This window comes from Dama dama, chromosome 9, assembly GCF_033118175.1.
Source record: "Dama dama isolate Ldn47 chromosome 9, ASM3311817v1, whole genome shotgun sequence".
In the NCBI taxonomy this organism is placed as follows: domain Eukaryota; kingdom Metazoa; phylum Chordata; class Mammalia; order Artiodactyla; family Cervidae; genus Dama; species Dama dama.
The window spans coordinates 65,941,502-66,013,590 of record NC_083689.1 but is presented as its reverse complement, the minus strand read 5'-3'; positions in this window follow the sequence as shown (position 1 = coordinate 66,013,590).

Genomic DNA, 72,089 nt, shown 5'->3' with positions numbered 1-72,089 from the left:
ATATTTGCAGATAATCAAGGAGTTAAGATGGATTAGAAGATCTGTTAGTCATTCTAACATTGTGGGCATCAATTAATATCATGACATGTAATTGTAAACAGTGCCCCTCACCTAGTCAATCTGTTCATAAATGTGATTAAAAGACAGTATGTTTTAACCCTGATGCTATTATTAGTGCAATATATAACAATGAATAAATGACGCCTTCTCCCTGCAAAAATTTCCTCTTTAAAATGACAGGTTTAAACAAGATGAGCTCAAGAGTTCTAGAATTCTGTGAAATGGCAGTTTCCTGTCACATCATTTTAGGCCTCTAATCCTCAGTCTCTTCACTTATGAAGATAATAAAATATGTCTTCTCTACTTCACAGAGCAAAGGCAGATTATTAACAGAGCATTCTAGAATTATTTCAGCTAGACAACACTGTTGTATTTTCTTTTGGCAGAGTTAAATGTCATCAAGAGCCAATACTTCATAGCCAAGAAGTATAGGTACTCTTGAGTAGCATCATTACTTAAAACCTATCCTAGTTTAAGGAAGTTGATTATAACCTCTCAGTATAAATTCCCTCAGTTGTAAAATAAAAAGGACAAGAAAAAAAGAGAAGGAAGAGGAGGAGAAAGAAGGTGCTATTAAAACGATTAAATGAGAAATCTATCCAAAACACTCAAACATGGTAATAATATGTCTACAAATGATATCATCTGCATGGCAGAGTTAAATCAAGAAAATAGGCTACAACAATTAAAACAATAAGAGCAGAAACTGCTCTGGCTGCATTGAGCCATTTCCCATGAACTGGGAACTGCGCAACGTGCTTTCTGCCTCGCGTCCTCCGTTTCCTTTCCCGGGCCCCTCTTCTCCACTTCATTTTACTAATGGCCAGTCTGAAAAATGAGATCATTTCAGGATTCTTTTGTGAATAACATCCTATGATTAGAGAACAGTCTCAAACAGTCTCATATGTTCTCTCTCATTTGATTCTAGAGGCAATTGAGGGGTTATTTATCCAAGTAATTTTTATTCCCGTTTTGCAGAGGCAGAATATTCAGAGAGACTGCAGAGTACAACCACATCTCCTGATTTCAAGTCTGGTTTCCCTGTCATCCTACCTCACTGTCTTCTGCTGCAAAGACTCTCCAGGTAAGCAAGTGGCATAGGCCCAATTGCTGATATGCACTCCAATGGAATGGTGCCCCACCAAGGAAGGAATCTGAGTAGGTGGAGAGCTTGTGTTCTGGCCAAGGAGTTGTTTTATTCATCAAATGCCAGAGGGTTGAATTTTTATGTAAGCTTAGGATTGGGATGGCTGGCCAGAAGAAGGCAAATGAAAACTGCATGAAGTCTGCAGCAGGCTGGGGTTGGGTGGCAGGAGTCTCCCAGCTGACTTGGCCTTTGCTGCACATAAGAGTAAGCTAAACCTCAACAAGCCTCATGTGCCTCTTAGCAAATCTCATTTGATGAAAATCTAAGTCTTCCATATGAAGGGAAATTCACAAGGCTGCAAAGCCAAGACAAACTGATCATCCAATTTTTTTTTAGAAGGAAATATGAGAAGTAGCAACTCTCCTTTTTGCTCTTTGTTCATGGAGATATATTTAACGTCCGCTTGTATCTGGACTTTTGCTAGGAACTTGAAAGCCGATATAAGACAGGTCATATCTTTATGCTCAAAGAATTAAATACAATAAGGACCAAGCTGGGCTATGAAGAATAGAAAGAGAAAGGCCCAGGTGCTCACATCTAATCAGAAAATAGACACTAATAGCAAACTAACAATACCACAAGTGCTACTGTGCCAGTATCAATACTATCAGAGGCAGACTCTTAAGTATTACCACGGAACTGGTTAAGTACCGTAAGAGGGAAAAGGTGGGAAGGCTTCACAAAGGTGATGAGAATTTAGAGAGATCAGTGATAATATTTGAATATCAGTATTTCAAGAAAAAATAAGACCCAGAAATGGTGAGGCATTCAAGGGAGGCTGAACAGTGGAAGCAGTCCTCCCACTCTAGAAATATCTTTTTTCTTTAAAGTAACATCTTCATGGAAGCAGTGGAGTGGGAAGAAAGTGACTACTGCTAATGTGATACAGCAAAAGCAGAACTGCAAAGCCTTTAAGAGCTGGCACTGGCAATCAACCACTCCCAACTTCAAATATCAACATCACCATTTTGAGGCTTGATTAACTCAAGGAAAGTCTCCAAACCTCTGTTGCCCCAACTGTAAGAGAAGGTAACACAACTAACTTAGAGTTCATGTGGACATATTACTAAGCTTCTTATTAATATGTAAAGTGTAAAACTGTATAGTATTTAACAGAAGAGAAAGAAGACAGAGTCCTGACTGATGTCCAGGAATTGTGCCAGGAAACAGTGGATGATTAGGTTTATGGGAATAAAAAAGTGGGAAAGAAAAATAGAAATAAGTCAATCAGAGTTGAATGGTTTTACTTGATATTCAGCCTTTGGGGATAAATAATGTACAGGTTGTGCATTATTACAGCTAAAGGCCAAGTAGAGAACAACCAGGATCAGAGGGAAGCATCATCCCCTGCCTATTCTGAGCTCTTCAGTGAATGGTTTTGCCTTTGGAACAAAAACAGGCAATGTCCAAAGGCATTTGCCTAAGGAGGCTTGGATTTTTAACTGTACTTTGCCACCTGGAGAAATAAACTATATCAGGATTCTCTACAGAAGAAGCCCTGCAGATAAGGAAAATATGAAAGACTCAAGAAAGATGAAAACTTCAGTAAATCAAAACTTATTCCTCATGCTCTTACCAATTCTTGAAAAGCTTGGAATTCTCTTAACTCCTAAATTTCTCTCTTAATGACACCTGCTCCACCTGTTCTACTTTTAAAAGGTGTCCAGAATCTGACCCTAAAGCTATCCCTTTAGTCCAAGCCACCATCATCTCTCACTGGACTATGACAATGGTTTCTGAACCCGTCTCCATTTTCTATTCTTCCCCACCCCCCCCAATCTGTTTTCCATGTAATACCTAGAGAGATGGTTCAAAATCCTATCAAGTGATGTCATTCCTTCACTCAGATTCCCTCAAAGTCCTCCCATTCACTCAGAGTTTCTTTTTTAAAAAGGTTGCCTGCATGGTGGTTTAGTTGCTAGGTCATGTCCGACTCTTGCGACCCCATGGTCTATAGCCTGCCACGATCCTCTGTCCATGGGATTCTCCAGGTATGAATACTGGAGTGGGTTACAATTTCCTTCTCCAGGGGCTCTTCCTGACCCAAGGATTGAAATTGGGTCTCCTGCATTGCAGACAGATTCTTTACCATCTGAGCCACCAGGGAATCCCTAAATTCTCTCTTTCCTGTTCGGCCTTCTACTGCTATTCCGGCTTCTTCACTTGTCCACAAACACGCCAAGCGCCCACATCAAGACTTGTATACCTCTTTCTCTCCCTGGGGTGCTCTCCTCCTAAGTAACATCCTGAGTTACTAGCTCACCTTATTCATGCTATAATAAAATAGTAAGGTATTATGATTAGCATGTCCCAAATGAATAATTCTGAAAGAGTAACCCATCCCTACTATCACTCTCTTCCCATCTTGCTATTTATTCCACAGCATTTATCACTGTTTGATAGAGTGAATATATTATTCTCAATTACCTGTTTCCCCCTACCAGACTGAAGGACTAACACTGTGGTTTGTTCTCTGCTATATCTTCAATGTCCATTATATATACTTAGTACAGTTTTGTTGAATAAATACTACCAGAGTCAGTTTTAGGAAATGAAATGTAACAGACTCACCAACCATGTAATACAAAAATCCATTTTAAGATATTGCTGTTCATTGACTTGACGCTAAAATGAGATGCTAAAAACCTGAAATGTTTATTAATGCACACATCAATGTGGAATGAAATCTACAATATTAAACACATCCTAAGTTATTGGATTTTACAAACTCTATGTTGCTTTATATTAAAGGTAGAAGATGAATTGCAAATGCCAAGAAAAAATAAAAAAGAAAAGAAACTGAGCCCTGCTACTTTAAACAGATGCTTCATAAATTTAAAAAAAAAAAAATTTCTCCTCACTAAAGGTAATGGTCAAAATTTAATATAGAGTTATGCTGGAGCTAGCATATCCACTCATCTCTTTTCATTCAGTACAGTCACTCAGTCATGTCTGACTCTCTATGACCCCATGGACTGCAGCACACTAGGCCTCCTTGTCTATCACCAACTCCCAGAACTTGCTCAAACTCATGTCCATTGAGTCAATGATGCCATCCAACCATCTCATCCTCTGTGGTCCCCTTCTTCTGCTGCTTTCAATCTTTCCTAGCATCAGGGTCTTTTCCAAGGAGTCAGTTCTTCACATGAGGTGGCCAAAGTATTGGAGTTTCCGTTTCAACATCACTCCTTTCAATGAACACCCAGGACTGATCTCCTTTAGGATGGACTGGTTGAATCTCCTTGCAGTCCAAGGGACTCTCAAGAGTCTTCTCCAACACCACAGTTCAAAAACATCAATTTTTCAGCACTCAGCTTTCTTTATGGTCCAACTCTCACAACCATACATGACCACTGGAAAAACCATAGCTTTGACTAGACGGACCCTTGTCAGCAAAGTAATATCTCTTCATTTTTAATATGCTGTCTAGGTTGGTCATAACTTTTCTTCCAAGGAGCAAGTGTCTTTTAATTTCATGGCTGCACTCACCATATGCAGTGATTTTGGAGTCCAAGAAAATAAAGTCTCTCACTGTTTCCATTGGTTCCCCATCTATTTGCCATGAAGTGATGGGACCAGATGCCATGATCTTAGTTTTTTGAACGTTGAGTTTTAAGCCAGCTTTTTCACTCTTCTCTTTCACTTTCATCAATTTAGTTCCTCTTAGCTTTCTGCCATAAGGGTTGTGTCATATGCATATCTGAGGTTATTGATACTTCTCCCGGCAATCTTGATTCCAGCTTGTACTTCATCCAGTCTGGCATTTCACATGATGCACTCTGCATATAAGTTAAATAAGCAGGGTGACAATATGTAGCCTTGACGTATTCCTTTCCCAATTTGGAACCAGTCCACTATTCCATGTCAGGTTCAAACTGTTGCTTTTAGACCTACATACAGATTTGTCAGGAGGCAGGTAAGGTGGTATGGTATTCCCATCTCCTGAAGAATTTTCCACAGTATGTCATGATCCACACAATCAAAGGCTTTAGCATAGTCAATGAAGCAGAAGTAGGTGTCTTTCTGGAATTCTCTTGCTTTTCTATGATCCAGCAGATGTTGCCCATTTGCTCTCTGGCTCCTCTGCCTTTTCTAAATCCAGCTTGAACATCTGGAAGTTCTCAGTTCATGTACTGTTGAAGCCTAGCTTAGAGAATTTTGAGCATTACTTTACTAGCATGTGAGGTGAGTTCAATTGTGCAGTCGTTTGAACATTCTTTGGCATTGCCTTTATTTGGAACTGGGATGAAAACTGACCTTTTCCAGTCCTGTGGCCACAATTGAGTTTTCCAAATTTGTTGGCATATTGAGTGTAGCACTTTCATAGCATCATCTTTTAGGATTTGAAATAGCGCAGCTGGAATCCCATCACCTCCACTAGCTTTGTTCATAGTGATGCTTCCTAAGACCCACTTGACTTCACACTGTGTTCCTTATTTGTATTTTATTTAACAAACATGTTAGTCTTATGAAAGCCCTGAAGATTTTGAAAGTGTAAAGTGGCATACAACCAAACTCTTTTAAAATGGTTTCAGATTTAATTTATCATGTGATGGGGGGGGGGCGTAATTTAACTCATGTTTCTATATATGTTAATGCTTTGACTAAAAGCAACATAGATATTTTTAGATTTTTTAAAATGAGCCAAAAGAAAAATATTAAAGAAATAATAGTAGATGTAGTACTATGATGTGGCAAAAACTGTGAAGGTTGTTTGTGAATTACTCAAGTTTGGAAAATGCTGACACACAGTCTTTCACTTTAGCCTTGCAGAAATTCTGCGAAGAAGATACCATTAATTCCATCTCTCCTTTCAGATAAAATATTAATACTCAGAGAGATGAGGCAAACAACTCAAGGCCTCAGAGCTAATGAACTGCAGAACTGAAACTAAAACCAAGTCTCCCTGACCACAAAGTTAGTATCCTTTCCCGTTACCTACCAGAATCAGAGACCTCTTCTATCTCAAAACCAATAGCGGCTGTCCAAGACTAGACCAGGACTGTAAGCTGGTGACCCATTATCTGCATCTGGCCCACAGAGGGCTCTTGTTTATCCTACCTGGTATTTTTGATAAATGTGAACTCAAAGGAGATATTTTTTTTACAAATCAAGAAATTTCATATTAAAAAGTATGTATCTTTCTGGCTTCATTTGAAAATTCCAGACAGACAACAAAAGGTTGTCCAAATCAAAAGTCAGCCAGAGTTGAGTCCCATGGATGTGCACATACTCTGTAGAGAGAAGCAGAATCCCCAGCAGTACAGTTTTGGTCCCTGGCTGGCTGTTATCACAGGCATTTTTGAGCATTGAGACCACTGGATTATAGAAGAATTATCTTATAATCAATTACTTTATAATCAACTTTCTCCTGAAAGTTAAGCAGAGACACTGGATGAAATTCAAACAAGTTCAATAACAGGACCACACATGTTTAGCTCAGGACCTGAGGCAGAATCAGTACTAAATAATCACTAGAGTACTGCTTTCCAGTCTATTTTTATTCCCCAGCCTTATTGAAAGGAATGTTCTAGGATGTTACAGTATTTCTCAAAGAGTGGTCCATTGATCACTTCCTTCACACTGATCTGGAATGCTTATTTAAAATGAGCATTTTCTAGGTCCCAGGTTGAGATATGTCTGGTTAGATCTTACAAAAGAATAGGGTCTCATCTCTGGACCATCACTGGAATTCAGTCACTTCCAGTTGAAACTGTGCTTCAAGGGATGGCACTTACACAAGAGGCAACATGAATCATGTCCTGAAATTACACAATATGCCAGCCCTAAGTCCCAAGACTGGGTTTCCAGGGTGCCAGACAAACACCGGAACAAAAGTAAAAACATTTTCAGAAAAGTAAGAAAACTGTGGAAGCACACAGATTTCCACGGAGACAGGGCAAAGTCAAATGAAGACAGGACAGGTAAGTCAAACTAAGTAGTCTCCAGCAGCCACAGACAGCAATTCATCATCTACACTAGCAACTGTGAGCAAAGTCTTGGTCCATCAGTCTAATGATCTCATCACAAGGTTAATTCTTCACGTCACTTCAATATCCTGCCTGTGAAAGTCAATTCCCCAAACACCTCTGTCACATAAGTGGAACTATTCTCTATTTGGAAAGAATGGAAATAATTCCAAGGTGACTAAAGGTCAATTTCAGAATGGACGGTCAATCCTTCACCAACAAGGGAGGGGGCTCCTCCTCCACCATACCTCAAAAGCCCACGGAATGGGCCATGGCAGAGCCCAGGAACCAGGATGAAGCATTTTGGGATCAGCTGCTAGAAGAGCGGCTGCGAGACCATGAAATTAGACATACAATATCCCCGAGATTCTAGCCTTCCATTTTCTATCTGAAAAATAATAAAAGTCATAACTCCTAGAATTGGGTGCTGCCAATGTGCTGGCCATGGAATAAAGCCTGAGCCGGCTTTTCCATACAGATGGAATTCACCCCCAGTAAGACTAGAGAACTAACAAAATGGGTAAGGCAAGTTACTTACTACCTTTCTGTCACGTGGCTTTCTATCAGTGTCAGCCCTATAGAAGTAGTGAACGTGCTTCTTACCAAAGCTATTTAAATATTAAACAATAACAGCCACACGATTTGTTTGCAGTACAGGGAGCTAGAAAGCAATCTTGTTCCGCACTTGTAAGCACCATGAAGACATCTCAAAGGAATACGACCACACAAAGACTGTCAGATAGTATTATGCAGAACAAATTCCGCTTCTGGCTTGAGTGAACATGCACTGCCCCCTTGTGGTCAAAAGAGGCCACAAGTGATTGTCCACAAAGGACGCAACACCCAAGAAGCCTTGGAAATGGGGGTTCAATCATTTGGCATGATTGATGGTGCTGATTTATAAAGCCATGTTTTCCCTGCTCAGGTGGCAATGGCAGGAACTTGCTGCAGTGATTTTGTCTGACGACATAAAAACCCCCCAAATATACACAGTTACTTTCAGACATGGAACCATCTTCTATGATACTAAATCTTTCATTGACTTATCAGCATTTACTCAATAAATATTTAAAAAAATAAATAAAAAATAAATATTTATTGCCTACTAAGAGTAAAGAATTTTTCTGGATGTTGAGAATATGGGAAAAAATAGTCTCTGCTCTTACCATGCTCACTGTTTTGTGCGTACTGTGAACATATATATATATATATATATATATATATATATATGTAATAATCATGACCTTGAGTTTTCTGAATACAAGTGCATCAGGTTCACACTAAATCCTCTTCCCCCAGATGTAGAAAAGAAGACAAGAAGATATGGTCTTGCCCTTAGCCATTCTGCCATTCTAAATCGTAGATTGTGTTGGAAGGGTTTCAAAAGACCACTCAGTAAATCCTTTCATTTGCAGTTGGTAGCAAGACAGAGTTGTGATCAAGAGTACAGAGTTTAGGTTCCAATGTCAAGGATTCACATTCTGGATCTACAACATGTGCAAGTCATGGTAAATCTTCCTGAATCTCCATACCCGATGGAGATATTTAACAGATATCATAAAGTTCAAAATGAACCTATTTTAAAGCAGAAATAGAGACACAGACATAGAGAACAAACATATGGACACCAAAGAGGGAAGAGGGGTATGATTGGGAGATGGGGATTGACATGTACACATTACCTTATATACAACAGATAACCAATGAAAACCCACTGCACAGCACCAGGAACTCTGCTCACTGCTCTGTGGGGACCTAAATGGGAAGGAACTCCAAAAAGGAGGGGATCATGTGTAAACATGTGGCTGATTCACTTTGCTAGACAGCAGAAACTAACACAACATTGTAAAGCAACTTTACACCAATAAAAATTTTAAAAAAAGAAAAAGGTCAAGAAGTAACACCAATAAAAATTTTAAAAAAAGAAAAAGGTCAAGAAGTAAATTGCCCAGCCAAGCGCCTGACAAGGGTGTTTTAGGGAGGTGAAGGGGGGTAACCATTCAGAGGTGGCAGCAGAGAGTTGTCCCATAAATGACTCCTCCCATATCCTTGCTTTTCATTTTTATCTAGAGGGGGAAAAATGTGATTTCCACACAGTTGCAGAACAAACAGAACTGTGACTTTTGTTTCACATTGTACACATGTGTGTTTTTGAAAGGTTCAGATGGTCATGGTCACATCTGACCCTCCTTTCACATATCATGGGAGTGTGTTTAGATATCATGCCAGGTCATTAGGAAGGAGCATGTGAGAATGCTGATGCTGCCCTTAAGGTGACTTACTCAGAATTGGATTCAATAAGTGTTTAAAAAGTCATTCATGCTTTAATAATATTATAGACAATAATTATTTTGTTATTAATAATTGTGTGTGTGTGTACTCACTCATGTCCAACTCTTTGCGACCTCATGGACTGTAGCCCAAAAGGCTCCTCTGTCCATGGAATTTTCCAGGCAAGAATACTGGAGTGCATTGACATTTCCTTCTCTGGGTGATCTTCCCGACCCAGGGATCGACTTGCGTCTCCTCTATCGCCAGGTGGATTATTTACCACTAGCACCACCCAGGAAGCCCTTATTAATAATTAGTAAGATTTCAATTATTACTACTACTACTACTTTAAACAGATCTAAAATGGCCCTCAGGCAACAACCTCAGGCAACAAAGAATAGCCCTAAAATCTATTAGCTTAGTTCAGAACATGTTACGCTTGCATCATTTTGGCCATTGTCCCTGAGAAACTGATGGCTCCTGGAGTCAGGACACAAAACAGAAGTAAAACTGCCAGGTCACCATGAACAGCAAGATCAAGGCCACCACAGTTGTGCAGACTCATATTCTTTCTTGGCCTTTAAGGTGGGTGTTTCCATGGTGTATATCATACTATGATGATATAAGCAAAGAACTTCTCATCTATGATTGGCCCCTGTGGGTTTTCAGAAATCAAATGATATGTTCAAGGTGGGTGGGAAACAGCATGCTGGTTTGGGTAAGAAACGCAACCCAGATGGATAGAAAGCACTTGGAGAAAAGAAGGATGTATTTAAGCTGAATTATTCTCATTTTTTGTGCCTCTACAAGTAGTCTACATCAGGAAACAGTTATCCAGTTAATGTAATGAGATGTAGGGCCATAATCATCTTTAAATAGGAGAAGGGAATAATGGAAGAGCCTAATTACCAACCTAAAATTCCTACTTGAATTCAGTTAAGTTTTGGTTTTAGCCCCATTTTGAAATCTAAACAACCAGTGACATGGAAAAGTCACTTTTTCTCTATATCTCCCCTGGGATGATTAATCTCTCCCACCTTCAATTCCAAAGTTGTTTAGCTTTATTTATTTATTTATTTTTGATGATTGAAACAAATATCTAGGGATCTAGAACCTAGGAGGAATCACAGATGCTCAATCCCACATTGGAGGGAACCATGAAGGAGGTAATATTGGGCCCTTGACCTTGGGCTTTGGAATCTCTCTTCACTGCTCTCAAGAATCTGGCCCCAGGGCCAAAGCAGAGCCCACCATTATTGCTAGAAAGATGTTGTTGAAGGAAAGGGACAATTGAACAATAGAGAACAGTGTGTAAAAACTTACTCCCACATTTAAATACATTGCTTAAGAAGTTGGCATCATCTATATTTCTGGGTTCTGGGTCTCTAAATCTATTTCATGGCTTAATCTAAGGAGAGCCTTTTTTCAGGTACTATGAACAGAAGTCTGTTCCTCCAAAATTTATCTATTAAAGCCTCCATATGGCTGTATTGGGAAATAGGGCTTTTAGGAGGTAATTAAAGCTCAATGAGGTCATAACAGTGAGGTCCTAATAAAATTTTAAAAATTTGGCATCCTGCAATTCATGGGGTCGCAAAGAGTCGGACACGACTGAGTGACTGAACTGAACTGAAGTGAAGAAGAGAAAGAGAGAAATCTCCATACCCACATGCACATGCAGAGAAAAGGTCTGTAAGGACATATGGAGAAGGCAGTCAAGACCTTGAACTTGGACTTCCACGCCTCTAGAACTATGAAAAATAAATGTCTGTCGCTTAAGCCTCCCAACTTGTGGTGTTTTGCTATGGTGGCCAAGATGATAAAGATATCAGGTTCATCTCATACACTTGGATGGTGCTTTGACTACTCTAAGCACATTCACTTTTATTTTATGCTCTCGTGGACACTGGGCAATAGAAAAGTTGGGAGTCCTTGACTCTGAAATGTGGGGACATACAAGAGATGTCAAGGGACTTGCTCGAGTTGTGGAGCAGGTGGGAAGCACTGGACCTTGAAGCCAGCTCCACACCCAGCTCTCCCTCCCAGAAGCAGATGCTCCTGTGTTGAGAATCAACCTCCTTAAACAGTGAGCATTCTCTCCGAACAAAGGGGCTTTGGTGACACGGTGCTAGCTTCACACTGGTCACCTTTCACCCTACAGCATGTTTCTAATTAGTACAAGAGGGAGGAGGGAAAATAAATGACACTTTGAAGCTGGGCAGAGGAAGGGAGGGAGAGAGAAGGATTAATTGCTTCTCAACTGTCAGGACAGTAATTAAATTCAGGTTGTTGACTCCAACCTTGCTTAGATTATGTGAAATAAATCTACGAACATGTCCACATTTCTGTTGCCTTTTGCTTCTGTGCGGAAGGCAGGGTGGCTTGAACAACCTGCAACAGAGAGAGAGTGACTTGTCTTTGGCCAGCAACCAGGCCATGCAGCCCCTGGTTGCTGAGCAAGGTTAAGGCTTTCTAACTTAACTTTCAGTGCTCTTTATCAAAGAGAACCACTCAAACTGTGTATGCATATAGGACTACCTTTGGAGGGAATGAAACCTATGTATTTTGGAAGTAGTTTCAGAGAAAGAGACCCATCTGCTATTCACAAACTCAGGGAGTTTAAATCATTCCAAAGGGAGGGTGGGTTTTTTGATCAGTGATGTTGACCTGCAGGTCTGGAATCCCAGGCTCTTGGAGTAGAAATCCTGGGTCCTAGAGCAGGCTCTGACATTCAGTCCCTCTGACTTTGAGTACAATGTATATTTTACCCCTGGGCCTCTGGACCTTAGGTTAAGTCCTGACCCAATCCAACCCCTTCTGGAAGGATGAGAAGATTAGACTGATTCCCTCCCAGGGCTAATTGTCCTTGATTAAGATATGATCTTCCCACTTTCCATGAAAATATGTTCATGTCTAAATATTCTAGGCTTCTTCCCTAATAAAATTGTAGCTGCTAAGTAGCCAGAATTTTCCTCTGGCCTACAGATACCTAGGAAAAGGGAATATTAGCCAATGTAAGTAGAACATACCATGTGCATCCTCAACTGCTAAGTCCTGTCCGACTCTTTGCAGCCCACAGTCTGCAGCCCACCAGGCTCCTCTGTCCATGGGATTTCCCAGGCAAGAATGCTGGAGTGGGTTGCCATTTCCTTCCTCAGGGGATCTTTCCAACCCAGGAATCGAACCTATGTCTACTGCATTGGCAGGGGGATTCTTTACCACTGAGCCACCAGGGAACCCCACATGTTGTGAACTTTAATGACCACAGATTTTACCTGTACCTGCTCTCTGATACCTGGAATTCAGTTTTCTGAGAAAAGTCTTAGTGCCTTCAAAGTCAAAGTATTAAAACCCCCAGGAGAGGGAATTCAAAGGCCATCTCCCCAAAATGCAGTGGCTGTTGGCAGAGTGAACTTTGCCAAGTGAAGATACTGAGAAATATCTTGTCATTTCTTGACATCTAGGATTGGAGGTGTCAGGAGGACCTGGTGCAAGGGGACAAGAAACAGGGGAGGTGTGCACTGTTTTGTCCAACACCAGGCTTGTCTGTCAAGCTTTGCTACCAAGATAAAATTGCATTTTTTGTCTGTAAGAGAAAGAGGAAGCACACAGAGACATTAGCCTCTCATTGGAAGATTTATAACAATGATGATTCCTACCAGAACTATTACAAACATCTAAGGAGATAAGAATCCAAAATACTTCAATGGTGCTATTTCAATGGAAAGATAATGCTAGACATTTGTAAGGATGAACTGAAAAATTACTAACAAAGTGTACAGAGGACTGGATAGGAGTCAGGGACCCTGATAAATGCTTTCCCTTCATTACCTCATTTAACCCCCCATCAGCCTTGTGATATAAACACTATCTCCTCCCCACCATTAGCATTTTTCAGACGGAAGTTCAGAGACATTAAGTCACTTATTCAAGGAAAGCACTGCTGATAAATTATGAGTCCAGTATTCAAGTAAGCTTTTCTGATTTCAGAAACTTCCTTTTTAATTAACTAAACCCTATAATGTGAGAGTGTTCCCCATCACTGGACAGGTCCAGGAGACTGGAGAAACAAGTGTCATGAACACTGAATATGACATTTCTCTTTAAGGTTGGAGTCAATCTATAGAGACTTCTAAGGCTATTCTTAGAAGGCAGATTCTACAGACACAGCCAGTGGTTTAAATGCCAGCTGAACTTTACTTCCAGGGCATTCCTTAACATCCGAGGTGTTAAACAGTCAAAGATGAGCTGATTTCTCCAAGAAGACTGTCTTTCTTCCAGCAAGAATGTACCTTCTATCTATTTGGTTGGAAACTGCAGAACAAACCCTTGGTGTTTCAGAATGTGCATTTGTCCTTCCTCATCCTATTACTCGGGCTTCCCTGATGGCTCAGTGGGTAAAGAATCCACCTGCAATGATTCCTTACCTTGCAGGAAATGCATGTTTGATCCCTGGGTTGGGAAGATCCCCTGGAGAATGAAATGGCAACCCATTTCAGTATTCTTGCCTGAAAAGTCCCATGGACAGAGGAGCCTCATGGCCTCCAGCCCAAAGGGTCACAAAGAATTGGACACAACTAAGCACTCAAGCATGTACATGTCCACTCACAGTCAGATCCTCTTTATTTGGTGCGCTCCACCGTGGCTTATGGTGCTCAATCCCCATGCCCTCTCATTAACCCAATTTTTTCTCCCATGACCTATAACAAAACCATGACTAATATCACTTCCTTGGCACTGTGCTATGGGCCCTGAATATCTGCCTCTAGTTAATGAGAACAAAAGGTAATTAAATCACCCAGGTACCATTGCTTCTGTGTAAAAGGCTATTGTTAATATTTTTAGAAGCTCTAAGATTAATCTTTATAGAATAGGAAATGTGCCTTTGGATGGAATGAGAACATCCACATCCGCCTAGCTTCTGTTCATGGCCTGATTTTAATAAGCAGTCATTTACCCAGTATCTACTATGTGTGCAGGCCTGTGCTTAAATTAATAAACTGGAAAAATTACAGAGGGGACTCATTATTTTCCTGATATGGATGGGAAATAAACTATTATTCATAAGTGAATTCTCCTTAATTAAAATGTATTCCTTTGACTCCCAAACTTTTTTTTTTCAAAGTAGCCCCTTTTTTTCCTATAAAATTTCTGTAATGAATTAAATATTTCTTCATCTACTGGAACAGAGTACACATGTAATTAGATAATCCTGCTACTTATAACTTAAGAGTCAGGCACAACAATTAATAAGCAACGCTAGGACACATGAATGCTCTTAAGGATCCAACAGGTCTTTGCCTTCATGTTAAATGTCCCACAAAGTGCTATGATTTTGGAAATCTTGAGCCTTTTATATGTTTATGTGTTTTCTACCACCAGCCACCTACACACACATACACTCATACCAACATAAATATTATTTAACTGATCAACTGTTTGGGTCTCTGTCATTAGCTACGCATTCTAAATTATACTTCGTATCATTTAAGTTCTGAGCACTATGTATGGCAGTTTATCTGCAACTGTGGCTGACCACAATTCCTCCCATCGATAGGCAGATCTGTTTGAATCTGAGTCAACCCTATTCTGCTTTGATGAACAGAATTCTCCAGAGGCGATGCTATGTCGGACCCCAGGTCTGACACTTGCTCTTTCACTCTAGAAAGCCAACCTCCATGCTGTAAAGAAATTCAGAACAGACTACCAGATAACGAGAGGCCAAGAGAAAAGTAAGGCCTACAAGCTGGGAGGTCTTCCAGGACACTGCAGCCACGTCACGTGCGCTCAGCTGACGTGAAACAGGTCCACCCAGCTGAGCTCAGGAAACCTCAGATTTATGAAAAATTCTCCAGTCACTTAGTTTTGGATGGTAAGAAATATTTTGAAATCATATATAATGAGAATGAAGCAGCGCCACGTATACATTTGGGTCACACTGTACATTAAACGTATTATATTTAGTAACAGATTCTGATATCTATTTAAATAGTGAGAAAGCAAATTTTCTCATCTTTCTAGTTATGATTATAAAGGTGATGGTATTAGATGAATGAAGAACTATTATTAAGTGGAGGCAAGTCTTTTCTCAAAAGGTGGCCAAGGAAAAGATGCAAAGGTAAGGCTGAATGCAGTATGAGGCAAGACAGGAAGATGAGCCTGGTAATAACATCAAAACATTCATGTTAGGAACCAAAATTAAGGGTTAAAAGGGGTTCATAAGAAGATGTAAATAGCAAAGGAGCATAGGAGGATTTACAAGGTAGCTGAGAACTTTCTCTGTGAGTGAAAGTTGCTCAGCTGTGTTCGACTTTTTGCGATCCCATGGAATAGTCCATGGAATTCTCCAGGCCAGAATACTGGAGTGAGTAGCCATTCCCTTCTCCAGCGTGTCTTCCCAACCCAGGGATCGAACCCAGGTTTCCTGCATTACAAGTGGATTCTTTACCAGGTAAGCCACCAGGTGTGTTTTTTAAACAATAGAATGTCAACTCTAACCATGAGGTGAATTATACAAGAATAGCTGTTACATCCTTCGCTGGGACTAACTGGAAGTTTATAATTGTGCTGAAAGGGTTTTATAAACTCTCAAAAGCTCGCAGATAAACTGGAAAGAGTGTAAAGTAGGTTATGTTCCATTAATTTATTCAACCAATATTTATTGAGTACCTCTTCCGGATGATAGAAATACATCAGTGAAATGCGCAACCAAACAGCCCTGTTTTTTTGAAGACAGCATTCTAGCTGGGGGAGAGAGATAATAAGCCTAATAAGTAGGTGAATTTTAGATAAGAGCTATGGAAAGAAAACATAACAGTGATAGATCAAAAGAGCTGTGGGGAAGTGATAATTTTAAATTGGGTGATAAAGACAGACCTCATTGAGAAAGGGGCATGTAAGAACAGATCTGAAAGAGGTGAAGGAGGGAACCATGTGGAAGTTCTGTAGGAGAGTGCAGTGTGTCTAGCCAAGAAAACAGCTCTTGAAGAGGTCATAAAGTGGGAGCAGGCCTGGGCTGAGTGAGGAGCACAGAGGACAGGGTGGCCAGAGTGGGATGGATGAGAGGCAGCAGCCTAAGACAAAGCGGCACGGTAGCAGGGGACACATCCTGTTCTTCAGTCCATCCTAAGCACTTGGGCTTTTCCTCAGTAAAAGCAGCAGCCTTTGGAGGCTTGGAGAGAGGATGGATAGGACTACTTTTCCAAAACACCATTCAAGCTACCATGCAGTAGTTTGAACGTAGTCACAGAAGAACAAGGGCTAAATCAGTGAACTTGTTTAAGAGGTTATTTACTTGATCCAGTGGAGAATTAATAGTCTTTTAGGTCAGATGTACATACACTCACACACACACATACACACTGACCCACTAATGACTAGAATTTTGACAGACTTGGGGAAGAACTAGTCATGGGGTCATAAATATGAAGTGTCTTACCCTGAGGCTTCTGGACCTTGGACAGATACCTGCAGGGTGAGATTCTAGGGGACTCAAGAGCCCTGCTCACCCCAGCAGCCTTGTCTGTCTTCAGATGCTTCCTGAAACTTCAGGAAAATTTTCTTCTTCTTTAGGATCTTCTTCTTTTTCTTTAGGATTCAATTCCAATTTAGATGTGAATTACCCAGAGGACCTGAACTCTATAGATCTTTGTCACTTACACATACATTTGAATGAAGAAACTGAGAAAACTGCTGCTGTAGATAAAGGGGTCAGGACTTTCTCTACACATGTTCTAAGGGAAACACTTCCTTTTATGTGGAAGCTAAAGAAAATGTGGTTATAAAAGAAAAAAAGTGTGACTAATAAATACAATTGCTATTGGCACACGTTGGGTCACAGAGAAGACTCTTCATTTTGGTCAGCCATGAAAGAAAGGGAGGTGAAAGGCAGGGCCTGTAAGAGGTAAAGCACCCCGTTCTGCAGTGCGCATTGGAATCACAAAACAGTGACAGTGAATTTGTGGTGTGTGTATATGTGTACATAAAGGGATCAAGGGGTGTGCAAAGAAGCTGATGGGACAGAAAGCGCATGAGTGGGGCTAAAACACTATAGGGTGTTCTCCAGACAAGTAGTAGAGGCAGCTAAGCCAGACTGAGAGATGAGGAAGAGGTTGTCAGGATGAGAGTCTCTAAACTGAGATCTGAAGAATGAGCAGACATTTAATAGGAGGGAGTAGAGATGGGAAGGAATGTAACACTCCAAGCAAGGGCAAAGCCCTTGAAGTGAAAAAGAGGAGAGTCGGCTGTTTCAAAGAAACAGAAGAGGTCATTTGCAGAGACACGGATGGACCTAGAGATTGCCATACAGAGAGAAGTAAACGAGAAAGAGAAAAATAAATATCATATATGGATGCATATACATGGAATCTAGACAAATGGTATCTTATCTGCAAAGCAGAAACAGAGACACAGACATAGAGAAAAACGTGACAGACAGACACAAAGAGGGCAAGGGAAGGGGTGGGATGAACTGGAAGATAGGGATTGACACATAAAAACCGTTGATAATATGTATAAAATAGACAGCTAATGAGAACCTACTGGATAGCACAGGAACTCTATACTCAATGCTCTGCGGTGACCTAAATGGGAAGGAAATCCAAAGAGGAGGAGATATATCTATACACATAGCTGATTCACTTCACTCTACAGCAGAATCTAACACAACACTGTATAGCAATTATACTCCAATTGAAAAAAAGAAAGAAAAGGTCACTGTGCCATGATGGAGGTGGGTCTGGGGATTGGGCAAGAGAAGTAATGGGAGAGACATGGTCAAAGACTTAAAAGTTAGAGGCAAAGGCAATGGGAGCAATTGAAAAGCTTTTTGTAAGGGACAGTCAGGGCTAGATTTACGGCTTATATGACTTTGTCTGTTGCTGTGAGCAGACAGTCCACTACAGCTATTGACCTGCTGTCATCCAGGAAAAAGATGATGGTGGTCTAGAGAGTGAAGACCCCCCCCCCCAAAGTTAAGATATTTAGAAGTACTTAAGAATGTACTCACTCACTACATATGGCAGAGAAGTGGGAGAGGGAACCTGCGATGGTGGCCAAATTTCTTTCTGTAATAAATACATACCCTTTATCAAACTTCACTCAACTCATATTTTTAAAATGACATTTCAGATTTTAAAGATTAAGCAGTATACAGTGGAAAGAGCAAAACACACAGAGTCAGGAGACCTGGATTCTATTCTCAATTCTGCCATAGACTGTAACCTCACCCTGCTACATGAGCTAGGAAATACATTGATCTTTGAAAAACAGAAGGCTTCCGCTTGCCGATGGGAGCCAGGCTGCTGCTGCAGACAGAGGAGCCATCTCTCTCCCTGACATTCTGGCAGAGGGCCATATAATACACTGATTCCATTTGGCAGCAGCAAAGTAGTTAATGAAAACTCCTCTTTCAAGATGTGACATGTTCCGCGTGAGCTGTCAGAAGGAAAGTTTACATAATGAAGAGAACTGGCATGGATCAAAGCCATCTGGAACAGCCCAGTTTCCCTTGGGGCATCTCATGACTGGGGAGTCCCTCCGAGGCGAAAGCAGGGATGAATTCTGGTTCTGTCAATGGCTAACCAAAGGGATTAGCTCATAGGACTCAAAAAGTTGAGATCAGAGGTTTGATTTTTAGGGAATCAGTGAATGTAATGTTTCCTGGTGTGTTATTTTTTGGATAGAGGACACAGAATGCGTTCACTGTAATTCCAGCAATAAACAGCCCCCCGTTTCAAGTTTCTGCCTCCTCCATGTCTCTTCCATGGTTCAGGTAACACAAGCACATAGGTGGCACTCCATTGCTCGAGTCCACATAAGTGGTTCTGGGTGGGCATGAGACACATGTGAGTCCAGACAGAGAAAAATCTCTTTTCTGAAAATTCCGTGGTCAAGGTGCTCCCCTCTTCAACCATCCTCCCTACTTCCCCCTGCACTCTCCTCACTCTAGATCTGCACCTGGAAAGATACAATTCTAGGAACCTACTCACACTTCTCCAATGACACTGACAGGTGTAGCCAGTGGCAGAATTAAGACTAGAATCCAGATTTCCTGACTGCCACACCTGCATCCTTTCCACTGTGTGTTACTTTATCTTTAAAATATGGAAGGGTCTTTTGTAAATATGAGTTGAGTAAGTACATGAGAAAGAGGGCTTATTTCACGATGGAACCAATCAAGAGAACAAGGAGAGGAGTGACAGGTCGTGACTTCATTCTTTGAGCCCTGAAGCCAGCCCTCTCTGGACTTCTTAGCTATAAGAGTCGATAAACTCATGCTGATCTTTAGACCATGATGTGTTACAGCTTGGTTGCTTGTAATACAAAGATTTCTAACTGACACGTAGATTCTTTCCTTCTCTAAGTCCGAAGAATTTTCTCAAACTAATCCATGATTTTACTAGCACATGACACTGGATGTTGACACAGAGGTAGAGGAGAATCCATACCATCTTCCCTCCATCAAGAAGAGGGGCAGATGGTGCAACAGCCTGTCCTCTGACTGCAAGTTCTGTCCACATTTCATCCACGCTCCCAAGGCACAAAGTATGTGGCCTCGGGGTTCCTGTAAGTAAGGGACAGGTAAAGTTCCATCCCACAAAGTTCTCACGGGGCTGCTGGGGGTATGAAATTATATCATATTTGCGAAAGAATTCTGGTAGGTCTAAAGCCTGATACAATGACTGGCTCAAAAGATGTACACTTATTTATATGCTTTTAGTATCACAATGAGTTAGGAAAAACAATCTGCCAATGTAGAGTACATGAATATGTGTGGTGCTGTAATAGGCAAGTTGAAAAAGTTAAAGACATTCAAGTGAATGTTAGCCATGGGATTAAAAATTAGCACATCTATAATGCACACTGCTATTTTAATGAAAAGTTCTATTTTTACAGAAGAAAGCATATAATGACATTTTACTTTTTTTTTTTTTTAATCAGTTAGTGGTGATTCCCTGGGCTCCAGAACCTAAACTAATGTACCATGATAGTACAGAGAAAAAAATGTGCATGAACATTGCCCCCAGAGGAATCTACATTCTATAATGCAAGTTCCTGACAATTTTTAAAATCAATGAAGCTGACAGAAGTGACAGTTGAAAAACACAGCTATTTGCCAGTACCCCCTACCATGGGCATTTCATCTGCATAATGACTGCATCTCCGTGCATACATCACTTATCTCTAAAGTCTGAATATCTATACACTCAGAAAAGAAAATCCAAACTAAGGACTGACAGCTTTAAAAACAGTCAGGTTATTTTTAAGTCAATTTCTTATCCTTTTCTTTATCTCCCTCATGTTTCCTCCCAAAAGCTTTCAGGAAGTGTTCCCTGACCTAGCTAGCTTCTTTCTAGCAATATTAAAATAGAATAGTTTTCATCCTATTTTTAGTCATTTATAATTGTTTACTCTTATTAAAATAACATTTCTTAGGACTTCCCTGGTGGTCCAGCGGTTAAGACTCCCCACTTCCAGGGCAGGGGGACATGGGTTCGATCCCCAGTTGGGGAGCTAAGATTCCCACATGCCTTGTAGCCAAAAAAAGCAAAATATGAAGGAAAAAAATAGAAGCAATATTGTAACAAATGAAATAAAGACTTAAAATTTTCTTCTTAAACAGTATTTAGTTTATTATATGTCTTGCATGTATGGACCTTGCCTAACTGTTTCAAGAGAAGAAATATTTTCCTAGTGAATCACCTAGTAGAGAAGGCAAATGATCAAATGTGATGGGGTGATAGTGTGAGGTGCTCTGGCAATTTAGTTCTATTAAAATGCATGTATTAGGAAGTGACCACTGGACTGGAAAACAAGGGCCAGGCATGCCTCAGGAGATAGCATGGTACACTTGATGGAACTGACACGGACACTGCCTGATTTCTGCATGATAAGGCTCTTGCATCCCCCCAACCCCCAGCCTCCACTTATCCACACTATTCTCACTTAGCAAGTCCCAGCCACTCTTCTTCAGTCCCTCCCACAGGCCAAGCAATTCCTTTCTTTATGGACTTTTCCTCTTCTCTGTTCCCCAGGAACCTTTTTCTAACTGCTCTTTCCTGTCCTTCAGGTCTCAACTTAAAGGTGGTGACGAGTTTTATCACAGCATCCTTTAAAATACATCCTCTCCCATTTTTTTTTTCACTTAGGATCTCATGTATTTGTTTCACAGCATCCAAAATAATTCCTTATTTAAAATGTATTATTTGTTTATTTAAAGTTATTTCTTAGTTGTTTATCACTTCTCCTAGAACTATGCTGTGCAACTCAAAAGCCACACTAATTTAAATGAATTAAAATTGTTGTTTGTTCAGTTGGTAAGTCATGTCCTACTCTTCATGACCACATGAGCTATAGCATGCCAGACTCCTCTATCCTCCACTACTCCCAGAGTTTGCTCAGATTCATGCCCATTGAGTCGGTGATGCTATCTAGCCATCTCATTCTCTGCTGCTCCCTTCTCCTTTTGACTTCAGTGTTTCCTGGCATAAATTAAAAATTCAGTTTCTTAGTCATGCTAGTCACACTTCAATGCTCAGTAGCCACAAGTAGCTGGTGGTACCCCAATAGGAAGCAGATATAGGACAACAGAAAATTATGACATGGTTCTAGAACATAAGCTCTTTAAGACCAAGTTCACCATCTATCTTGTTTGTTGTACTCTAGCACCCATCACAATGCTTAGAATGTGGTAAGCGCTCTAATATTTGTTGAATACTTGTACAAATTAAAGAAATAGAAGGATTATCCAATAATGACTAGTAAAGACAAACTTAAATTAAGACTAAGAACCAGAATAGATAGTTGGGGTAGATTATTTGGAAACGATTCAAGCCTAGCCTTAGACAATGTTTGCCATAAAATGCATCATATGTAGTTACTGTTGATCTATCCCCTCCCCACGCTAGAATATAAGCTCCTTCGGAGCAGGGACTTTTCCTTGTTTGCTACTGTATTATCAACATCCTGAATAGAGCTTCTCTATGGGAAAAAAACACAGACCATTTAGTTCCTTTTCATAACAAGAAATGAAATGACAATTTTTAGAGAAGATTGCATGTATTCCCCAAATATCCCACTTGTATCACTGGTCTTCATAATACCTGCCCAGTTTTGTCAATTCTTTTTGTTTTTAATCCACAGGTTCCTCCTTGCTCTAGGTAGATGCTTCAAACCTCCCTGGAAGCAGATGCAGGACACCCTCCCTTGAGTCCCACTGCCGTTCTCCATTCCACAGTGTGACCCGCATCTTCAGACAGTGGCCTGTGCTCAGCCCTTCCTCTTTTCATATGCATCCATACTGGGCTATCCACTTTTAATTCTAACAAATAGCTGTCCCTGTCCAGCTAAGCATGTAAATGGCTGCCAATAGGTTCAAGCATTCCTTCTCCAAGGTGATATGAGTCCTGAGCAGGATTCCTTGGAGTTGAATTAATTCTGAATCTTACTGACTTCTCAAGGGCCCAGCTTAGAACTCTTCTTCATGAAGCCTTCCCTTCCTTCCAGAATTAAATATGAACATGCTTTTGCCTTTAGCCTAAGCACATTTGAAGGAAATCATCTACTTGTAGCCAAAAACTGCCCAAGTACAGCACTCTATAGCCCCTCTCCAACAAAGTAATTTCTTTATACTCTCACCTTTCACGGCAATTCATCTATTCCTCTCCGATGACACATATTACTATCTATCTTGTATTGTAATGATTTATGTCCAGGTCTTATCTCTATAAGGCAGCGATTCATCTTTATATATCATCCAGCCTTACACAGAATAGCATTCAATAAGTGATTTTCACATGAATGAAATGGAGTGCCTTGTGCTGGGTCCATGATTTGGATTTGAAATTCTTATCTAATAATTCTGTGTGAAATGTTTGCAAGATGTAGAGAAGAGAGCATGTCTTTTTACCCTAGAAATAGACTATACCAACAGCAACATAGAAAAATTACATGGAATACACAAGGTCTAATATGCTATGATTTTTAAATTACCAAAAGCACCACTCTAGTCTAAAATTTCACTCATACTGACATAAGGGCAATAGCTGGGGAAGGAGGAGAAGCCATGTTCTGAGAAAGTGGCACATTTTCATTGTTTGATAATAGGTTAGAATGAAGATATTGCAGAGACTGTGAGGAAAACAAGCATGATAGCCAAGAAAACAGGAGCATGGCAAGGCAGACAGAAAAGCAGTCAAAGGCAGGTAGATTTTTTCAGCTAATTACTCTGTCCCCAAATGACGGCACTGACCCTGTCATCGCTCCAATGCTCCTTCAGTGTTATGACCTACTTCTGGTTAAAGTACCTCAAACTCCTGCATCTGAGACAAATAGTTGTAGCTTTTCATTTCTAAGAGACCCTCATAAATTGTAAAATCCTTTTCAATGGTTAACATACTGAGATTAAAAAAAAAAAAAAATTAAAAAAAAAAAAAAAACATACTGAGATTAATACATGAATAAGGGGAAAAAGCTGTCCACTAAGAAATCAAGTTAAATAACTGGCTCTGTCACCTTTCTGGGGAATCCTTGTGGCTTCTCCTCAGTTGCCTGGTATGCAAACTGAGTGCTATATGCACATACACACACACACACACACACACACACACACACACACGGACAGGCACATGTTTATTTTACGTAGCTACATTCAATACAAAATGTGTAATATATACAAATGAAGGCTACAAAAGGCTGTTCTTTTCATAGAAAATTAAAATGATTAGGCAACATATAAAGACCAACTGATTTATATTTTCTATTTTACATACAGGGAAATTGTGACCCAAAGCACAGATATCTTTTCCTAGAAAATGGTTTTTTCATTTCCTTTTCTTCTAGTGTAATTTTCCTATGAGGAATACATCACTTTCACAATTCCAGATTTTGAGACTCAAGAGAAATCATATTTGTTCTCAACTCTCAGATCGGGACTATCCAAGAACAGGGGGAACATTCACAACATTTAACATCCGGATGGCATAAATATCAGCTGCAGACAACTGTAACTACCCAGGCAAGAACTGAGCAGTATCTTCTCTGCTTGGGAGTAAACACATTAGGCTGATCCATTCCCACTGGTATAGTGACAGGTGACTGGTTTAGGAATGGTCAGGCCATTCCTAAGGAGACAAGAGACAAGTCAGGCCAAAGAGTGGATCAAAGATCTTGTGGGACTTATTGAAGACAGACATTCTCTCCCTCTTTGGAGGTTCTTAAATGATCAGAGACAACTAATCATAAAGTGCCTGAGACTCGGAGAAAAGCACCAATACAGAGGGAAGAAGAGCTACAGAGATGGAGAAACATATTTCCTTATAATACTGCTTGTACTCCAGCCAGAATCGACCGGACACATTTTCAGTATGTGAGCCAACAACCCCCTCTTTTTGCTGAGACCAGTTTAACTTCTTCTTCCAGACAAGTAAGACCTGAATAATAACCCAGATTACCAAGGAAATGTAACAGGGCCAAGATTCAAATCTAACTATGTCTCTTAACTTTAAATTTTCTTTTCATTACATCAGAAGTTCTCATTAGGGGAGTGGAGGAAGATGTTAGGTGGAGGAACTTTAAAAAATGTACATTTGCTCTTAACACTTCCCTGCCCCCAAGGAAACCAGAAGAAAGAAAGAATGGGGGTGGGGGTAGCAGAAACATGGAGGGGAAAATATAAGCATATATATTTTGAGAAAGGACCTCCAGTGACTGACAGATCCTTAGTTCTATAACAACTCTACAATCTCAGGTTGCTTTGTTGCACGGAGTGCCAAGAGCTCAATTATGGTATAGAAGTGGAACTTTGATTTAAAGCACTGCCTTAAGCCTTATGAATCAAATAGCCGCTTTCTGAGCTAGTAACAATGAGCAAAGTACAAGGCAATGACCTTCCTCAAAGGAAATGATTGACTTCTCTGGGTACCTGAAATAAAATTAATTTTTAGAATTGTAGGAAATAAGTACACAACAGTCATGCTTTTGAAGCAGGAAACTCACCAACGACTATTGGAGGGCCGCTTTGTCCTCTCACAAGCAGAAATGACAAGATCCTCAAAGATGTAGAACAAACAAGAGTTCTGGGTTTGTCAGCTCCTGTACAGATTTCATGTTCTTGGGAACGTTTACATAATTTTGCTTGAATTGCAATAATGCAGGCTACCTTGTTAATAGGTTTCAGACATAATAAAGGAAGTGATAAATTCTCTCTGAGTATTACCTAGAAAAGAAAATAGGGTTTCAAATATGGCTTTGGATTGAAAGGCTGAGGCAGACCTTTAGGCCAATTCTGAATACTTTATAGTGCCTGTTGGGGACACAAAATTGAGACCTGTGAAGCCCCATCTGGATGCAGTAGGAAAGGAGGTCATGATCGATGACTGATGTCCATCACAGTCATGGAAAAGGAAAGCAGAGTTTGAGTGCAATTTACTTATCCTCTCTGATTTAAATCATCCACAACTAATAAAGGCCTGCAGTTGTATTTTTCAACTTGTGCAATCTCTCATAGATACACTCTAATAAATAATCTCGTTAGCATCTGGCCATTATTTTTTAGCTAAATAGGGATTAATTGATGTATTTTGAGAAATAACCCTTAAGCTGTGCTGTCTGTATCTGCCAACTGCACCTCTACTGCCCTTTCCAGGGAAACTTCTCCTTCACTATTTCCTACCATCTAGTACAAGTGAAAAGGATGGATGGCAACTGGTAACTTTCACTCTTAGGGAGAAACACATTCTGGGAAAAGCTGTTACATCAGTTAAAACTGTAGGTACTAATTCCATTTCTTCTAAGTACTGGTTGTGCATCCTTGTGTTCATTGGTTGAGCTTTGGGTTCTTCTTCTGTACCACAGAGAGACCTGTTAGCTATGCTGATGCCCACTGGAATAATGTATATGAAAGTGCTTTGGATATTGAGAAGTGCCATGTAATATACAAGTGCTATGAATAGGAGCTATTACTAAGTGAAAATATTCTGGAGAGTTCACTCTGTAACATCAAGAGATCTTCCACAATTACAGGCCCCTAAAGCTCTATTGATTTTAATTATGGTTAAGTAAACTCAATCCTACCACACAGGGTGATAACCCTGGGGAGCAAATATTATGCTGACTCACCTAATGCCTTCAGCCTCGTCACCCTGTTGAGCATTAGTCCAGTCTCCCTCCAGGCTAGTTAGAGCTCTGTTTATGAGCTGCCGTTCTGTCTGCCTTCACCCCCTAATAGATTAGAACTTATTCATGTTATAAATTTCCATCCCATTAATCTGATATTCTCCTCACTCCTGCCCAGGCTTCCACTGTTATCTTGATCTTTGGCCTATAAACACAGGTTCCAAACTCCTCAAACCTCTAACTATGTCCGTCTTCCACTGAATTATCTGAGCAAGTTCAGCATACTCCATCTGAGCATCTAAACCAATGTTTTTTGTCATCATCATTTTATGATCTTCGCATTTCTGTTCCTAAATACTTACATCTTAATTTTGTGTTCTCTTTTTCTCACTCATATCTTTGCCTAATTCTTTTAAAGTATAAAAATAAGAGGTACTTCAGAAGCATTATTTCATTCAATTCTTTTAACAAACCTGTGAGGTTTGTAGGTGAGAAAATGAATACACATAAAGACAAAACTGTCCAAGGTCACAGAAATAGTATCTGATGCAGACAAAATTTAAATCTAGGTCTACCTAACTTAGAAGTCATACTCCTTCCAGAGTATCAGGCTATTTTCAAAATCCTCATCCATCTTGCAATTATCTCCATCCTGTTCTTCAGATGATGACTGTGCCAGAAAGGTTTCTAATGCAATCTGTTCATCATCCAAGAAAGATACACCATTGTTGTAAACAGTATCTAAATACCAGTCAGCATTACTAAAGTTGACCATCAGCCTCTATATCTCTCTGTGTATAGTATCTGTGGACTTTGAAAAACAATAAGGAGAAAATTATGGGGTCAGTATCACTGGTCATATAATTAGGACAGAGTAAGACTCTTGCTGGAAAAACCCCATGGACAGAGGAGCCTGCCAGGCTACAGTCCATAGGGTCACAAGGAGTTGGATACAACTAAGTGACTAAACGTACCCATGAGACAATATTAAATGCTTCTATTTTAAAGCTGGAAATGAAGATGCAGGTCAAACCCTTGTGTTTCTCATGGGTTATATCAGAGGCTTAGAATAGACACTCAATTTGTTCCAAAACTCTGGGCTCCTGGGAAACTACCAGTTTTAAAATTAGAGAAATCAGTTTATTTTCCAATCCCATCATTTGAGAGAGTGAAATTCAGATCAGAAAGGTCAAGTGGTTTACTTACAATCACTGCAGCTAACACTACTCAAAGTGTCAGACTTGTAATAGAATATAAATCAGCATATATGGTTTCTTTCATCAAGAAAGTTTTGCTACCCCCCGAAAAAAAAAATCATTTGAACCAAAAAGTATGCTGAGTGGTGTAACTGACTGACATTTTGTGTGTGCTCATTATGGAGTGCAGTCTAGCACTAAGAAGTTTGTGAACTCACAGTCCCTTATTTTAGTAGCATTGACTGCAGCTAAGTTGTTTACACAGGATTGGCAATTCATATCCAGATACCAAACTTAATGCTCTTTCAATTCAACTAGCATTTCCTACATGGCACTCCATGAAGCAGTATTCCTAAAAGGCATTTGGCAATAGGTGTTCCATACTTTTAATAAGTTTGAAAAGCATCTTTCAAGCTCGTTTATTTCTTTTTTACACTCCTGAATCTTGGAGGTTTTACTATGTCCATATTCTCCATGACATTCAAGACAAAAGAAACTATATATCATTCTCCAAAACTCATTGCTCAAACACTCATTAGAATAATTGATCCACATTTTGGATTAAACGCTACACTCCCCAGGCAGGTTTCTGCTCTACCTTTTCACTCCTGTTTATGAATAAAAGCCTGAACAGCAGAAACCTCTGTAACACAGCCAGAGTTCACACAGTTCCAGGGTCAAGATAAAAATGCTAGCAACAGACAAAGCAAGCAAGCACAAACCACTCATTTCTCCTTTGGGGAGGCTAGGATCACTTTTTGTTGAGTGAGCTGAGAGTCTGTCTACTCTACGACAAGCACTTTGGTAGAGGACAAAAGCCGAAACACCTTGTTACGGGTCTTAAAAGGCTGTCAATGGCAACTACAGAATTTCTATACACAGGAACATTAAGGGGGCAGTTGGGATGAATGGGGATTTGGGAAGAGTTCAGTGACTTACCCTGAATTTGAGTTTGTATAGAAAAATCATTGTGAGCTGGTATAATTTGTTGAAGGGTAAATTTGGTGGAGTTGAAAGAAATTTAAAGATGACATCTCCTGAGCAACACCTTAGTTCTGTCATTAGAAACAGGTCTTTTGATGGAAGAGACAGATGACAAAACATTACAATAGGAAGAGGAGCTCTCTAAACAAGGAAAAGCATATTGAGCTCAGGGAAACCAGAAAAGGGAGTGACTCTGGGGACATTTTTATCTACATCCATAATAGAAAAAAAAAAATACTTTGAATTACTGTCATACTGACATATGGGGGGAAAAAATAACATGGTATTCTCACTTATGCCCTAGTGAAGGAGACATTGTGTAACAGTCTTTTGGAATAATAATTAAAAAAACAATGTTCCAGATGGATGCTTTCTGTTCTTATTATCAAAACCTCACTATCAGAACTGGGAACACAAAATGTAGGTTCTTATACTGTCACCCTTCAACCAAAATGACCTGAAACAAATCCTTTAATATCTACATGACTCAGCTTATTCATCCATAATTTGGGAGACTTAAAGTACTCAGCTCAAAAAACGAGGTTATTTCATAATAACCTCATTTCTTCAATGCCTCTTAGATATTCAGACAGTGATTAAATAATCAGGCTCTTTGCCACTTACTGTTTGTATGACTTTGAACAAATTAATTAGTCTCTCTTGGTCTTATTTCTCTAATTAATAAAATAGAGATGATGATAATAATAATAATAATACCGATCCCATATGTTTGGAGAGGATTAAATGAAGTATTTAAAATAGTTAATTGAGTTGCTAGCACCTGGTTACAGCTCAATACATAGCAGAAATTACCAGCGACACTATTAGTTTATTTTTTTTATTTTTTTTTAATTGAAGGTTAATTGCTTTACAGAATTTTGTTGTTTTCTGTCAAACCTCAACATGAATCAGCCATAGGTATACATAAATCCTCTCCCTTTTGTACCTCCCTTCCATCTCTCATCCCATCCCACCCCTCTAGATTGATACAGAGCACTTGTTTGAATTTACTGAGCCACACAGCAAATTCCCATTGGCTATTTATTTTACATGTGGTAATGTAAGTTTCCATGGTACTCTTTCCATACATCTCACCCTCTCATGTCCATAAGTCTATTCTTTATGCCTGTTTTCCACTGCTGCCCTGTGAGCATATTATTCAGTACCATTTTTCTAGATTCTGTATATATCCATTAGAATACGGTATTTATCTTTCTCTTTCTGACTTACTTTACTCTGTATAATAGGTTTAGATTCATCCAACTCATCAGAACTGATGCAAACATGTTCCTTTCTATGGCTGAGTAACATTCCATTGTGTATATGTACCACAACTTCTTTAAACATTCATCTGTTGATGGACATCTAGGTTGCTTCCATGTTCTAGCTATTGTAAATGGTTCTGCAATAAACAATGGGATACATGTGTCTTTTTCAATTTTGTTTTCCTCAGGGTATATGCCTAGTAGTGGGATTGCTGGGTCATATGGTGGTTTTATTCCTAGTTTTTTAAAGAATCTCCATGCTGTCTTCCATAGTGGCTGTATCAATTTATATTCCCACCAACAGTGCAAGAGCATTCCCTTTTCTCCACACCCTCTCCAGCATTTATTGCTCGTAGACTTTTTGGTGATGGCCATTCTGACCAGTGTGAGGTAATGCCTCATTGCAGTTTTGATTTGCATTTCTCTAATAATGAGTGATGCTGAGCATCTTTTCATGTGTTTATGAGCCATCTGTACATCTTCTTTGGATAAATGCCTGTTTAGGTCTTTTTCCCACTTTTTGATTCAGTTGTTTATTTTTCTGGCATTAAGTTGTATGAGCTGCTTTTATATTTTGGAAATTAATCCTTTGTCAGTTGTTTCATTTGCTATTATTTCTGCCATTCTGAGGGTTGTCTTTTCACCTTGCTATAGTTTCCTTTGCTGTACAAAAGCTTTTAAGTTTAATCAGGTCCCACTTGTTTACTTTTGTTTTTATTTCCATTGCTCTAAGAGGTGGGTCAGAGAGGATCTTGCTTTGATTTATGTCACTGAGGGTTCTGCCTATGTTTTCCTCTAAGAGTTTTATAGTTTCTGATCTTACATTTAGGTCTTTAATCCATTTTGAGTTTATCTTTTTGTATGGTGTTAGGAAGTGTTCTAATTTCATTCTTTTCCATGTAGTTGTCCAGTTTTCCCAGCACCACTTATTGAAGAGGCTGTTTTGCCCCACTGTATATTCTTGCACCTTTGTTAAAAACAAGGTATCCATAGGTGTATGGGTTTATTTCTGGGCTTTCTGTCTTGTTCCATTGGTCTATATTATGGTTTTTGTGCCAGTACCATACTGTCTTGATGACTGTAGCTTTGTAGCATAATCTGATGTCAAGAAGGTTGACTCCTCCAGCTCCATTCTTCTTTCTCAGGACTGCTTTGGCTATTCGAGATCTTTTGTGTTTCCATATGAATTGTGAAATTTTTTGTTCTAGTTCTGTGAAAAATGCCATTGGTAATTTGATAGGGATTGCACTGAATCTATAGATTGCGTTTGGTAGTATAGTCATTTTCACAATATTGATTCTTCCTACCCAGGAACATGAAATATCTCTCCATCTGCTTATGTCATCTTTGATTTCTTTCATTAGTGTCTTACAATTTTCTGTGTACAGTTCTCTTGTCTTCTTAGGAAAGTTTATTCATAAATATTTAATTCCTTTTGTTGCAATGGTGAATGGGACTGATTCCTTAATTTCTCTGATTTTTCATTGTTAGTATGTGGAAATGCAAGTGATTTGTGTATTGGTTTTATATCCTGCAATTTTGCTAAATTTACTGATTAGCTCTAGTAATTTTCCGATACTATCTTTAGGGTTGTCTATGTACAGTATCATGCCATCTGCAAACACTGAGAGCTTACTTCTTTTCTGGATTCCTTTAATTTCTTTTTCTTCTGATTGCAGTAGCTAGGACCTCCAGAACTATACTGAATAACAGTGGTGAAAGTGGACACCCTTTGTCTGATTCCTGATCTTACAGTGAATGCTTTCAGTTTTTCACCATTGAGAATAATGTTTGCTGTAGGCTTATCATATATGGCCTTTACTATGTTGAGGTAGGTTCCCTCTATGCCCATATTTTAAAGAGTTTTAATCATAAATGGGTGCTGAATTTTGTCAAAGGCTTTTTCTGCATCTATTGAGATGATAATATGGTTTTTATCTTTCAATTTGTTAATATAGTGTATCACATTGATTGATTTGCATATATTGAAGAATACCTGCATTGCTGGAATAAAACCAACTTGATCATGATGTATGAGTTTTTTGATGTGCTGCTGAATTCTGTTTGCTAAAATTTTGTTGAGGATTTTTGAATCTATGTTCATCAGTGATATTGGCCTGTAGTTTTCTTTTTTTGTGTTGTCTTTGTCTGGTTTTGGTATCTGGGTGATGGTGACCTTGTAGAATCAGTTTGGAAATGTTTCTTCCTCTGCAATTTTTTGAAAGAGTTTTAGAAGGATAGGCATTAGCTCTTCTCTAAATGTTTGACAGAATTCTCCTGTGAAGCCATCTGGTTCTGGGCTTTTGTTTTTTGGGATATTTTTGATCACAGCTTCAATTTCAGTGCTTGTAATTGGGTTGTTCATAATTTCTATTTCTTCCTGGTTCAGTCTTGGAAGATTGAACTTTTCTAAGAATCTGTCCATCTCTTCCAGGTTATCCATTTTATTGCCATATAGTTGTTCCTGGCAAATAGATGGGGAAACAGTGGAAACAGTGGCTGGTTTTATTTTTCTGGGCTCCAAAATCACTGCAGATTGTGATTGCAGCCATGAAATTAAAAGACGTTTACTCCTTGGAAGGAAAGTTATGGCCAACCTAGACAGCATATTAAAAAGCAGAGACATTACTTTGTCAACAAATGTTCATGTAGTCAAGGCTATGGTTTTTCCAGTAGTCATGTATGGATATGAGAGTTGGACTATAAAGAAAACTGAGCACCGAAGAATTGATGCTTTTGAACTGTGGTGTTGGAGAAGACTCTTGAGAGTCCCTTGGACTGCAAGGAGATCCAACCAGTCCATCCTAAAGGATATCAGTCCTCGGTGTCCATTGGAAGGACTGATGCTGAAGCTGAAACTCCAATACTTTGGCCACCTAATGTGAAGAGCTGACTCATTGGAAAAGACCCTGATGCTAGGAAAGATTGAGGGCAGGAGGAGAAGTGGACAACAGAGGATGAGGTGGTTGGATGGCATCACTGACTCAATGGACATGGGTTTGGGTGGACTCCGGGAGTTGGTGATGGACAGGGAGGCCAGGTGTGCTGCGGTTCATGAGTTCACAAAGAGTCGGACACCACGACTGAACTGAACTGAACTGTTCCTAATAGTCTCTTATAATCCTTTGTATTACTGCACTGTCTGTTGTAACCTCTCCTTTTTCATTTCTAATTTTGTTGATTCAATTTTTTTTTTTCTTGATGAGTCTGGCTAAAGACTTGTCAATTTTGTTTATCTTCTCAAAGAACCAGCTTTTAGTTTTATAAATCTTTACTATTGTTTCTTTCATTTTAATTTATTTCTGCTTGGATCTTTATGATTTCTCTCCTACTAATTTTGGGTTTTCTTTGTTCTTTTTTTCCCATTTGTTTTAGGTGTAAAGTTAGGTTGTCTATTTAATGTTTTTCTTGTTTCTTGAGGTCAGATTTTATCACTATAAACTTCCCTCTTAGAACTGCTTTTGCTACATCTCATAGGTTTTGAGTTGTTGTGTTTTCATTGTCACATGTTTCTAGAAACTTTTTTATTTTCCTTTTGATTTCTTCAGTAACCTGTTGGTTATTTAGAAACGTGTTGTTTAATCTCCATGTGTTTGAGTTTCTTACAGTTTTCTTGTAATTGATATCTAGTTTCATAGCATTGTGGTCAGAGAAGATGCTTGATATGATTTCAATTTTCTTAAATTTACTGAGGTTTGATTTGTAACCCAAGATGTGGCCTATCCTGGAGGATGTTCCATGTGCACTTGAGAAGAAGGAGTATTCTTCTGCATTTGAATGGAATGTCCTGATGATATCAATGAGATCCAGATCATCTAACATATCATTTAAGACTTGTGTTTTCTTATTAATTTTCTGTTTTGATGATCTGTCCATTGGCGTGAGTGGGTGTTAAAGTCTCCTACTATTATTGTGTTACTGTCAATTTCTTCTTTTATGTCTATTAGTGTCTCTTACGTATTGAGGTGCTCCTATGTTGGATGCATAGATATTTACAATTGTTACATCTTCCTCTTGGATTAATCCCTTGATCATTATGTAGTGTTCTTCCTTATCTCTTGTAATTTTCCATATTATAAGGTCTATTTTGTCTGATATGAGGATTGCTACTCCAGCTTTCTTTTGCTTCCCATTTGCATGGAATATATTTTTCCATCTCTTACTTTCAGTCTATCTGAAAGTGTCTTTAGGTCTGAAGTGGGTTTCTTGTAGACAGCATATACGGGTCTTGTTTTTGTATCCACTCAGCCTGTCTGTGTCTTTTGGTTGGAGCATTTAATTCATTTACATTTAAAGTAATTACTGATATATAAGTTCCTATTGTCATTTTCTTAAATGTTTGGGGTTGAATTTTTAGATCTTTTTCCTTTTCTTGTATTTCTTGACTACATAAGTCCCTTTAGCATTTGTTTGTAAAGCTAGTTTGGTGGTACTGAATTCTCTTAACTTTTGCTTGTCTGAAAAGCTTTTTATTTTTCCATCAATTTTAAATGATACCCTTGCCGGGTACTGGAATCTTGGTTGTAGATTTTCCCCTTTCAATACTTTAAATATATCCTGCCATTCCCTTCTTGCCTACAGAGTCTCTGCTGAAAGATCAGCTGTTAATGAGTATGTGGTTTCCTTTGTATGTTACTTGTTGCTCCTCCCTTGCTGCTTTTAATATTCCTTCTTTGTGTTTAGTTTTTGTTAGCTTGATTAGTATGTGTCTTGGCATGTTTCTCCTTGGATTTATCCTGCATGAGATTCTTTTGCCTTTTGGACTTGATTGACTATTACCTTTTCCATATTAGGGAAATTTTCAACTACAATCTCTTCAAAAATTTTCTCATATCCGTTTTGCTCTCTTCTTTTTCTGGGACTCCTATAATTCAAAAGTTGATGTATTTGATATTGTCCAAGAGGTCTCTGAGACTATCCTCAGTTCTTTTCATTCTTTTTACTTTACACTGCTCTTAAGAAGTTATTTCCACTATTTCATCTTCCAGCTCACTGATTCATTCTTCTGCTTCAGATATTCTGCTATTGATTCCTTCTAGAGTATTTTTAATTTCAGTAATTGTGTTGTTTGTCTCTGTATGTTTATTCTTTAATTCTTTTAGGTCTTTGTTAGTTGATTCTTGCATTTTCTCCATTTCATTTTCAAGGTTTTTGATCATCTTCACTATCATTATTCTGAATTCTTTTTCAGGTAGTTTGCCTATTTCCTCCTCATTCATTTGAACTTCTGTGTTTCCAGTTTGGTCCTTTATTTGTGTAGTATTTCTCTGCCTTTTCATTATTATTATTTTTTTAACTTATTGTGCTTAAGGCCTCCTTTTCCCAGGCTTCAAGGTTGAATTCTTTCTTCCTTTTGGTTTCTGCCCTACTTAAGGTTGGTCCGGTAATTTCTGTAAGCTTCTTATAGGGTGAGATTTGTGCTGAGTTTTTGTTTTTCCTCTGATGGGCAAGGCTGAGTGAGGTGGTAATCCTGCCTGCTGATGATTGGGTTTGTGTTTTTGTTTTGTTTGTTGTTTAGATGTGGCATCCTGCACAGGGTGCTACTGGTGGTTGGGTGATGCCAGGTCTTATAGTCAAGTGGTTTCCTTTGTGTGAGTTCTCATTATTTGATACCCAGTGGACGGTGGAGCCTGGTAGGCTACAGTCCACGGGGTTGTGAAGAGTCAGACACAACTGAGCAACTTCACTTTCACTTTTCACTTTCATGCACTGAAGAAGGAAATGGCAACGCACTCCAGTTCTTGCCTGGAGAATCCCAGGGACAGCAGAGCCTGGTGGGCTGCTGTCTATGGGGTCACACAGAGTCGGACATGACTGACGCAACTTAGCAGTAGCAGCAGCATTAGTTCTCTGGTAGTCTAGGGTCTTGGAGGCAGTGCTCCCACCCAAGGGCTCAGGGCTTGATCTCTATTCAGGAACAAAGATTCCACAAGTGGTTTGTTATGGCATTAAGTGAGATTAAAACAAATATCCAAAAGTGAGAAACCAAAGATGAACCCCAGACAAATGGCAGTTACAAAATTAGGCAAATAATAATTAAAATAATGGATATACACATATACATATACACCCATGAGCAAAGTGAAAACAATACAACAAAAATACTGTAGATTGACCCAGTGTACAAAGGAAATTAAAAATTATATTTATTTACTAGTTAAGAACAAAACTAACTAAAGCAAGGTGCCAAGGAAAACAAAACTAAAGCAAGGTGCCAAGTTGGGAATAAAGCAATGAAAAGAAAAAAAAAACTAACAAATATGCTGAGAGGAAAGGAAAGAAAGAAAACAAAGAATAGATATGCAAAGTTAAGTAGAGGTAGATGAAGATTTATATACATTAAAGATTAACTGCAAGGAGAAAAGAACAGTAGGAAAGGCAATCAAAGGAAATCAAAGGAATAAATGTAGAAAAAATAGTAGTTTTTTTTAATTAAAACTTAGAATTATAAAAAAGAGAAAGAAAAAAAAAAAAAAAACAGAAGAAGAAGACAGGAAAAAAAGAAAGAAAAAAAAAAAAAAGGAAAACTCCATAGAACCACAAAAGCCCAACATAGAGGCAGAGGTTTATAACAACAATAAAAAATGTGGCTGGAAAAAATAAAAACTCAAAGGCTTAATTAGATTTCACAGTGCCAATAAAATCAACAACTATAGCAGAGAGTGAAGAAAAGAAAAAACTCCAAAAGAATCTACAGAACAAGTCAAAACATAAGATTAATAAAGGTTCCTCTTGAGTCACTGCTGTCAAAGTCCTTTCCTGGGAGTCACAGTCCACTTCACCTCCGTTGGATGCCCTCCAACACTGTGCAGATCTCTGGACCTGCTGTGGGGGCAGCTCAGACTCTAATCCAGTCCTACTCCTCTGTGTTCTTGCCTCCAATGTCCACAGCTATCAGAATTAGCCCATTTTCTTTTGTGGGCGCTTTCAATGACATTTTATATATTCCATAGACTCAGAATCTCCATAATTGATTGTGTGGATTTAATCGTCAACTTGTACAGCTGGTGGGAAGGTTTTGGGTCGTCTTCTTTAGTCACACTGCCCCTTGGTTTCAATTGTGGTTTTACTTCCACCTCTGCATGTGGGTCGTCCACTGGGGTTTGCTCCTGAGGCTGCCCTGGTGGACTTGGGTTTGCCCCTGTGAGGGCCAGGTGTGGAGGGGGTACAGCTGCTTGGTTTGCAGGGGTTCTGGCAGCACCAGGTACTCAGGGGAGTTGGAAGCTAGGGCAGCAGGAAATATAGTGCTCTAGAAGGGTATGGCAACCACTATTGGCCAATATGCTCCAGTATTCTTGCTTGGAGAACCCCCCTCCCTGACAGAGAAGCTGGCAGGCCACAGGTTACAGGGTCGCAAAGAGTCGGACAGGACCAAAGTGACCCTGCGCGCACAGACACAAGACTTTTTTGCCTGTGGCAGCTCTGCCCCGCTGAGAGTTGAGTGTGAAGGTGGTGAAACTGGTTTGCCTGCAGGGACATGGACTGCCTCCGGCACAGGAGTTATGGCCCTATCAGAGTCTTTTTTCGAGCCTCTTGTAGCTGGTGATCAGAAGGCCTCTTTGGCCAGTCTTTCTCTGTAGCTCGCCCATTCAGGCACTTAGGGGGCTCCCTTGCCTGGGGTCCTTCTCTGTTGTTTGGCGCATGAGGCACATAGATGGCCCCTCTGACTGGGGTCCTACTCTGTAGATTGGTGCGTCAGGCACTTACAGGGGCCCCCTGAGTGGGTCCTACTTTGTAGTTCAGTGCCTCAGGTGTTTGATGGGTCAACCTCTTTATAACTCAGCTGCTGATGCCGGGGTGTAGGGAGAGTGAGACTATGGATTGAGCAGCATTGCCTTGCTCCCATGGCTGCCTGGCTTTCCTCCACAGGCATTTTTCATCACAATCTCCTCCCTTACCTCCTCTCAATCCATCTCTCCACAGTCACCAGCAGCCTTCGCCCTGGGATTGCTCCACACTCTGCAAGCCCTAGCTCCCAGCTGTTGCACCTTCCAGGGGACCCTTGTCCCTGTTTGGGGCATGTACAGCTGCGGCAAGGACTGTCTGATTCTCATTCCATTTAGGCTGCCACAGATCAGCTGTTTTACTCTCAGCCTTAAATGTTTCTCCTCTGACTCAGACAATTGCCCAGATGTGAGAATCAGACCCCTGCTTCAGTTCCCCTACCCACGGAGGGCAGGTCCAGTCCTATTAACACTCCTGTTTTTCCCCCTAGTTCCTGCATCTTACTGAGTTTTGTGTGGTTCTATATATTCCTTTCCTCTGGTCAGGTACTCCTGTCAGCTCTCAGCTGGTGTTCTGCATGCACTTCTGTGTCTGAAGGTGTATTCTTGGTGTATCTGTGGAGAGATATGTACTCCACGTCCACCTACTCCTCCACCATCTTGTTCTCTCAGTTTTTTTTTTTTTTTTTTTTAACATTTTTCAGTGTTCATCATACTGTCTGGCATACAGTGTCCAGTGAACAGCTGCTGAGCAGGGCACATCCTAGGTCTATATTCAGCCATTAACCTTATTTTGATTTCTTGAGCCTAGTTCTATACAGAAAATTTATTTGTTCAACAAATACTTGATGTATCACTTATTAAGTGCCAATGCATGCTCCTCTGGGCACTTGAAAAATATTAGCATATTTAATCTTTCCACAACCCTAGGAATTAGATATGATAATATCTTCTCACTTTATAATTGAGGAAACTGAGGCACAACAAGGATAAACAGCATGCCCCAAAACAGGGGTCCCCAGCCTCTGGGATGTAATGCCTGATGATCTGAGGTAGAGATGAAGTCATAATAATAATAGAAATAAAGTGCACAATACATGTAATGCACTTGAAATATCCCCAAACCATCCCCGATCCTGTTGGTGGAAGAACTGTCTTCCATGAAATCAGTCCCTGGTGCCAGAAAGGTTGGGGGCCCTGCCCTAAAGCATGTGCCAACAGTTAGCACTTGCTGGGGCTAGGCTTTGGACCCAGGGAGTCTGGCTCTGGAGTCCACACTATTAACTACCATGCTACATTTCCAGTCTTATATCTGATCTCTGTGACTCACCCTTTCTAGATAGTTCACTGTCCTCCTCGCATCCCTCAAACAGTCCAAGCTGATTGGCTCATTCATGGCACTATGCTTCCAACCCCACCTCCCATCCCCTGCCAACCTCTTCCTAACCCATCGAGTGGCATCTCCCATTCCTATACTCTATTTACCTGAATCTAAGATACCCTTCAAAATTTACAGTTTTCCCCCACTATGATGAAGTCAGTTTTCCTTCTGCTCAGTCTAATTTCTCCTGTCTCAGTCCATTCCACTTGCAAGTAAGGACAATAACTTGTCTTCTTTCCTCCTATCCCACTAAACTGTAATTACTGAGAGAGTAGGACCCAAAGGATTCTTTTGCATTTGTTTCTCGGGAATGACTCTCTTAATGCCTTAAGACAGCCCCAGAAAATTCCTCATGATTTGAAGCATTAGGATGCAAGGCACATACTCCGTCTCATTTTTCTTCCTCTGAGCATATTTGGAAACAATGGATAAGGCAGTCTCATTTGACAAAAGCTAGTCTAGAGTGACATCCGGTGGTTATTTCTCAAAAGATCACACATGTTGACTGTTCCTTATATGTCACAACTGTGCTACCCATCAGGACAGCAGGAAGAATTCAGTGAGACCAGATGAACAGAAAGCCCTCTACACTCAATCATAAAAGCACAGGGCACCTTCCCTCAAGATGGGAGACCTTGGGTGCTGAGGCCCAGATTTAGAGAAAGACAGTAAAGTCCCATATTTCAGTCCTGACTATTCCCCTACAGAACAGGCCCCTCTCTGGGCCTCAGTTGCTTGTGGGTTTTTTTTTTTGTTTGTTTGTTTTGTTTTTTTTTCCGATTGGGATTAAACTCTAAGTACTTTTCTCTCTTAGGGCTTCCCTGGTGGCTCAGTGATAAGGAACCTGCTTGTCAATGCAGCAGACACAGGTTTGATCCCTGGGTCAGGAAGATCCCCTGGAGAAGGAAACGGCAACCCACTCCAGTATTCTTGCCTGGGAAATCCCATGGACAGAGGAGCCTGGCAGGCTACAGTCCACGGGGTTACAAAACAGTTGGATAACACTTAGCAACTAAACAATAATAACAACACTTTTCTCTCTACAAAATAAAGTATCACCTATAAATAAAAACATAAAAATCCTCCTAAATTCCCAGGACCAAGGAAAGCTGGTAGTTATAATCTCCTATTTAAATACCACTTTGCTTAAAAAAAATTATTGGAGTATAGTGACTTTATAATGTTGTTAGTTTCTGCTATATAGCAAGGTGAATCAACCATATAGATACTTATATCCCCTCCGTTTTGGATTTCCTTCCCACTTGGGTCACCAGAGTACCAAGTAGCGTTCCCAGTGCTACACAGTAGGTGCTCATTCATTATCTATTTTGTACATAGTAGTGTATAGGTGTCAATCCCAGTCTCCCAGTTCATCTCACCTCTCCTTTCCCCCTTTGCTGTCCATATATTTATTCTCTGTGTCTGTAAATACTACTTCTCTTAACACTAGTCCTTAAAAAAAAAAAAAAAAAAAAAAAGAACCAAAATAAAGAAGCTAAAGGTATGCTCATAAAAGTAGTAAGAAGAGTATACTCGTACCCTTAAGAGTAGGAGGAGTTAACACAAGCTGTGCTAAATATTTTTCTTTGTGTTGCCTCACACTGTTGGATACAGATGAAATGCTTAGAACGCATCACCAGCAGGCAGTAAGTCACAACCTATTTTTTTTTCCCCAGGAGCCACTGAGAAAGAGGAGGGGACCTCACAAAGCACTCACATTGAGACACACACCATAGGCATCAACTCTGGATCAAGAACTCTGCCTGCCCTCGCTTGACTGTGCATACCCTTTCCCACAGCCCTTCTGCGGTCATACAGGAGCGAGAAGCCGCCTTGTAAGTGAGCGACCTGGAATGCAAAGACAGAGGAGCAGGTGGCAAAGCTAACCCACCATTTCCCAACTTTTCCACTGGAGGCACCCAAGAAGGAATCAGGCTTAAACTGGAGGAGGGGTCAAGTTTGAAACTGGAAGGAACACTGATGCTCTGATGTTAGAATGAATGGATTTTTTTAGCCTGGAAAACGAGACTATTTATTATTATTTTTGAAAGCGACAGAAAAAGCTATAAAACATACCCAATATATTGTCAGGGACATCAAAAAGAGGTCTGACATAATACAGAGGGACAGCGATAGAGAAAAAGATCAAAGTTGTTTTCTGTTTGAGAAGGACTTACCCTATCCAGTTCACTCACTAACCCATATTTACTCTTTGGACTCAGTAGAACAGTACATTTTGAAAGTTAACTAAGCAGAAGCAAGAACCCACCACAAAACCTCTGAAAGAATGGAAGAGACATGAAATACAAGAAAGCAGCATGCTCTAGCTGCTTGTCTCTGTCAAGGAAATTAAATAAAACATAAAGGCTCTGAAACAGGAAATAAATTTATAACACACAGTGAAAAGAAAGCAGCAGAGTAAAGCAATACAGATACTACGTGAACTCTCTAAAATGACAGGGAGTTATCCACAGCAGATTTGGCATTCATGAAAAATAATGAGTTGGTGACATGAGGGCAGGCTTAAGAAAAATCACATAATGCTGAAGTGAAAAAAAAAAAAAAAAAAGAGACTAAGGTGGTGAGGGAAAACCTAATATATATTTTGTGAAAGATCATAGAGGGCTATTATATTAAAATTGCTCTCTCTGAAGAGGAGAAAAAAAATAATTGCAACAGAAAAAATTATTCAACTATACTGGGGAAAAAATGCAATTTAAAAGACGAGTTTATCTGAAGGTCCAGTGAGTTTCCTGTTTTCCAGGAAACTTTAATAAATACTATCACAAATATATTCTGATTGAGTTATATTTTAAAATTAAAAGTATCCTATAAGAATAGGGGACAGAAGGAGTGACTATTCAAATAGGAAATATATATATAACAGGCATGAGTAATGCTGGGCTGGAAGAAGCACAAGCTGGAATCAAGACTGCCTGGAGAAATATCAATAACCTCAGATATGCAGATGACACCACCCTTATGGCAGAAAGTGAACTACGAAGCCTCTTGATCAAAGTGAAAGAGGAGAGTGAAAAAGTTGGCTTAAAGCTCAACATTCAGAAAACTAAGATCATGGCATCTGGTCCCATCACTTCATGGGAAATAAATGGGGAAACAGTGGAAACAGTGTCAGACTTTATTTTTTGGGCTCCAAAATCACTGCAGATGGTGATTGCAGCCATGAAATTAAAAGACTCTTACTCCTTGGAAGGAAAGTTATGACTAACCTAGACAGCATATTAAAAAGCAGAGATATTACTTTGCCGACAAAGGTTCGTCTAATCAAGGCTATGGTTTTTCCAATGGTCATGTATGGATGTGAGAGTTGGACTGTGAAGAAAGCTGAGCACCGAAGAATTGATTCTTTTGAGCTGTGGTGTTGGAGAAGACTCTTGAGAGTCCCTTGGACTGCAAAGAGATCCAACTAGTCCATCCTAGAGGAGATCAGTCCTGGGTGTTCATTGGAAGGACTGATGCTGAAGCTGAAACTCCAGTACTTTGGCCACCTCATGCGAAGAGTTGACTCATTGGAAAAGACCCTGATGCTGGGAGGGGTTGGGGGCAGGAGGAGAAGGGGATGACAGAGGATGAGATGGCTGGATGGCATCACCAACTCGATGGACATGAGTTTGAGTAAACTCTGGGAGTTGGTGATGGACAGGGAGGCCTGGCGTGCTGCGATTAATGGGGTTGCAAAGAGTCGGACACGACTGAGCAACTGAGCTGAACTGAAGAGGCCCTGACTTCTCAGTTTACATGCAAGCAGTTAAGAGCTATGTCAACATAGTTTGGAAATGGAACTGCATATTTAAAGAATTGTCCATCCAACAAATTTTTCAATGTATATTTTTATATATTGTATACACACATTCATATGTATTTCTATACATACACACACACACGCATGTATACACATTCAGATTTATGTGTTTACGCTGAACTGCTCTCCTGAATTCCAAACTCATTCAAGTTCTATCCTGTATCTCCCCATGAGCATCTGATAAACATTTCAAAAGCATAATTTCCAAAACCAAACTTCCAATCTTCCCCTGAAAACTAGGTTCCAGTTTTTCATTTAGGTAAATGAAAAATGCATTTTCTAATTACTCAAACAAAAAGACAAAAATAGTGGAGTTACCTTATATTTCACACACACACACACACACACACACACACACACACACACACACACCCCTCTCTCTCTCTCTGAGTGTTTGGAAATTGCACTGGATCTACTTTGAAAGCAGAGCCCAAAGCAAACATTTCTTACTACCTCCACTGCTATGAGCAATTCGATGGCACTATCATTTCTCACTGGAATTATTAGAATAGCTTCCGACCATCTTATCCTTGCCCCCATACTGTCCATGCTTAGGGTGATCCCACGTTTCCTTGTCTAACCTAGGACATCATGAATGTGAAAGAGTCCAGGACAACAGGCATAAACTAAGACTGTCCTGCACAAGCCAGGGCGTATGGTCACCCTATCTAAACACTGCAGCCAAGATATCTTTTTAGAACAAAAGTCACACTCTGCGAGTCCCCTGCTCAGAGATTTCTCAGCTCACTTGCTGTAGAAGCCACAGTGCTTCCAGTGTCCCAGAAAGCTTTCCATGATCCAGCTCCCTGAGGCCTCTCATTGCCTCCTCTCACTGCCTCTGCCTCCACATTGCCTCCTTTTCTCGTCCCCAATTTGCTCCAACCCCAAGTTCCTGCTTTTTCTAAAAATTGTCAGGCACATTCCTGCATCAGAGTCTCTGTCTTGGGGTTCCTATCTGCAACACTTTTTCCTCCTGCATTTCAGCTGTATATATTACTTTCTCAATCCCTTCCACTTTTTGCTCAGATATCACCTTCTCAGCAGAATATCCTGACAATCCTATTTAAAAATGGTAACCTCCTATGTTATTTCTTTCTCTATTTTGCTTCACTCAGTATGACAATCTCTAGGTCCATTCATGCTGCTGCAAATAGCATTATTTCATTCTTTTTATGGCCGGGTAATATTCCATTGTATATATGTACTACCCCTTCTTTATCTATTCCTCTGTTGATGGGCATATAGGGGTTACCATATCTTGGCTATTGTAAATAGTGTTGCTATGAACATTGGGGTACATTCTTTTGGACCATCTTTTTCTTCAGAAACATGCCTATGAGTGGGACTGCAGGATCACATGGTTTTTTAGTTGTTTTTTTTTTTTGTCTTTTTGTTTTTTAAGGAACCTCCATACTGTTCTCCATAGTGGCTATACCAATTTATATTCTCACCAACAATGTAGGTGGGTTCTTTTGGAAGTAATGACCTAAATATGAAAAGAATTTTAAAAAGAATAGATAATGTATAACTGAATCACTTTGTTAATTAATTAACATTGTTAATTAACTATACTCCAATATAAAATAAAAAGTTAACAAAAAAAATGGTAACCTCCTAACCCAGTTCCCCCCATGTCTCTCCCCTTGCTCATTTTTCTAGTACTCATAACCTACATACATTCTATATAATTTATTTAACATGTTTTTTGTCTTCTCCCATCACTGTCCCATTAGTTCCATAAAGGCAGAATTTTGTATGTTTTTGTTCTTTCTCTGGTCTAATACTCATGATACAGCAGGATGTGGAAATAAACACCTACCAAATGAGAAGAAACAAATGCTATTTACTTTGAGCTTGCTAGAGCAAGTGTCTTGGCCACCATCACTGTGTATTCACAAAGACTTAAAGACGGGGAGAGCACTGGGGAGGCTTTATAGTGCCAAGAGAGAAGATCTGAGATGTGCCCTGATTGGAAGCTGCCAGCCTGGAGAAACTAAAGGCAGACTAACTATTGGTAGAAGTAGGCATCCCTGTGATCAGTTAGGAAATACATATTCAGCCTTCTGTGCGGATTCTAAGTTGGAAGAGGGGACAAATACTAAGGAAATTATCAGTTATTAATCAAATCCTGAGCATTTGGGGCCAATTGTTACACAAATTTTTGTTTGCCTTCCTGGAGATAGCAGAATATGACTTCCTGTAAGTCTGACTCATAGCAGGTTGGCTTCTGGGCTGGATAATGGAGACAGGAGGGTTGATTTCCTGGACAGATTGCTGTAGATGGTGAGTCAGAATTCTGTTTTTGTATATGGTCAGGTCATTGCCCATTTGTGTATTCAATCTCTCAAGCACCTAGCTCAATTAATATTTGCTGAGTAAATGAATATCACCTTATTTCTATACAATTTCAAAATCTGCAAAACTAAACAAAATATTGCTTAAAGATAGAAACACACATGATAGAAATACGACTAAAAACCATGATACTTATAAACTATAGTATTTAAATGAAATATATATTGTCTGAAATAAGGATAAACCAAAATATAATGAAGTTCTGATACTAAAGTGGTGAACATGCTTTGTATCATAGATGTGATGATGAAAGAGAATTTCTTTATAATGATAAACATTACAATCTACTAAAAAAATAAGCTGCCATCAGTCAATCTTTCAGCACTCAAAGATATAGTACTGACGTACATAAAGTAACCTCTGGAGACGCTGAAGGAAAACTTTACAAAAAATAGTGGGAAACTACTTATCTCATAAAACTTGACATTTCAAGTGAATAAAAGTAAATTATTATTAAGGGAATCTTAACAATATAGTAAACAAGATGAAATACACTCTTTAAAGTATCAATATATCATAAAAAAAATTAACTGCCTAATATGGCACAGGGAAAAATGTTTTTAAAAAGCTATAAAGCAGGAAAAACACCAACTTTATTTTTTAATCTTTGCAATAAAAACAGATATAAATAATAAAAAGCAAAAGCCAAATGGGAAAAATAGCAGCAGTAACACTGGCAGCTTATAAAATGTAACTGAACAACTTAGAAATGCAAATCTAACAGCTCTTATATCACAAAAGAAATAAAACTTCAAGTATAGACTTTGCATCTAGCAATGTGGTGCACTGGATTCTTTAACAAGATCTGGATAAATTAAAACCAACATGTTTGCTAGTTCACTGCTAAGCATTCAAGAAAATAAGGGGATGTAAACAGCAACAGCTTGCTGAAATCAGAGTCCTAAGCTAATATAAGAGCCACAGTTGCCCTCAAAGCAAATGGACAAAAGACAATGGGAAACTCTAAACCCTTACATAGTTTGATGGTAAATTCTTGGCTTGGCTTCTTAGCCTGGAGAGGCTTTTCAAATCCTTGTGAAAAATCTAATTCCTTGTAAAAATCTAAGATTCCTTGTGAAAAGTTACAGCAGAGTGTATATGGTCAGTGACTATTTCTACTGCTCTTATGTAAACAGACAGGCCAAAGTTAATGAGACTAGACTTATTCTGCAGCAAATTAGTCTTACTATGATTATCTTTGATAAAAATGAAGATGATCCCTGGAGAAAGAAATGGCAACCCACTCTAGTATTCTTGCCTTGGAAATCCCATGGACAGAGGAGCCTGGTGGGCTACAGTCCATGGGGTTGCAAAGATTCGGACATGACTGAGCATGCATTTAGGCCCTTGTAAAGTTCTGGAGTTGAACTTAGACTTCCCCATTAAGCCAAGAACAACAAAGCAGTGTTAACATGCTGAAAGAGTCTGCCTACCAGCAAAGGGAAACTTCTAGGAATCCTGGCTTCAATATCTCCACATCCAAGAATCCTTTGAGAAGATTAACTCCTAGACTGCTCTCACCTGGGTCTAGAGTTAAAACAGATAGCATCCGCCTGGCCAGGGAAAGCCCAAGCCAAGAAAATAAAGGAGCCCCTGCTTTGCAGCACCTCCTGGTGTCTAACAGAAGCAAATACAAGTATGACATGAACCCAGATCTCCCTATCTTAGGGTCTGTGATATTCTGTGATCAAGTTCAATGCTAAACGTGCTCATTAAAATACAAAACAAAAAAATATAGAAACCATAAATGAGAGTCAGCAGATTTTGACCCTAGAGGATTTCAAATATTGGAATTACCAATAGACAGAATAGATAAATCTCAATATATTAATTTTTGAGAGCTATGAGATGAAATAAAAGTGAACAAGAAAATGCAAATTTAAGAAAAAGACTTTATGAGTAGAGTGGCAAGAGGATGCCACAGGAGCCCACACAGGCATCTTGACAGAAGGGACACTGTTCCCTTTCTTAGGTCAGAGGATGGGATCACAGGTGTTTGGTTATTATTATGTACCATAACACACATCCAATATTATGAATAACCTTTGTTTCAAATACTGCATGAAATGCAACTTGAATACTTAAAAAATACTTAAGAATCTTTGTGCACATTTTGTTTCTTCCTGAAACCTCATAAAATATTCCAAGTATTTTTAAAGGTGTAAATCAAGCCACAAGAACAAAAAGAGCAGGAGAGGTGAAACAAGTATACAGAGGAGGGTGGATGCTTCCTGGAGTTCTCTAGTCTCCCACACTGGCCCCTCCAGCCCTGCAGTGCTTCTCCATCTGGCTGCTCCCAACTCCACTTTCATCTTCTACTCCCAGAAACATACCCCCACAGCCTTTTAATACTGGGTTCCCCTTATCCTGCCAGACTATACTCTTGCACATCATCTTTTCAAAAAATAACTCTGGCCTTGACATCTATCATGGGTTTTGTATTTAGACTGAGGGATTCATGGCTTTGTGTCCTCTGAAGGGACTTCAATTAGATCTAGACTACTTGCTCTTCCCCAGGCACAACTCAAGCACCAGGGCCTATTTCCTCCGGCAAACAAATGAATCCCCTTTTTTATTCCACAAACTCAGGCAAATGCTTCTTCCCTTCACCCATTTTGGCAAAGTCCTAGCGGCTAATCCTCTGGGAGGGTAAACAGAAGTTTCCTCAACACCAGGCGCAGTTCAAAGCAGCAATGCCACAATGCAAGCAGGAGAACTAAGCACCATGCCCATCAAAATACGAAAAATCGCAAGAAATGGCACAGCTAAGCACAATGTAATGTGAGTGAGTTGCCATTTTCTTCTCCAGAGGATCTTCCTGACCCAGGGATCAAACCCAGGTGTCTCACACTTCGGGCAAATTCTTTACTATCTGAGCTATCCAGGAAGTTAATTGCAGAGCACTAAATCAAAAAGAAGGATTTAAAAATTAGAGAGGAGAGACGGCTTTTCTGTTAAAAAGAACAATTCAACTCCAGTAGGTTTCTTAACAGCAAAAATTGAAGCCAGAGAGTAAATGTCAATCTAGAAATATGCACCTGATAAAACTATCTAAAAATGTTTTCAGCAAATAATTCTGAGAACTTGCCATCAGCAGAACCTTAAGAAATTCCCAAAGGGTAGTCCCAATTCAAGTTCCCAATTTCATGATTGTGAAAAATTACAAGAGGACCTAGATAGAAGTTCTGAAATTTTCTAAAAGGGAGAAAAAAATAGTTGATAAATGTCAACAGATAAACTTCGTATTAAAATAGTTCAGTTGTCAGCTTCAAAAAATGGTAAACACTAGAAAAACTGCATTAAACTGGGAGTGGTCAGAGATAAAATACTCTAAGTCCCTTGCGATTTGAGTAGAAAAGGTTAATAAGGTAGCTAACCTCAGATTTTTAATTATGTATTACTGAGACATTGAAATAAATAGAAACCACGGGATTTATCATACAGTTGTAATTTCCACCTTTTTCCTGCTCAGTGGGTGACCTTTCTCTATCTCTGAAGGAAAATTCTTCTGGTTGCCAAGACTTTTCTTGTCACTTTTGGATAACAAAAGGCAGGCAATCCTTCAAACATAACAGTATATAATATGTATAATTTGTCTCAGTTCAATAACCAGCAGTTTCCAGTCATATGTAGTGATGAACACCTTAATCTTTACATCAAAGTGAGTTTCCTTCCCCCTTCCTGATTCAGCTCTAGATTGACTGCACTTTGGTTGTGAATGACAGGGCCCTATGTTGTTCTTCTCTCTCCTCTGTGGATGTTTTTTCTTTTCCAGACTGTCAGTAATTATTATTGAATTGTTATCACCAATAGTTACTATGACCGTTGAGTTCTGGCGTCCTCTGCCCCTTCTTGGTCTCAGAAAACTAACAGTCTGGCCTACTCTTTCAGGTAGAACAGTATGAGCATCTCCTCTGGGAATATGATGAGTGTAAGAGGAAAAACCTCAAGATACTCACATTTCGGGGATACCCCCATGTAAACACTTCCTCCAGATTACCCTCAGTAAAACCCTCTTTGGAGGAACACCAATCTCACACCCAAAATTCCACTTGATTTCAAGTGCCCTCGTCTTAAACAAGAAAAAAACACCAAGGAGCACAAACATCTTAGAAAATCATTTTTAGAAGCCCCCAATATAGAATGCAACCAACAGAAAGCCAAGAAATGAGAAGAAGATTAAATAAAATGATAATGATATCCCACCCCCCCCCCAGACTTCCAGCTCATTAAAAGCAGATTTTTCATCAATAAAATATGAATAGTACATGAAAAGGGGTATGTTTCTGAAAACCAGAGTTCTTACATATTAAAAAGATTAGCAGAAATTTCAGCCTCACCATAGGAACGGAAATTAAGTAAAGGGAAACTAGAAAATAGAGCAAAGAAACAGGGAGGGAACACAGAAAGCATTGACATATATACATTGCTATATTTAAAAGAGATAACCAACAAGGACCTATGTATAACACAGGGAACTCTGCTCAATATTATGTAACAATCAAAATGAGAACAAAATTTGAAAAAGAATAGACACATACATATGTATAACTGAATCACTATATTGTATACTTGAAACTAACACGACATTGTTAATCAACCATGCTTAATATAAAATGAAAATTAAATGGATAAATAAAACCACTTTGGCAAAATGTACTTCTCAGATCCACAGATCAGTTCCTCTCCATCTTGAGCACCTTTTAAATGGTCATGACATCCATCTAGTTGCTCAAATATTTACTCCTGATTCTCTATTTTCCCACTTCTAATCCATCAGAAAGTCCTACCAACTCCATCTGCAAAATTTATTTTGCCTTTGTCTCCTCTTCCATCTCCTTACTGCTGGCCTAATCCTAGCCCTTCTCCACTCACCCAGATTGCAGCATCAGCCTCTTTCTTAACTGGTCTTGGTCCCCTCTTGGTCTTCTCCAACTAAGGCATCTTTTAGAATGTAAGATCATGTCATCCCTCTGATTACAACCCTTCAATTACTTTCTGCTACTCTTAAAATAAAACTCAACCCCATTACAAAAACTGCAATGAGTTCAAGGGATCTTGTAGCTGATGGTAGGGAGAAGTGACCACAAGATGGAGCAGTGCAACAAGATTTATTTAGGTGATGCTCGGACAGACAGTGGCTTCCTTTGTGGCTCAGACAGTAAAGAATCTGCCTGCAATGCAGGAGACCTGGGTTCGATCCCTAGGGAAATTCCTCTTAAACACTGTTAAAGAAATGAGAATTCTAGGTACTTAACCCAAGTGCACTGTGAAAAGCCACTGGAGGGATATCAGCAGAAGAATCACATGGGATGGATTACTCGTCCATGGTGTGAAAAATGGATGGGAAGGAGCCATGCTAGAGGCTAGAAGACCTGTTAGGAAGCTGTTGCAGCTCTTCTCAAGGACAAAGACGATGTCCTGCATTAGGATAAAGATGGTGAGAAGGAATGCTCTGAACAAACTCAGGAGAATTTTGTAGAGATTCAGTAGAGCTTCAGATTGATTCAAAGAAGCTTGAGGAGTTCTATCAATAGGACTCTGTAGACTCGAGTGGTGAGGGAGAAACAAGTCAAGGATGGTAAGCCTTCCACAGCTGCCCTTCTCACTGTGCTGACTCCTCAACACTACTGCAATCCACAGCATCACCTTCACTCCAACACTAGCAACAGAGTTATCCACAGAGGTCAGTCTTAACCCCCATCTCACATGCAAATCGGGAAAGAGGTGTGATCAGTTAGGAGTGCATTATATTATCCCCATATGTTAACATACATTCTCAAGTGTTGGGATTCTATACGTTCAGGTGTTTTCATATTAGTCAACTATCAGAACCAAACACTGAACACCCCAGTTAAATATAATTAACACATTTTAGAACTTGGCTGAACCTCAGAGGCAACATGGTTTGATATTAACTGATTCCCAGGAACAGTATGTAAATCACAGAGCAAGGGCTGCAAACTCAGGTTCCTAAATCTGTCCATCCCAATTGCTTCACTCTATCTAGCAGAATTCAAGGGATCATAAGGTTTCGAAAGCTGACTAGTGGGTTTAAATCCAAGCTGCTGTAATTACTAGCTTTGCGATTTAGTGAAAGTTATCAAAAGCTTGATATCTATTTACTCAAATTAAAATGAGAACTATAATACCTACCTCAGAGGATTGCTATGAAATTTAAATGAGATCGTATGTAAAATTAATTAGAACAGTGACTAGAACAGTAACTACAATACATCAAGGTTAGCACTTACCATCACTGTTGTTGCTAATACTAACATCATCTTTTATTACTATCTTAATTACTCTTCATTAATAATTACTCTATTGCTCGATTAACTGTATCTCTTAGAGAGATAGTTCAATTAATTCAATTATCCTTTCTACTTCCTCTTTAAGTCCAAATGAGTTCAAGCAGATACTGGTATTCTGGATGAGCTCTATAATTCAAACTTTTTTTTCTGTTGCTCTGAATTTATCCTCTTCTATGATATTCATTCTGTTACCTATTCATATCTTCTTCATATTTCAAAACCCATGTCAGTTCATAGTGTTTTAGTGACAATTTCCCTGTGACCTCACGCTCTGGGTTTCCCTCTCCTTCCATTTATAATTTACAATTCAATATTGAGTTATTGCATCTTGCATTTTTTTTCATGAGGACAACAGCCATGTTTTATTCTTTAATATTCTCTTTCTTCTTCTCCCTCTTCCCCTCCATCTCTTCTCCATCCCTCCTTGCCTTCCTCCCTCCTTCTCTATCTCACACACACACACATATACATATTAGAAAATCTCTGTATATTTATGGCAATCTGAAATCACCTTTGTAAATAAATTCAGATTTTCAGGATATTAACTTGCTGACTAATCTTTGCTAATTTCTTTTCTCTACCATGCCTCTCCTAGCTATGGACCCCACTGTAGTCTAAATATGTGGTCCATATCCAAAACATTGAAATGTTTTTCTTATTTAGGACAAATGAATAAGATTTCAATTTAGTTATTTTTAATCAATATTTTCTGTGGTCGCTCTATCAAAACATATTTTCCTTACCTCCACTAGATGGCACCCACATCAGTCCATTAATCTTGGAGAATCAAAAAAAAAAAAAAAAAATTAAGGCAATAACAAGGACTGATATAGAAATGGCAGTATCCCACAACCAATTAGATGTGATACATACATATGACATAGAGGAAGTAGTAAGAGGATGTGTGTATGGAATTTAATACAATAAAAATTGCTCCAAGATTTTTTTTTTTTTAACAAAACTAGACATACTCTTTCTGTACAATCCAGCAGTTGTACTCCTCTGTTTTTACCCAAATGAGTTAGAAATTTATGTCTACACAAACACCAGCACATGGGTGATTACAGTAGCTTAACTCACAATTGACAAAATTTGGAAGCCACCATGATGTTTTTCAGTAGGTGATGGATAAACAACCTATGAGACATTCAGACAGTGAATACTATTAGTAAAAAGTAATCAAGCCATGACAAGACATGGGATAAAGTTAAATACATATTATTAAAAGAAAAGCATCTTAAGAGTTGTATATTGTATGATTCCAACTATATGACATTCTGGAAAAGATAAAGATATGGAGACAGTAAAGGGTCAGTGGTTACCAAGTTTTGCAGGGAGAAAGGATGAATATGGCAGAGCACAGAGGATACTAGGGTAGTGAAGCTATTCTGTATGATACTGTGAAGTTGGATACATGTCGTTTTTATCTGTCAAAACCTACAGATTATGTAACTCCACTGAACCCTAACGTAAACTGTGGACTTTGAGTGAAAATCGCATCATAGATTGTAACAAATCTACCACTCTAGTAAGATGCTAATAGTAGGGGAGATTATGCATGTGTTTAGGAAAGTATATATGGGTAGTTTCTCTTCAGTTTTGCTGTGAACCTAAAATTTCCTTTAAAAATTTAAGTCTATTAAAAAGAAAATGCTCTAAGACATTGATTCTTTGTATCCGTCTTCCCTTTAGTGCTGTCCATCCAAATGCTCAGCCCAATAGATGGATCACATCAGGACTTCTCTTGGTCACTTATTTCACCCACTTGGAAATCCCATAGCCCCTGTCTCCAACCGTATACTCAGAATCTGATCACTTTTCATCCAGTCCACTCCCCTCACCTTGGTCTAAGCCACTGTCATCTCTCAACTGCATTATTACAACAGCCTTGAACAAGTCCCCTTGCTTCCACTCTCTTGTTTCAGTCCATTCACAAAACAGGAGTCAGGATGAGTACTGTATGAGCAGAAAATAGACCATGTCACTCTTTATGTTAACCCTGCTCCCCTGGCTCCAAACTAATTAAATAAAATCCAAACTCTTTACTGCATGGCTCACAAGTCCCGTACTGTCTTGTAACTGCCTCCCTCTTTAAAGAGGTTCACTTCAATGGTTCCTCAGGCCTACTGGCCTCCTCCTGTGATCAATTCATTTCTACTTCAGGGACTTTGCACTTACTCTTTAGCTCATTGCATATATTCACACGACTAATCCTTTCTAATGATTCAGGTCTTTACCAATTTTACCTCCCCACAGAGGTCTCATCATTGTACTCTAGGTAAGGTGCCCTATGGGGCTTTCCCACTGGCTCAGTGGTAAAGAATCCGACCACAAGGCAGGAGCCACAGGAGACTGGGTTTTGATCCCTGGGTCTGGATGATCCCGTGGAGGAGAGAATGACAACCCACTCCAGTATTCTTGCCTGGAGAATCCCACAGACAGAGGAGCCTGGTGGGCTACCGTCCATGAAGTTGCAAAGAGTCAGACATGCCTGAAGCAACTTAGCACGCACACACGCAAGGTGCCCCATCCAACGGTTCTCCAACTTATCGCTTTGTTCACTTTCTTTATAAATTAATTACCATCTGACATTGCACTTCATATGTCAATCATCTGATTCCCCACAGTAGAACGTCATGTCCATCCACGTGATGGACAGACTCTAAGGGGATGGCGATAAGCCCCACTTTCTGTACTAACTCTTGTGTAATCCCCTCCCCTTGAATGTGAGTTGCACCTATCCCTATTAGAATGCAACAAAGTTGGTTTGATACCAACTTGGGGATGACATATGATACTGTACATTACCCTCTCTTCCCTGCAAGTTGGAAGAAGCAAGCTGCCATGTGTTAAGATGCCTCCTGCAGAGCGACACACGGCAAGAAACTGAGGGTGGACTCTGGCCAATGGCCAGGGAGAGACTGAGGCCTGAGGGCTGACAGTCTGTGAGGAACTGAACCTGGCCAACAACACAGAGGCTGAGAAGATTGCTTCCCTAGTTGAGTTTTCAGATGAGGTATTTTCAATATTTAGAGATGTGATGAATATTGAGAAGTTTGGGGCTCTAAAGGCCTGTATGTTACAGGGCAGGGAAATGAGCCTAATCCTGGGGTCCTCAGACTTTCCTGGTATTATCTGAGGAAACCATAATTAAAACAGATTGAGCAATGTATGACAAAACCCACTGGAAAAAAAATAATAATAATAATAAAAATTAAAAAAAAAAAATAAAACAGATTGAGGGATGATTTAATCAGAGGGTTAATGGGACAAAGTTCGCCAAGTCAGCTGCATTTTTCCTCAACATCTTATACTGATACTAGGATTTTGAAAATTTTTGCATACTGCTTCATCTAGTACTCAGCTCTCAGTTTCTAAATATCATACTCTGTATCTTTTAGTGCTAATTCCAGGGTGGTGGAGGCAGAGTACAAGATGAGCCTGGGATGGTCTGTGCCAGGAAGTAAGGAGGTGATCAAGTACCTGCAAGAACAGAACAGCCAGCTTCAAGGAGCTCTCATTGACCCAACATGCAACATCTTGAGTTTCAGTAGAAAGGAAATGGTGGCAATGGGTTAAAATATTTTGGATTTTGAAAAATCCAAGTCCATAGTCACAGCCAAGAGAGAGAAGGGGAAAACAGTTCTTTTGAAAAGAAAGTGAAATAATGTATAAAAAATAAGAAAATTACCATTTTCCACTTCTACTGTAATAATGATGCTACAGTTCATCTATAGAGGTTTAAAACTTTGATATCAAAATATATCTGAAAACAGAATGTTCACACAGGTTCAAAGTATCAATCCACAAATACTTAATATAACCAGAAGAACATGACTTTACAACAGAAATACCAACTTAAATGATCCAACTTAGTAGCACCAATAGTTATAATCTATGTCCTGAAATCTTCGAAAAGTCAACATTATGCAAAATAAAATGTTAGTTTGAGGGGGTATCATGCTAAATTATAAGAAACCACGGGGATGTAACAAACAAATGTAATACACTAACTTGGTTAGATCCTGGATTGAAAAATGATGTAAAAGCATGGGACAATTAAAGAAACTTAAATATAAATATTAGACAGTATTACAGAATTATTAATTTTTTAGTTATGTTAATTGCATTATGGTTATATTGAAAAATATCTTTATTTTTGGTGATGTATGCAGAAGAATATATGAGTGCAAGGTATAGTATATACAACTTTCAAATATTAATAACTGGTGAACCTAGGAAAAGGGTATTTGGGTATCACCTATTCTTTCAAGTCTTTTACAGGCTTGGAATTTAGGGGGAAAAGGCAAGGAAAACAATTTTTTATATGAAACATTTTTTTCACAGGGATGGGTGAGAGGAATAGAGAAAGACCCAGAAAGACAGAGAGATCAACTGACCAGGAATTATGACAGAGTATTGTGTTTCATCTTAAATCTCAAGAGGACTCTGAGCTAAAGACCTTCCATTCAAGAGAGAAAAAAGAAACCAACTTCATATTATTAATACACAGCCTAAAGGGAGCACAGCCATGACTCAAAATAGGGATATACTCGCCCTCTGTATCTTAAATATGACATGTGATAATGCTCTTTTTGTCATTTCTCTCCCCTGGCTGATGGAGGTAGAATGAAAGTCAGCAAAATCACAACACAGTGCCACAATATATCTTCAGATGTGTATCCTTGGCAAATCCCTCAACAGCAGATACAAACACTTCTGACCTCTCAGGGAGCTGCTGGGATGTTTCAATACCATGCCATAAGTAGGGCTTTCTTGATATGCACAGAGATGTTTCCAAAAGATCTGTGAGAACTTATCACTTATCACATCTATCTTCTTTTGTAACTATGACTCAATAGTCTCTGATGGGGAGAACTTATACAATTTGAGATGGATACAAAAGTCTGAGCACTGGACATGAAATGAAGAAGCCTGGTGACCCTAAATGAGTTGCTTTCCTTCCCTGGGCTATAAAAGCAGGAGATTCAAGATGTTAATATTAAACTCTCTTTTGTGCTAACGTCCTATGCTTCTGAACCCCTAAAATGCCCCTTAATCTCAGACTATTTTCTATGTTAACATCCTATACATATGAACCCCTAAAATTCCCCTTGGTCTTCTGATTTTGCCAACTCACAATTCAGCCTGAGTATTGGTCTGACTCAGTTTCTATTTTTCCATTGTATATCTAAACAATGTATCCATTAGTGTTGCTTATCACTTTAGATAAATTTCACTCAAACGGGGCTAGTATTTTTTGAACTGAAGTTGACTCAGAATCCACTAGGTGGCGATCTTATCCATTTTTCTTCTGAGACATACAAAGCTTCAATTCCTCTTTACAACATTGCCTGAACACAGTGCTATGCATCAAGCGCAGAGGGCTAAGATCCTGCCTTCATGAACTTCAGAATGCAATAACGTCTCTGAGGACTCAGGGCCATCCACTTAATTTCTTTAAATCAACAATCAGTACTTAAATTCTCCCTTCATATTCAAGTTATGGCACTATCTTCTCAATTACAATTAGACATTTAAATAAATATTGCCATTGAAAAAGAAAAAAACCAGTAGGGAAATCTAAGTACTTCTAGAGCTTCCTTATCGCGTCCACATGTCTTTAATTTTCATTTGTAATGATTTGCTGATGAGCTCTAAAGAGAATGCCAAGTTTGCTTCCTTCAGAGCCCTTATCGTGGAGGGCAGGGTGGCTAACAGCAGCAAGGGTCAGGTTAGAGGGACACTGAACTTCGGAAGAGGTTAGGCTACAAGCCTCTGACACTGAACTAAACAGAGGCCTATCTCACTGCTGTTCACTGATGGAGACTCTGAGTAACTTTAACTTTTACAAACCACAGCATCCTTCTCCATAAAATGGAGAGAATTAGATACCTACCTTATAGGATTTTCTGAGAATTGAGTAAGATAATGAAAGTAAAGCTCTTAGACCAGTCCCTGGGGGAAAAGTGTTCAATAAACCATAGCTACTCTGTTGTTACTACTCCTGTTATCAGTGTTTTATTTTAATAGTAAGTTTAATAATTATAATTATTCTTGCTGCTAATTGTAGTATTGCTGTTATGATTGACCTAGTAAGTATTTAAGTATTGACAGTATTATGATGATCATTGATTGTTTGATCTAACATCTTATGAGATAAATATATCATTCACACCTAAGGATTAGCTCAGGTAAGTTCAGTAGGGACCTAGTCCATTGCTTCAGAAAGTAGAGCCAGAAGACCAGTAAAGGTTCTCTGGCCATACAGCCAGGACCTTAACATATATAGACTACAAACAAGGGATGGGTACAGCCCTGTCTTGCAGGGAAAACAAATAATGGACCTCTGTTTTACATTCCTACAGGGTGTTAGTGGCTTGCCAAGGACACACAAAGGGCTAAGTGCCTGCCTAAGAACTAGAAATCAAATCCCTTCATGCTTAACCCAATGTCTTTTATCTTACACCAGCATTGCTTCAAGTACGCATCAAATAGCTGGATGTGACTATGGAACGTTTTTGACAAACATCACCTTGCATGCTTGGTGTCCTATGGAACAGGTGTGAAATGATTCCCAATGTGGACACTCTTCTTCAAACAATACTGAACTTTTGCCAGTGTAACTGGTACGCTAGCCATCAGAGTTCTGGGGTGATTATTTTTCGCAATGCACATCCCTGGTGGACATTGACATAAACAGAAACAGGATAACTATTTCATTATGTCCAGCCTCTTTGGACGCAGCCTAGGAAATAAGACAGTAAGCGATGTGAAAAACATTGATGGAAAGTAGCTGTCAGGAGGGCAAAGCCAGTGACAACAGTGTGTTGGCATAAGGGTGGAGAACTGGTATTGACTATTTTAAAATTTGCTTCAAAGGTACTGAATCATTAAATCACAAATGCTAAGACTAGGAAATCTGTTCCACTTATTCTTCTCCCACAGAAGATGTGTTCTTACAGCAAGCTACAAAGATTCCACAGTCAACATGTTCTTAAAAATGAGGAATCATATTTCTCAAGTTGTGTGAATATCAAAAAAATTTCATAGTACACTGTTACAATCAAGAAATACACATAGATCTAAATTTTCTTGCTTAGAATTTTAAGTCTTGGGTGAAAATAGTAAACATTTCACAGTTCCTTTACTATGCACTTACTTATATGTATATGCTCTTCTCATTTTCCCCTTTCAGCTTTTCCACTGCTTTCTGTCTTTTGCGTAATCGTCACATAAACAGTGACTGCCCGTCCCCTAATCTTTGCTCTGTGTCATGTTCAAGAGACAGCAATCAGAAGCAATTACAAGCAATCACAGTCTTACCGATGTCCCTCAATAACACACAAGGAACTCTAATTCACAGCCCATAGAAATATTGTTTCAAATCATCTTTTCCCTGTTGTCACCTCACACCTGCTCTGAAGCCTCTTTTCTGAGCCAATTCACTCTCAACCTCACTAAAATTCTTGGCATCATTAACCTCCTTCATGACTCTATTCTTTTACCCTTCATCTTTGCAATCCCAATCTACTACTTTCTTCTATCCCTCGTGATGTTTTCTTCCTCCAATCCACGCTTTATCCTCTCCTGCTTCTCATGGCATATCTACCTCCTTTCCCAAAGCGAGTTACCATGATCTGAGGAAAAGCTCACACATTGAGCGACCCAAGACAAAATTCTCTTATATGGAGAAAGACTGCTTAATACATTTTCTTCTAATACTACCAATAGCAGGTAAAAGGAAAGGTAGCGAGACCCCAGTGGACTTGGCTTAGCAGCTCTTATCTCTCCTCAAACTCAAAGTGTTAACACCAGTCTGAAAATGCTTCTTCTTTCCAAATTACCTCCTCCAAACTGAGTACAGTACTTGTCCACCAATCTTTCTCTTGACCTTTATCACTCCCATCCTCTCTTCTTCCTCCACACTTCATGGCTGTTTAACCCCCCTCCCTCTACCAGCCTCCTGATGTTCTTCCTCTCTTCTAACTATTTCTCAGGCTTGCTGGTGGTTCCCAAAGGCATGGCTAAGAATGTTCAAGGTCATAAGAAGTGGAAAATGATTACCCATTTCTCAAAATGAGAAAGGAAGAAGAAAAGCAAGGAAGGAAGAACAGAAGGAAGGAAAGAAGGGTGAAAAGGAAGAAGAGAGAAGGAGGATGGATCCTTTGGTAAATAGAGATAACTAAGTCTTCAATATGCAGAAACATGGCTGGTATTTTCCTTGTTTTCAGAAAACGTTCTGAACAAGAAGAGAATGTTTTCTCAGTACTCAATCTTTTTTTGGCAAAGAAATGTAGCCCTTGAGATGTGAAGCAAACAGCTTGCGAGACACAGTCTGGGCATCGACATTCACTCTATCCTGCCCTGTGCAGTTGCCTAATAACCCTAAGTGAGTATACCAGCTATACTCCAAATCCAGCTGGTCTCTGGCCCACCTTCTCAGTGTTGCAACTCTTCTGCTAGGAGAATCAGATCTTGGGCCAGCAGCAATTCTGATCCAGCTAGTAACTGTCTTCTTTCCAAATGAAGACGGTAAAAATGCTCAGATAGTATGAAGAGAGGAAGTCATGACCAGCTGACGAATACAGAGGGTGGGTTGAAGCAATACCACCAAACTATCATTAAACTGAGTTGGCATCTTCACACAAAGCAACTGGCCTTTGAGGATTTATATAAAAACAGCTTTACACACACACACACAACTTGATAAAAGAAAGAGAAGTTAGTGATCAGTTGGTGTGACCTCATATTTGACTGATGAGGAAACTGAGGTTCCAACGGGAAAAGTGATATAACCTTTCCTAGCCTGGAAAATCCCATGGATGGAGGGGCCTGGAAGGCTGCAGTCCATGGGGTCGCGAAGAGTCGGACACGACTGAACGACCTCACTTTCATTTTTCACTTTCGTGCACTGGAGAAGCAAATGGCAACCTACTCCAGTGTTCTTGCCTGGAGAATCCCAGGGACGGGGGAGACTGGTGGGCTGCCGTCTATGGGGTCGCACAGAGTCGGACACGACTGAAGCGACTCAGCAGCAGCGTCAGCAGCAGACAGGACAGAGGCACTGATGGCAGGAGAGCAGAATGGTCTCCTGTTCTGCTTCTCTTTCCACTGTCTCAGTTTGTTCAAAAACCATGCCCCTCAGTTCACAAGTGAGTGTTCTGTGAGAAGGTAAAAAAAAAAAAAGAAAGAAAAAGGCAACAGGGTTTCTTGATCAAAGGATGTTAGGAAGTATGGGAAGGACAAAGTTAATGTTTTTCTTTACTGCTAGACTCAGAATTGTCAGTATGCCTTTATGCACTGTGAATCTCTAAATGGGAATATTAATTATTGGGTCTGTTCCCTATACTTCTTTGGCCACAGAGCAATCCTATCTGCATTTTTTTTTAAGTAACATCCTCTTAAACCAGTAGTCCATGAAGTAAGCTAGATTCTCTTTTGATGAAACTGACACAATGTACCATCCATTTCATACTTGTCACACCAGCAAGAGTTGGTATGTACCCAAGCACTTCACAGGATCTGCTTTGAAGCAGCGGTTCGTGTGGTGCCTACAGGTACATTATGTGATCTTTACATCTCCATAGTAACATCCTTTCTCCAAAACCATTTTCTCTTGACTAATCTTTTTTCTGTAATCTCAGTGGTTTCCCTTCTATTTTTTCCCCCTCTGAGACTTGTTCTCTATTCATTAACCATCACAGGATTTTAAAAATCTACAGCAGAGCAAGTTACCCACCTTGAAATAATTTCCTATTATGGCTTCCCAAGATCTTCACCAGGAGTATGAGGTTCAATGACCAAGTCCTTGCTTTTTTTCTGGCATCATCTAATACCAACCTTCCATTTGTTTGCAATGCCATAATCAACTCGTCTCTTTCTTCTCTACCTTGGACATGAGAAGCCTCTTCTAGCTTAAGTACCTCTGCTCTTGCCGGTGTCTTTCTACATCTTTTAGTCCCTGCATCATCAACTGGCTGATTGGTTCTTTCCCTTTAGGTCTCTTCAGATGTCAGCTTCTTAGAATATTTTCCTAATCTGATCTCTGCTGCATACCCCTAGTTTATTTTCTTCAAAGTGCATTACTGAAATTACTTTTGTTAATTGTTTACCATCTGTCTCCTCTACAAGGGTTTCAATTGTGTTATTTATTCCTAAAACTTCAGTTCCTAGCATAATTTCTGGCACACTGTAGGTATTCCACAGATACTTGTTAAGTAAATGAATGAATACAATGACAACTCTTTGCCTTCCAGGGTTCTCAGAATATGGGCACCCTTCCAAAATTGAACATAGCTTATTATGCTTATATGTAGCAAAATATGTACATTAATATATATGAATATTTTAACAATCACTTATTAGGTATTTTATGTGTGAAAAGCTAAGCAAGGTTTTGCTATCATCTGAAATATTTTTCTTTCAAGAATGATTATTTTAAGAACATCTCAGTTCAAATGTTATCAAAATGTGTTATTTTGTAAACAATAGTCCAAGAAAGGCATGATTCACAGTGCCCTGTACTGCAACTCAGCTTACCAAGGTCTCCATCAACACATGCCACTCACTCTGCATGATCTGAGGCAGTCACTTCTTTGCTCTGAGGCTCAACCTCCTCATTTGCAAAATGCAAGAGTGGATGAAATGATAGTCAAGCCCCTTTGAAGCCTTTGCATTCTGATTGCTAAAGTCAGAGGTTTGATTTTAATATTCAATCTTCTTTAACTCTCAGCAATGTACTCTCTTTTAGGGGGCTCTTAGGAAGAAAATTCTTTTCATCACATATGCAACATAAATCAAGAAACCCCTACATTAAAATGGAGAAGTAACAGAATTTGTAACAGATTTTTTTCATTAATTCTAATAATTACTAAGCATCTAGAACCAGGCACTGTTCTGTCCTGTTGGAGCTTTCATTATTCTAGTTGATGAGACAGATAGTAAATATTATACAGAAGTAAAATATGCAGTAAATAGATAATGTTGAGTACCTAAGGACACAAAATAGAGCATGGAAAGTAGATGAAAAGTGTTTTGAATGTAATTAAAACTTTACATAAAAAGGTCAAAGAAGATGTCATTGAGACAGCAATGGTTGAGGAAAGACCTGAAGGGATAGAAAGTGAGCCATGCAGACATCCAGGGAAAGAACACTCCAGACAGGAAAAGGCAAGAATAAACACCTTGGGACAGGAACCTTCCTGGTACATAAAATGAACAGAGAACCATGTAGAGATGACACCCTGAGGTCGAGGTGTCTTCCTTGGGGAGGCATTCTACTCTAAAACCAAGGATACTGTAAATTGGTACAACCATTGTGGAGAATAGTACGGAGGTTCCTTAAAAAACTAAAAATAGAGCTACCATATGACTACTGGGCATATACCGTGAGAAAATCATAACTCAAAAAGACACACATACCCCAATGCTCTTTGCAGCACTATTTACAATAGCCAAGACATGGAAGCGACCTCAATGTCCATCGATAAATGAATGGGTGGGGAAGATGTGGTACATGTACACAGTGGAATGTTGCTCAGCCATAAAAAGGAAGTTAAGTCAGTTGAAGTGATGTGGATGAATCTGGAGCCTGTTATACAAACTGGAGTGAGTCAGAGAAAAATAAATATCATATATTAATGCACGTATGTGAAATCTGGAAAAGAGGTACTGACGAACCTATTTGCAGGGCAAGAATAAACACATGGATGCAGAAAACAGACTGGGGGGCTGTGAATTGAGACAGTAGCTCTGACAGATACACGACCATGTGTAAAGAAGAGGAAAGCTGCTATATAGCACAGGGAGCTCAGCTCAGTGCTCTGTGATGACCTAGACAGGAGGGATGGGGGAGTGAGGGAAGCTCAAGACAGAGGATACGTGTGCACACACGGCTGATCCACAATGTTGCACAGAAGAGACCAAACACAATGCTGTAAAGCAATCATATTCCAGTAAAAAAAGAAAAAAAAGAGGCAATAGGCATTTTATGTAGGCTCATCCCAAACAGATCACTTGTGGAATAACACTGACTAAATTAACATTAAAATACTATACTGCTCAACAGGATAAAGCACTGTTGAGTTATAACAGGAAAAAGCACTTTTATAGTTATAGCAGCATTCTGAATCAGCCCTTCTGTAAAACAGGCAAAAAAAAGAATGCAGTGAATATTCTGGTAACAAAGGAATGAAATTAGGAGTGGCCTCCTCACCATCATTCTTAGGTGATTGTGTAGGCAATCACCATTCTCAGTAGGCAAATACGTGCTTCCTATATCCATACTTTAGGTTCTGTGGTTCTAAAGGTGCTGATTCCCAGAAGGGAACAATTCTAGCAGTAGACATAGTACGAGAGCCACTAAATTTAAAACGAAGATGCCACTTGCTTACTTTAAGATTCTGTGTCAATAGACCAGTATCCACAGAAAAAAGGTTTCATACTATCAGGAAGAATTAATCCTAATGGTCATAAGGGGACCATTAAAGAGTGTTAAAAAGAAGAGACATCACTTTGCCAGCAAAGGTCCGTATAGTCAAGGCTATGGTTTTTCCAGTAGTCATGTATGGATGTGAGAGTTGGACCATACAGAAGGCTGAATGCTAAAGAATTGATCTTTTTGAACTGTGGTGTTGAAGCAGACTCTTGAGAGTCTCTGGGACTGCAAGGAAATCAAACCAGTCAATTCGAAAGGAAAGTCCTGAGTATTCACTGGAAGGACTGTTGCTGAGGCTGAAGTTTCAATACTTTGGCCCCTTGATGCGAAGAGCCACATCATTGGAAAAGACCCTGACTGCTGGGAAAAATTAAAGGCAGGAGAAGAGGATGACAGAGGATGAGATGGTTGGATGGCATCACCAACTCATGGACATGAGTTTAAGCAAACTCCAGGAGATGGTGAAGGACAGGGAAGCCTGGCGTGCTGCAGTCCATGGGGTCACAGAGAGTAGGACACGACCGAGTGACTGAACAACAACATGAGGGGACAGGGCAGCTGTCACTTAAGAAGCAGGAGGGGACCTATCTTACACTCAGATAATCTAGTGGGGCATCTCTTGATAGTCTCGTGTTTAATTTCAACTCTAAATGGCAAAGGACAGGTAAGAGCTGTCACATCCTGATAAAGGCTTAATAACCAGGGGACTCAGACCTCTTAGGGATGAGGGTCTGGATCATCCAACACCTGAGAAGTACTGGCTGAGAGAGAATTGTCTAGAATGGGCTGTAGTGAAGGGAGATGATAAGAATCAGTCACAACCTCAGGACCAAAAGCAATAGCTCTGGAGTTCATACCACTAACCCTCCTCTTGAAAATTTCCGCAAGAAACGAACCTGGAATCCTGGAGAAAGATATAGTTGGATGGAATGAACATGTGAGAAGCAAGTGGTTATGAGCAATGCAAGAACTGGACTCCACAAGACACTGCAATGCTCTGCTTGAACAACTATCCTGGGCTGGCACACAAAGACCCCAGACTCTCCAAGGCATCAGCTAGGGGGTTTACTCTGTCCTTCCCCCCTGGAGAACTATCTTCAGTTGGCATGACTGATCTCATCCAGGAAATTATGCACACTCCCCGTTCTAAGCGTAGCCCACAGCTGGTCTACCTTACACGTGGTACAAAAGGCTGCCCCTTTACTTTAAAGTGGAACACCTCTGCAGGGCAGTTTACACTTCAGAGATTCCCCACATCTCCATAGAGCAGAGATTAGATTTTATCTGAGACCACAGTCTTACTCTCCTGCTTCACCTTTCCTTAACCTGCTATACTCCCTCCCTTGTAGGTTTGCCCCTGAATCCCTGTCTGGAGATCTGGAGATCTGTTTCTACAAAAACTCATCTTGAGACATTAGTAGTATAAACAGTTGTGGGGGCAGGAGGGTGTGTGGTTCTCATTTATGAAATCAGGGAACTAGCAGTCCCAGGATAGTACGGCAGCTCCCAAGTCATTAGTGACTCAGGATCCTTCTGTCTTTCTCTCCCTTCATCCTTAGATTGTGGCTACTGCCACCACATCCAAGTTGCAGGCAAAAGAGAAGAAATGATACCAACATAATAGTATATCCTATCATGCTTAGTCCAGCCTCAAGGCTCTCAGGGAGGGACTATCCAGTGACTTTTGTTCATGACTAGTGGGCCCACCTGTATCTGTAAGAGACACTGAAAAAGGCAGAAGTTTAGCTGGGCACATTAACACACCCAGGAGCAAAGTCTGTTAGAAAGGAAGAAGAACGGGCAGAGATAGTAGCAGTCTCTGCTACAGGGTCTGACTGTGACAGTGGGGCTTGAAAAGGGGATCCAAACCTTCTAAAACAGGAGCCTCTCATAGAGCACTTCATTAGATGTAGTTCAAAACTGAACAAGAAGTATGTGAAGAGGAGTAGATATACCTGGTAGGAGTAAAGTAGTTACAATACACATGTTATTCAGGGCAGTCTAGGGCCTATTCACGTGTTTATATATTCAAATTCTTGGGCTTCCCTTGTGGCTCAGCTGGTAAAGAATCCACCTGCAATGCGGGAGACCTGGGTTTGATTCCTGGGTTGGGAAGACCCCCTGGAGAAGGGAAAGGCTACCTACTTTAGTATTCTGGCCCGTAGAATTCCTATAGTCCATGGGGTCGAAAGGGTCGGACATGACTAAACAACTTTCAATTTCACTTTTAGGGGATAGAGAATGGGCAGACATTTTTCGATCCAGAATCCTTCCTTTAGAAGTCACATTTTTTCTCTCTCTAGTCACACACTGTAATCTGCATATCAAGGTTTAACAAAAATGCTCAGGGCTCCTGAGAGCTTACAGTTCATTTATCATGCAATTTCTAAATGCTTAGATTCATCCATGGTACAACCAATTATCATAGCAGTGAAATCTCTGGAAGAATTATTAGAATCAGTTTGTATCTTCCAAAATCACTCAATGGGGGAAATAATCACATTAAATTTCTGCTGAACATTACAAAGCAACAATGTTAACTCTAAATTGATTTTCCTCCCAAAAGGTATATTAAACCATGAGGAAACTAATTGCTGAAGAGCCTTAACATATAAAAAAGCTTTTCTAATTTTTTTTTTTTTTTTTGCCACACCACATGGGATGTGGGATCTTAGTTCCCCAACCAAGGATCGAACTTGTATCTCCTGCGTTGGAAGCATGGAGTCTTAGCCACTGGACCACCAGGGAAATCCCTAAAAGTGTTTTTCTGAATAACTTCACTTTTTCAAAATAAGAAATATGCAATCAACTTGAAACCTATTGCATTTAAAGAAAGTATATCATTAAAACAGTAGGTATGATAACTACAGTAACAAAATAACTTTAAATTTCAAATGAAACAAAGTAAATGAGGGACAGGATCCAGTCAATAAGAATAAGCAATGTAAAGGCAATACAGTACTAAAACCAGTGCTTAATTAGATATAGGAAGGAAAAAAAAAAAAAACCTGATTCTATCTCCTAAGTTTCCCAGCTGTATCTCAGTATTTAAGTTAACTTTAGAAAGTATGATTTTAACAACTAGTAATAAAGATGTAAATCAGGTTTATTAAAAGTTAAAGTTATTTGTTTAGTGGTACATAAAAGGCTTCAGAAAATTCAAGTTTGACAAAAAATGGAAGTGTAATCAAAGAAAGTGCACTTAAAGCTGTTTGCCAGCAATTAAAAAGTAGCCTACTAGTACTATACTGCTTATTATTAGATGATTTTTCAATCACAAAAAGAGTATAGTCACAAAAACAATTCTCTTTCAAAAGTAGCACAATAAATTTTTAAATAGAAGTAACCCCAAATGATGGCCCTTTGCATTTTCATCTGCCTGCCATTTCTGGAATTTGGAAGTGTTCTGTCTCCTATAATTCCACTACACTAGGTCCTAATTTCTTCACTCCAAAGAGATCACTTAAAGAATTATCACACTGACTATGATTCCATTGTAAAATCTTTTAATTCAACAAGTAAAATCACTTTTATAATTAAATCACAATATTTTTGTGAAACAAACAAAAGAAAAGGAATATAATTTATATTACTTTTAGAACTAAAGGTAGAGGTCAGCTTCCCAGGTGACTCTAGTGGTAAAGAAGACAAGGGTTAGATCCCTGAGTTGGGAAGATTTCCCTGGAGAAGGCAACCCACTCCAATATTCTTGCCTGGAGAATCTCATGGACAGCTGGCAGGCTATATAGTCCATAGGGCTGCATGGAGTCAGATATGACTGAAGTGACTGCATGCATGCAGAGGGCAGATAAATCAGAGAACTGAAACTTCCTGGTTCATATTTCCATGCTCTGACCAACTAGATACGCTGTTTTTTTGTTTTTATCTTCACTTTACTCTAGGTGACAGAATCTGCAAATGGCCCTCCAGGATCCATTTTTCCTTTCCTCCTTTTAGTAATAGAACATCCCAAATTTTCACCAGGAACATGGTTGTCCAGATTGAGGTGGCATTTTCCCATCTCCCTGACAGCTAGGTGTAGCCACCTAAATAATGCTGGAAGTGATAGGCAAAACCTCCAACCATGCTCTTAGAGACAGAGCTGTTTCCCTGCGTGCCCTTTGTTCCCCACACTGCTGGCTGGGAAATGAGGATTATAGAAATGCTGTCCTAAAGATCATAGAGCAATGCCACTAGCCTCAGACCTCTCACCTCTGAACATCTACCTGCTGCAGAAGGAAACTTATACATTATCTAAGTCACTGCTTTGGATTATCTCTTTTTCCAGCCCCATCAATAATGAGCCTCACTTTAAGGCTCATTTAAAATGAAATGAGTTCACAACCGAGCACAGCAAGGTAACTAGAAATCATGTCCCAAGAGAGACTATTTGAAAGGTGAAGAAATATATAACTTGAGGAAGAGAGAAAAACGATACCAGAGGGATTTCCCTTCATATTCTTTAAAGATCATCATGTGTGAAAATTATCACTTTTGTACCCACATATATCCAGGTAATAAAGTTACCCTGCAGAAGCCCAATAGGAACAAATTTCAGCCTTGTTAAAGGATGAGCTTTCTCATAACCACAGTAACCCAAAGACAAACAGAAATACCCTGAATACTAATGAGCACCCTATCATGGAAGGTATGCAAGGAAAACGATGTGAGAGAACACAGAATATAGAATACAGTAAGGATTGTAACTGAACTAAGTCCTAATTCTTGCTATGGTATTATCCATTGTTGTTTCATAATATTTATGAGCCAAGTCTTCATTTATAAAATGGGGTTAATGTTAATATTTTTCTAATAGGGTTGTAAATAACAAAAGAGAAACTACATGCAACAGTCCAGTGAAGATGCTAGAATATATAAATATATATATATAGGAAATATACAACCTATTTGATGGGTATATTAAAGTAGGGTTTAATCATTGGAAGGAGTGAAGAATGGTCATGATACACAGCCTTGCAATTCTGTGATTCTGAAATATTTATTTCCCTATCAGCAATGTATAAGCATGTTGCTTAATGAAAAAGCTTGGTTAACAAACAAAGTTAGCAAATCATGTCTCACTCTGTGAGCACCAGATGTTTCATGGATAATTAAATTGAGTGACCCTCACTCACAACCACCTACCATTAAACACCATAGCAAAGCTCAGAACACTGAAGCATCACTGTTGGATGAGAACATAGCAACTCCTGGATGTCCTGAAACTTCTGCCAGCCAAGTTTTCCTATTTAGACTCCTATTTGGTCCAAAACTTTGACAGAATAAGGGATATCTGTGAGACAAAAGGTACCTGTGACACAGAGGAAATAACTAATACTTGGGAGTTAATACAAGTGAGCTCTGGTCTAATGACTGACACTTACAGACTTTGAGATCTTGAACACGTTGACAACTCTTTAGAATTTGTATACAAGTCTAAAAGACAAAGGGTTTAGGAAAGATACTCTAAGGGTCCTTCCAGGTCAGAATCCTATTATTTTAATTCAAAGAAGTAAAACAATCCTCTCCTTAGAAGCCTGGATCACTCCTACAAGTTCAAAAGCTACAGAAGCCCAGGGCATAGAATCTAGAATAATATCCTGAGGAATCCAGAATGAATAACACTGTCCTTTGATTCTATAAAAAATTTAATAAATCATTAGAATTAAGATATAGCTCTCAACATACACCACCATTCCTCTCAGTACAGTTTGTAGATACATTTTCTACCTAGTCAAACACCATTTGTGAAATTTTTATGCTAGTTTACAGAGCTGGAATTTTACACAAGCCAATTTAGACATATTTTTGCCTTGGGAATCAAGACAATTATAACTGTAATACCAAAAGTCTACTTTTTAAATAATCAACATCATCGTTATAATTATTTAGCAACAAAAAGGGACACTTTCAAAGTAGGAGACTTTATAGCCTTGACATGTGAATCCCCAAAAGATAATTTCATAGAAGAACCAACAGTGTATTCTATTAAAAATAGCAATCTGTTGGCAAATTCTTCACATAAATAATGGACATTATGCACACTGATTTGGTTTTGCTGTTTCTAAAATCTTTTTGCAAGAAATACCCAACAGGTAAAGGAACATGAAAAATGCCCACCAAGTCAAACAAAAGAGGACGAGATAGGGAATCTACCTGAAAAAGAATTTAGAATAATGATAATAAAAATGATCCAAAATCTTGAAAACAAAATGGAGTTACAGATAAATAGCCTGGAAACAAAGATTGAAAAGATTCAAGAACTGTTTAATAAAGACCTAGAAGAAATAAAAAAGAGTCAATTACAAATGAATAATGCAATGAATGAGATCAAAAACACTTTGGAGGGAACCAAGAGTAGAATAACGGAGGCAGAAGATAGGATAAGTGAGGTAGAAGATAAAATGGTGGAAATAAATGAAGCAGAGAGGAAAAAAGAAAAAAGGATCAAAAGAAATGAGAACAACCTCAGGGACCTCTGGGACACTGTGAAACGCCCCAACATTCGAATCGTAGGAGTTCCAGAAGAAGAAGACAAAAAGAAAGGCCATGAGAAAATACTCGAGGAGATAATAGCTGAAAACTTCCCTAAAATGGGGAAGGAAATAGCCACCCAAGTCCAAGAAACCCAGAGAGTCCCAAACAGGATAAACCCAAGGCGAAACACCCCAAGACACATATTAATCAAATTAACAAAGATCAAACACAAAGAACAAATATTAAAAGCAGCAAGGGAAAAACAACAAATAACACACAAAGGGATTCCCATAAGGATAACAGCTGATCTATCAATAGAAACCCTCCAGGTCAGAAGGGAATGGCAGGATGTACTGAAAGTAATGAAAGAGAATAACCTACAACCTAGATTACTGTATCCAGCAAGGATCTCATTCAGATATGAAGGAGAATTCAAAAGTTTTACAGATAAGCAAAAGCTGAGAGAATTCAGCACCACCAAACCAGCTCTTCAACAAATGCTAAAGGATCTTCTCTAGACAGGAAATGCAGAAAGGTTGTATAAACGTGAACCCAAAACAACAAAGTAAATGGCAACGGGACCACACCTATCAATAATTACCCTAAATGTAAATGGGTTGAATGCCCCAACCAAAAGACAAAGATTGGCTGAATGGATACAAAAACAAGACCCCTATATATGCTGTCTACAAGAGACCCACCTCAAAACAAGAGACACATACAGACTAAAAGTGAAGGGCTGGAAAAAAATATTTCATGCAAACGGAGACCAAAAGAAAGCAGGAGTCACAATACTCATATCAGATAAAATAGACTTTCAAATAAAGGATGTGAAAAGAGACAAAGAAGGACACTACATAATGATCAAAGGATCAATCCAAGAAGAAGATATAACAATTATAAATATATATGCACCCAACATAGGAGCACTGCAATATGTACGGCAAACACTAACGAGTATGAAAGAGGAAATTAATAGTAACACAATAATAGTGGGAGACTTTAATACCCCACTCACAACTATGGATAGATCAACTAAACAGAAAATTAACAAGGAAACACAAACCTTAAATGACACAATGGACCAGCTAGACCTAATTGATATCTATAGGACATTTCACCCCAAAACAATCAACTTCACCTTTTTCTCAAGTGCACACGGAACCTTCTCCAGAATAGATCACATCCTGGGCCATAAATCTGGTCTTGGAAAATTCAAAAAAACTGAAATCATTCCACTCATCTTTTCTGACCACAGTGCAGTAAGATTAGATCTAAATTACAGGAAAAAAAATTGTTAAAACTTCAAACATATGGAGGCTAAATAACACGCTTCTGAATAACCAACAAATCATAGAAGAAATCAAAAAAGAAATCAAAATATGCATAGAAATGAATGAAAATGAAAACACAACAACCCAAAACCTATGGGACACTGTAAAAGCAGTGCTAAGGGGAAGGTTCATAGCATTACAGGCTTACATCAAGAAACAAGAAAAAAGCCAAATAAATAACCTAACTCTACACCTAAAGCAATTAGAGAAGGAAGAAATGAAGAACCCCAGGGTT